This window comes from Nothoprocta perdicaria, unplaced genomic scaffold, assembly GCF_003342845.1.
Source record: "Nothoprocta perdicaria isolate Ctin4 unplaced genomic scaffold, notPer1 scaffold_20, whole genome shotgun sequence".
NCBI lineage: Eukaryota > Metazoa > Chordata > Aves > Tinamiformes > Tinamidae > Nothoprocta > Nothoprocta perdicaria.
The window spans coordinates 5,560,401-5,627,969 of record NW_020455205.1 but is presented as its reverse complement, the minus strand read 5'-3'; the positions used below and the strand labels follow the sequence as shown (position 1 = coordinate 5,627,969).

The 67,569-nt window shown below is 43.7% G+C and overlaps 1 long non-coding RNA gene across 1 annotated transcript; it reads right to left on the bottom strand.

Annotated features, from left to right (window-relative positions):
• Positions 1-18,236: 18,236 nt before the first annotated feature.
• Positions 18,237-19,664, bottom strand: LOC112946119. Its single transcript, XR_003249157.1, has 3 exons — positions 19,521-19,664; positions 18,676-18,755; positions 18,237-18,279 (listed from the first exon to the last, which is right to left on the bottom strand). It is a non-coding gene; the product is annotated as an uncharacterized LOC112946119 (long non-coding RNA).
• Between the last annotated feature and the right edge of the window lie 47,905 nt (positions 19,665-67,569).

The window sequence follows — 67,569 nt, the reverse complement described above, 5'->3', positions numbered from 1 at the left end:
AAAAAAAAAAAAAAAAAAAAAGAAAGAATCAGTGAAAAGAAAATTCCAGCTCCAGACCATCTCAATTAACATTCCTCATTTTTCCAGGAAAAAAAAAAGGGAATATTAATGCTATCTCGCAAAGCATTCACAAACACCAAAAAAACACCCCTGAAAGTGTTCTGTGCAGCTGAATGAGAAAGGAACATCTAAAAGATATCTATTTTAAAAGCTAAAAACTGATCAGAAATGGAAAACATTACGCTGCTTTTAATCTTTAATAAGAGATGAAAAATACTTCAATAGCATTGAAAAAAGGACTGGTACTGGTAAAGCACAGAACCACCCTCGGCTGCATAACGTTGTAATATCAACTGCTACAACTACTAATATTTTACCTTCAACTCAGGCACTCCCATTCATTGCACCAATGCATCACATTCCCTCCGAGTTGCAAAATTCAAATGTAGGTGATATTTGGATAACCCTTTCCGGTGGAAGCGATGGTGCTGGCGGAAGCCAAGCGGAAGATCGGAAGGGAATTCGGCGTCGGAGCAGCATTGGGGACGCTGTGAACACGCGAGCAAAGAGGCCAGGCGGAACGCGGGCATGAGAATCCACCCGCTCACGGGTGCTCCGTTCCGGACGCGCCCCATAACCTTAACCAATGCACAATCTGGCCAGCTCTCCTTTTTCAGAAAACACAAACTCCATATGTACACATAGAATTTCAAACCCAAGGACTATGTAAAAGGTGAGCTTCATAACAGATTTTCCCCAGCTATTGTAACTCTGTCAGAGAGCATTTGTGTTTTGAAAAATAATTAACCAGAATTTCTTGGGAATGTCTCGCCAAGGTCCTCTGAAGATTATTCCTCCCCAAGCTTTACTGTTTGCAAGAAAGAAAGGAAGAAAAAAAAAAGAAAAAAGAAAAAGCCGTGTGAATAGTAATTACTCAGAAGCATTGCAGATTAAAGCAACAGTAAATTCCTTCACAGCTGAACTAAACTGTGTAACACATGAAACTCTAATTGACAATTCCACACCAAAGTGTAAATTTGCCAAGGAGGGATACGCAACAAGTTTCTTGTTTTTTTCCCCCCCCCTCTTTTACATCTTAGTGAGTGCTGTTGTGATTTGGATCTATTACTTCTGAATATTGCATGAAGCTGACAAGCACTTGTCATTTAAAGACCACATGGAGGCATTTAGTTTTCCATTTAGACATAATAACACATTATGCAAATAAGCTTGCCAAGGAAAGCTGGAGGCTTACATGAAATAAACTGTCAAACACTGGTTGCTAATAAATGAACATTTCTTTATAGATTGTCTTAATTTGGGGAACTGGAAAATAAGCGTGGCAGACTGGATAGACTATCTTTCAATATGAAATTGTATGGGCTGCACAGAGCAGAAATCTTCACAAAAATTAATGGTCCTTGCCTCAACAAAGTCGCACAGAAGCAGGGGGAACTGTAAGTAAGGCTGTGGAATATTTGCAATACGTTGCACGAAGCAGGAGCGATGCTGGAACGAGACCCCACGGCCTCTCGCGCTCCCACTGCGTCCCTGGGGGCTGACGTGTGAGAAATGTGAGAAAAAGCAAATTTGCTCTGTAAGTAGCATTCAGGAACACTTGCAGAGACACCCCAGGCTTTCCTGGTTAGAGGAGGAAGGCGACGAATTTAAAACCAGTGCCCGGGGACGCAGGCAGCTCAGGACATTAGTAACGATCTCGGCGTCGCTCAGAAATATCCAGCTCAGATCATCTCAGAAGAGCTTCACCAAGATTAAGCAAAGACAGACCTCCTAAAAACAGTAATAAGTGAATTGCTATAGCAGCGAGATAAGTGTGTATATATACATATACATATATACACATATATATATATATAAAATATATGTAAGAAACAGAGACTGCCGTGAGTAGGTCGAGCGAGCGGTTCCCTTGGCCTCGCTCCCTACTGCTAGAAGCTCCGCTCTCATCGTGGCAGAGGAGCTCCAGCACGGAGCTCTCCTGGGAAAGGCTGGGATATTCCGTCACTTTAGAAGGAAAACAGGTCTCTGACACCAGGTCTTGATGGGGAGGAGCATGCTAAGATAAAACGGTCACCTGCCTGCAACTCCCTGTCCAGTCTGCAGGAAGAATTCACCAAAAGGTCTTGAAACAAAACGGGAAACTCCTCCAAACGCCAAACAAAGCCAAACCCGGGCACCTGTGATCATGCTCTGCTTCTGCAAGTTACAAGTTTAATGGTGGATATTGATTTACCAGTTCACTCTGCAAAAGTAGCCTCATTATTCTTGGTGTTTAATCTTGCTATGAAGGGAAATTCAATCCAATAGGTAAGTCTAGTAGTTAATCTACTAGGTTGTCCTCTGTTTCTATTTTTTAATAATGTGGATAACACACAGTTGTTTCTAAATTGACACTTTTCATCCTCTAGGAAACTACACCCTAAAGTAATATGGTGTTAGAAATCCATTCTTAATTGGGCTAATCAAGTAGTATTTCCACTTTAGGAAGGAAGGATTATAGTCTCATTTACTGAGAAGTTCATATGACAGTTGCAGACATTTATATTTGAGTAGCTGGTTTGGGATCTGTCCAAATCCTCCTTTTTTTTGCTTCTTTTTAATTAATATTTCAGGCATGCAAGATAATTTCTTTTTTTTTTTTTTTTTTTTTTTTTTTTTTTTTTTTTTTTTTTTTTTTGGGAAGTGAGTTGAAGGATTTGATTTGCACTGGGCATTTTGCCATTAGAAAAGAAATCACAAAACCCTAAGAAGGAATTTGTGAACTTCTGCTTTGTAACTAAACCTGAAGTGCTTCTTCTTGAAGGGAAACTTTCCCCGATCAGACTGCCCCGTTCCTCTGATACAGGGCATGTCTGAGAAGACGACTGATTTGCCAGTTAGTTTAAGATGAAGTAAATAGGGAAGCTGGCGCTTTGTAGGATCCAAGTAACCCTCCCTAAATGACCAAAATACTCGTTTTGAAATGCCTGCTAATAGAGTGTATTTATATATGTTGAAAAATTTAGCAAAATTTCCTGACACAGCTCAAAACTTCCCCGTCCTTCCTCAGCCTATGCAAGCCTTGCTGCACCTTCCTTCTCCACCAAGCTGCAAGATTTAAATTTAGTTTTTAATAAGGCCTGTCAGTGGCTGGTGGCAGGACAAGTTTTATTTGGGATTTACACCTGCAGGACGAGCATTAGGAGGCGTCTGATGAGGCCCAGGCAAGATTCATTTCAGAGTGGGTAGAAGAAAGCGCTTCCCCGCGCCGCGCAGGGAGCTGCCGGGAATGGCAGCTGCGGGAGCTGGGCACGGGCAGCAGCGTTAAAATAAATTCATGCATAACAAGGTCCATAAACAGATGTTAGAGGCTAGGCAGATCACAGCTGAAACGCACACAACCAGAAATGGAAGCTAACTGCCAAATCCAAGCAGGAGCTTTCCCGTCTCCTGCTTTGAATCCCCAGGTTTATTATGGCAAGATGTTGCGCATATGCAGAAACCCAGACACTTGTAAGAGCAGCGCACAGCACTCATAGGGGATTAGGAGAGAGAGAACAAAATGCAAAACCAGAATAAACCTGCTTTCCTAGCGTGCATTCCCCTGCTCATTTCATTCCAGTGACGGCTGGTTCCGGACAGCTACGGGCAGCCCCACGCCGCCTAATCCTCGTCCTGGTGCCGGTCTCACGGAGCCGCGCGGGCGGCAGCGCCTCACGGCAGCACACAGAAAGCAGGGCCCACGGGGACCTGTTTTCACGTACGCCTAGCACAGAAAGGCAAAACTGTGCTTGAATTCAGGAATTAGCAGATACAGCGCAGTAAAACCCACGACTACAGAGTTTCTCTCAAACCAGGATGGGACAAGGGTATCAGAAGACAATTTTATTAGGTTTGGGATTTCTTTACTCACCTCCTGATTTGGTGAGTTACCTTAATAAACTGCAGAAGTTATATTAATAAATAGTTATATTAAATATATTAAATATATATATATATATTATATATATAAATATATAAATATATTAAAAGTTATATTAATAAATAGTTATCTACGGCAAGAGCAAGAGAAGTCCGTACGAGTGCTCCCCTACGCCAGGCAGCCTTTCAGAAACGAAGCTGCAAGGGGAACGTTTCAGTAATGCCAGCCCTGTCACCCCCAGCGCTGCAGAACCCCCTGACGCACCCTTGAAAGGCAGGGCAGAACGGTGCACGAAGCGGGCGACTTCTACACGACACCATCTCCACCACGAGGGCACCTCCTGGCAGGGAAGATCAAAAGGAAGGTGCTTTTTCCCCAACGCTGTTGACTTACACAACCACCATCCAGCAATTTTCCTTGCTTTCTGCGGTCTAGAATGTATTATTAATGTGCTTTCCTCAAAAGAATGTGCTAAATTCCTTTTACGTTTAGCACTTGCAAAACATACAGAGAGCAGGAAAAAATGTCAAGGGTTTTCACAGTCTAAACAATAACAAAGAGCCTCCAGGATTCATTTTAACGAGACACACCAGCGTTGCACTGTGGACGTCTCGAGACGGGCAACACACACAAGCAGATTAATTATTATTTTGGAGGCAGGAAATATGCGGATTTTATAACACAGCTTGTAGAAAATAAATATTCTGTTAATCACTGCCAAAATCATATACCCTCAAAGGCACTATTAACCTATAAATATGTGCCACATCCATTTAGCAAGTGTGGGAAATGAAAGAACCTGTGCTCTCACTCCAGAATCAAAAGTCACTAGATTTTCTTTCTTTTCTTGTACCTAGCATTGGCCTCTTAATTTCTATTTTGGGTTTTTTTTTTTTTTTTTTTTTGATTTTTCTATTTCGGGGGATTAATCTACGTTTTTCTGAGCAAGGCAAGCTGTGTGATCACCCACCAGTCCTGGAGAAGGAATGTATCATCACCGGCCTCTCACAACCCCCCAACTCCTACCCAAACCAGAACAGTCATTGACTTCCATGAAGGTTTTATGGATCGCCACATCCGGAGGCATCTCCTGCTGTCCTTGCAGGACTCGAGGATGACACGTGCAAGGTAAGGCCCTCTCCAGCCTTAGGCAGGATTTCCAGCCCACTCCTCCCCACAGCCGGGGCTGCTGGGGCTCTCTGCTGCCTTCAACACCGGACACGAGGGGAGTTTTAACTAGATGCCAACTGGATTCGCAACCTCACCGAGCACACTGGATACCTACAGTGTAATTTCTGGTTGTAATTCAGAGAAGAGCTGCATTGTTTTACAAGATAAATGTATTAATCCCTATTCTTCTCTGGTGGGTATCTAGGAGATTAACTACATTGCTGAATGTGTGAATTTGTCTGTGACCAGACCCTGACATGAATACAAACTAAATGAATGATTCCTCAGACTCTTTTGTTACAGAATAATCTCCAGACAGAGGCCCATGATATCTGAACAGTCAGTCCAACAATGTATCATTTATTTGGAATTCATACTCCAAATAAAACTAACTTTATGACAGTTGCTTTATTCATGAATTCTTCTCCCTATTATAGCTGCATATACATCCTAATCCTCATGGATTCCCAGCATTCCAAAGACTCAGTCCCTTCTCATTCCCAAACTACATTCTGCAGATTCTGCATTTTCCTATGCATAGATTAGTTGGTTACAAGTGCTCAAGCCACTCATACCAATAGCTTGCACTGAGGTTGCTTATTATATCATTTATATTTTGTACCCCCAGCCATCTATGTTTTTGTGCTATTTTTGTTATGGGTACACTATTTTTTTTTTCGTTTATGAACAAATTTGCCAAGCAAGAGGAAGAAGTCAACAAGAAGCAACGCCTATTTAAGCAAAGTATTTTGGAAATGTTTGTTAAAATTAGTGAAGCTTTTAGAACAAAAGCCTCCTTACGATGCACTTTGTTGGCATTCACAACACAGATCCCCTGGCCGGATTCCAGGGGCCTGGAGGGCATCACATGCAGAAAAGACCTTCCCAGGAGCTGGAACACTAATGCCTCCCAAGAGCGAGCACTGCCTCCCTCAACAGCAGGACTTGTCCAACGCTCCATACACACGTGGGCCTCACTATGGCACTTGTGGAGAACATCCAAGAAGGTCCACACGGAGCAGCTCCACGTGGAGCTGCCCAAGCAGGACCTCAGCGCCCCACAACCAGCGACGGGCCTGGGCTCAGGCTGCAGAGCGGAGGCTGCTCCTCGCCATCGCAGCCCTGTCTTTGAGGCACCACCTCCACAGCCAGCTAACTACCTTCACCACAGAGCATTTTAGCTAAGGAATATTAAAAGCTGCTCTGCTAGAGCAAGGGGAACTTTAACAATTGTTATTATTAATTTTGGAATAATTAAGTGAGAAGCTGTAAGGCTATCATTTTCTCAGCAGGACCACAGGATCTTTCAGCTCTGTAAAATGTTTTACTATGCCCATATGTTTGGCTGCAGCTGAGTCCGACTATAAAAGTATGACATCTTTTAATTACATTTTAATGAACACTGTAACTAATCCAATAGCTCATTTGTTAGTACCTTGTGGGAGAAAGAAAAGCTCAAGAACGACTTCAGAATTCTTGTTTTTGGAATCTGTGGAGAGCTAAGGGACAACAGCTGTGCCCATTTCAGCACTGCTAGAAGAAAAGCTTGTCTAAAGGCTACAGTTTGGGGTTTGCTCTGCCCATGGCCACCAGGACCATGTGAACGCAGCCAGGTGGGCACGCAGCTCTCAGTAGACCAGCACTTTCCTCCACACCAGGTCTCTCAAGCAACGAGGCCATGACTAAGGACACATCCAGCTCTAAAGGCTGCCCAATGGCTTTGCTTAGTTTTGAATTGGGCTTTTCTTAAGTTCTCTCCTGTTGAGACTTTTCACAATCTGTTCTTAAAAATTGTGAGCTGGATCATTTCAGCTACTACAAACATTGAAAAAAATTGTTTTCAAGACTTCAATGAACATAATTTTCCCCCATCTCTGAGAAACGATGTCTCTTATGTTCATCAATAGACTGACTTTTATATCTCACCTACCCTATAAACAAATGCAGTTATAATATTCATAATTACTGTGTGTTTCTCTACAATAAGGCAACTGTATCTCGCAATTTTAGTCTGAGACTTGGAGAGCTCAAGGACAGTCTGGAATTAAGTACATCAAGAAGTGGGCTCAAAAAAAAACCAAGGAGAAAAGAATCATGCAATTTCAACTACAGGGAGAAAAAAAAAAAAAAAAGAAAGAAAAAAAGGAAGGAAATCTAGCATTTGGTGGGCTTAGTTTGGCCCCTAGTGGATAGCAATTCTCATTGTCACATTGAATTGGTAGCCTCTGCTTAAGCAAAAAGCCAGGACAGAATAACCCTGGAGACAAAATTACCTCTCGGCTTTGGAGATGAAGCTTCCTTCAAGCTAGACCTGAGATGAATTTGCAGCCTACTGTCAGCACGGGAAGCTAAATAACATTTGCCTCCTCAGCACGACTGCTGAGGACATTTAAAATCCACGTGCAGAAAATGAATCCTCCCCTTTCCACCTAAGTTACAAAAGATGCCTACGAAAGGAAAGGCCATTTTCTCCTCTTCCTTTGCTAATTAAAAGACAGGGAAGATGCCCGACATGCCAAGCGAGCGGTTCCTCGTGCATGCGCGGCCGCCGTCACTCACCCCAAGCACAACGAGGCAGTCGGCTGGCGATTATAGACTCCTATTGATTTCCAATTTTCACCAGGCATGGCCGAGTCCCGCGGGATCGAAACATTTGGAGATTTTTATCAGTCTTGCAGTGAAGAAAGAACACGGTGATATAATTGGCACAGGATAGCAATAAGGCTTGCCTCTTCTGCTTTCAATTTAGTCCCTTACTGCAATTTCTTGACAGTAGATTTCTTAGTGTTGATGGCCTCATATAATCTTCCCAGGGACCAGGCCAAACTCTATATAAAGGTGTACATATTGGGTCTTTTTAAACCAAATAGCCGCCCTTCACATCGGAGTGCTACCCCAGAGCAGGCTCTACCACATAACAAATGTTTTGTTTTTCACTAGTCACGTCATCTAATGTTTTATATATTCCTATTTTGCTGCTAGGTTGCAATATCTAGTGCACTTCTGATCAAAGTATTTAACATCACTAAAATGTGCTCGTAACAACTATTTATTTGTAGTATTAAAATATGGCATAGATAGCCTCAGGTTGTTGACAAAATGTAATTTGCACAGACTACAGTAAAAACAAGATGATGCATATATAATCTCTTCCTGCGAGGTGAAAAGGGAAAGCACATCAGCAGTATTTCTGTTTAGAACAGCTCCTTTAACACGGAATTAACTCCAGTGATTCTCCTCAATAATATCTGTGTTCAAATCCCAAATTTTAAAATGCTAATGCAGAGGAGAAAACCTGAAGTGTGCTGAAACAGTGAGGAACAATGCAGTTAGGCAGAGTTCTGGTGAAATCGAGCCAGGTACATTTCTATTTCCATGTGGAAGGTGGACTGATGTTTAGTGCTGATTTAGGCACCCCATACAAGCAAGAGGGCCTAGCAGAACAAAGCTTGTTTTGTCTGACTGAAGCAACGGGTGCTTTTAGTGTCTGTGCAGAGCAACACTACTTACGGTGTGAGGGCTGATCAAAAAGCAAGAGCTTGATTTCATCAAACATAAACAAATACTTATTTGACTCAGGTGGAGTATTTAGAGGTTGAGCATCTCAGACACATGTTGGAGGGGCAATCCACGCAAAAATATGAATGCAACTGTAATATCCCTTGTTGTTGAACTAGATCATATCTGAGTCCGAGTACAACCTAAATGGACTGTGTTCAGACCATGTAACGTGCTGCTTTTCCTATAGAGCAACCCTACCTGAACAGGCCACAGGATTCATGTTGTTTGTCAGACCTGGACAGGATAGAGATGTCCTTAGGGCGTGGGAGCTTGTCCAGCACAAACCTTTTCCTCAGTGGACATGGAGACACTTAAACATCAGATGCTAATTCCTGGGAACAGCTGACTGAAAGCTTCAAGACAGTGTTTAAATGCTTGAAAAAAGTTACCACATTATGAGCATTGCTACAGCTAAAATGGATCTGAATTGCCCTAATGCATCTGTTTTAATAAGATCTGTCATAACCGTGATCAAAAGATGCAAGCAAAACAAGGTCTTTAAGCCAAAGTAAAGATAATATTAGATATAGTAATACAGATGATGTAGACAAGCGTTTCAGGCATACAAACCTTTCTTCATAAAAGAGAGATTGCAAAAAATCTTGCGATCTTGCCTTTTTTTTTTTTTTTTTTTTAAACACACACACACACATACACACACACACACTCTTCCCTACAAGCCTCATCTAGCTGCAATGTGTCAGAGCACATCCAAAAATGCAGGTCCAGGGCTCTCGCAGCACAGGATGATAGAAGGAAGAAAAGAATAAAATAGCAGATGAGCTCCTTCAGAATAACCAGAGCTCCTGAGACCAAAAGGCATGACGGCTGGAAGAGGAACGCATGCCTTGATGTGCTCTGTTTGGGTTAGTACTAAGGGAAGGCAGTGATTTTAAAATTTAATTATAGTTTAAGAACAATTACAGGCATAGAAAACTAGCTACAGGCCCTTGAAAGATTATAATGCTGGGGACAATCTGATATAGCTTAACACACTAATATCAGTGCTGAGACATAAATATATAAGAGAACTTCACAATTGCCTCAGCAAGAGTCTACATGAGAATGAATCTTCTCCCACTGAAAGTTACCAGGGTCAAGGCTTACAGAAATAGGACTTACTTGGGAGAAAGAAGCAAGAGCCAAGATTTAAATGTTAGTTTTGGAGATTTGAACTGGAAAGCAAGTTGCCAAAATTTGCCTAACAGCAGGAGGGTGTCATTATTATTATTATTATTATCATCATCATTTTGTAAAGACTTACAAAGAATTTTATCTCCAAAATGCTGACAGCAGAAGTAATGACATACTGGGCTAATATAAGGGATCCCGGGCCCATACCCAACTTTGTCCCTAGGAAAAATCCCCTGATTCAGGCATAATACTAGTTACATTCAGCGATAAGAGTAATAAAGCATGAAAATTTGAGGAACGCGTGTATTTTGTGTGAGTGAAAAGGACCAACTCCCTCACTCAAAGCAACAGAAAAAGGTTATGGAGAAATATAAGCTCCAAATGACTGCAGCATGCAGCCGCACCGGACGGCTAAGGAGGACAGTTACTGGAAAAATCACTTTGTGCTCATTTATGTTTGAAGTGGTTAGTCTGGTGTAAAAGCTATTCCACTTTCAACCAATTGATGAATTAGCAATTTTGAAAACATCTCATTTAAATTATCATTTTGAAGACCTCTGAAAGCCATTTTCTTGAAGCTTGCATATGAAGGCTCATCCAAATCAGAAAAACATGCTCAAAGGCAAGTTCCAAAATAGATCAAAAAATATTAAATTATCAGAAGTAAGCATAACAAAGCTTTCTTACTATAAAGAGAAGCCATGAAATATCACAGAAGCCACCATGTCTCTAACCATAGTACAGTGATTAAAAAAATCCTTAAGGATTACGTTAAAGAACAAGATCAGATAGTTAAGTATTCGATATATATTCAAAATATAAGTAAAAATATAACAGGTTTACCATCTTCATAGGAAAAAAAGCACTGGTGCACATCACTAGCAACCTTACCATCATGCTCCCCCCACAAAACTGAAAAAACACAAAAATAACAACAGCAACAACTCTTGCAACACAGCCACCAATCCTTACTGATAAATCAAAGATCTTGAGAATAATGGTGCAGTTAGAGAAACAAATAATTATTCCTTAATAAAAACAAAATATCTTGGGAGATTAAAAATAAAGGCCATTTAGATTCTCTTTGATACAGCAAAGAATGAGGAAAGTATTTCCTGTGAAAGAGCCTAATAATCCCTTGATTTCAAGCGACTGTTGTCTATGGAAATGCAGTTAGTGGACACACACACCACCTTAGGTCGGGTAGTAAACTAACCCTGAGTTCCTAACACTTCAAAAATGAGTAGAATAATCATTGCTATTTATGACCAGAACTCTTAAAAGAAAATGCAGAGGCTAAATAGGTCAACACCATGCAAGGGAATCTGCCTTAACAATGACCACCAAGGAGCAGCAAAACCAGCAGCTCCCATGTCAAATTCCTGGGAAGAATTACTGCGCTGAGGCGGCTGGCGGGGGCCGCTCGGGGCGCAGGCGGGCGGCTGCACCGTGCCGCCCGGGAGCCGCGCGCGGGAGCTCCCCCGGAGCCAGGGACTGCGGGCAGCCCCGGGAACGTCTGCCTGACCTGCCACAGCCGCCCCCAAAGCTGCAGTCCGAGCTCCGGGAGAGCCTGCTGGGGTCAACCGCGCCTCGATACCGTAACGGGGCTTCTGGGTCGGCGTTGGGCACCACTCGCTTACGGGCCTGTTAGTTGCAGCCACGGAGCGACGTCTCACCATGTGCTAGCTCTGCTTGGCTCCACAGCCTCAGGATCATCTCCTTTGGAGAAGAAACCTAAATACCTCAGCAATTGCACAGAAAAACAATATTACAACATGGGTGCTACATGGCCATGATGTTAAAACCTTAACTGCTAGTCAGTGGTAGGAAAGCTCATGGCATTTTGTTGCTGTTTATAAAAAAACCATCATTTTGTATATGCTTAAGTTTGACTTTCAAAACTCAGTGAAATAAGCATTTGCTCTTGATTTTGCTTGCTTGTGACAACTTTCTAATAAGGAGTGTTAGCAGAGACATTTTAATAGATGAAAAATCTATGAGGTTGGATTGAAACCTTTACAAAGCACAAAGACAATCCGTATGAGAGCTTCATCATCCTGAAAAATAATAGAACCCAAGATATGGAAAAAAACAATAGATCAGTTATTTCCCCCTCTCTACTTTACCAACATTTTGCCATAAATGTTTCAATTTGATGTTTCAAATCTCCCTTATGCGAGGATGACTCCCATGAAATTAGCTCCTCTCCGCTCACTGCCACCTAACATCGCCGTGACAACTCCAGTAATTGCTTTCACGGGGTAAGCAACACTCAGAGAGCATGAATATTCCTTTGTGAAACCCAGCAATTAGAGCTGAGGAAGAGGCTTGCGCTACGCTCGCGGTGGGGCCGCCTGGGAGCCGCTTCCAGGAGGCTCCTTCCCGGCAGCGTCTCGGCCGCATGGGAAGCGCTCCCTTTCTCCGCGGTTGCAGGCGGAAACCTCTTCCCTCACGCTCACAGAACCAGCAGTTGGGGAAGCTCGGGGCAGCTGGGCAAGGCTGACTTGCATCGCTACAGGCAAACGGCACGGCGCGGTACCGCGGGACAAGCGGCGCGACGCTCCGCGCGCAACAGGCGCCTCGCGCAGCAGTCGCGCTCCCCAGACATAAAATAATGGCTCGTATTGCTCGTATTGCGGCATTGCAGAACAGTCCTGGAAATTAGAAATGCTCCAATACCTCCAAGCAAAAAAGAGCCCGCTGCCGCCCCTGATTGCCCCTGCAATACCACAATGCCCAGATCATCTCAAAATTAAATATACCTCGATATTTGAACTGCTCAGGCTCCAGAGCCTCAGCCTCTGGCACTTCATAATGCTTAGGTAATAAACGAACAATCTTATTTTATCAAAAAATAAAGAAAGAAGGGAAAAAAAGAGAGAGAGAAAAAAAAAGAATGTCGAGGAAATAGCGGCTGCAAAATGGAAGCCACCGTTTCAGACACCAGGTCTCATTAATCTTACTGATGAATAGGATCTTTATAAAAGGAGACTCAGCAGTTGAGAGAATTGAAAGGAAATAGTATGGAAAGTGAAGCAGCAGTTTCTTGTACCAGTTCTTATGTGTTTTAAATTAAGTAGCTTTTGTGGAAGCTTGAATCAAAAAGAAAAAAAAAATGTGAGTAATTCCTGCTTTGCAGGGGGAATGCATGTGGAAGACAAGGATGCTCCTTTTACTGCAAGCCCTTCCTGGCAAAGGGATTAGATCAAGAATACAGCCAAAAAAGGAATGGAAATGCACTGTTCAGCGATTAGTTTATGACATTCTACCCTATATATAGTGTCTATTTGGCAAACTCTCCTGCAGTTCTGTATTTTTCATTGCAAGTGGCTTATATCAGTACTGACATCTTGCAGATGTTAGTAGCTTTGATTTTTTTCCCCCATGTTGCAAATGAGTTGGCATGGAAACAACTCTTTTCTGGCAACATGACATATGATTCAAGGCAAAATGCATTTAACACAGATGAATAGTTCAGGAATATGCCTGTAACAAAAAGTCATCTTGAAAGCTGCTTTGCATTTGTTGGTGTTTATGACAACTTTTTCAAGACAGTCTCTTAAAAAAAAAAAAATAATTATTATCAAGTGTGTTTAAGACTAGGGACCCATGATGAATTTTTCACTGCCTTGACGCTATTTGCTTTACTTCATCCTCAATATATTTGCTTTAATAACGAGAGAGATGTTATGGGAAGAAAAAAGCAGAAAGGAGCAGAAAAAAAAAAAAAGAAAGAAGGATTTTTCCTTGTTGTTTTAAACAACCACTGTTAGGTTTTGAAACAGCTACCTTGTCCTTGAATTAACTCCCTACACCCCAGAGCAACCCGGGCGGCCGCAGCTTCCGACAGGGGCTCAGGGCGCCTGCGAGGGGGCGACGCTACCGGCAGCGTCGGCCTGTGGGGCCTCCCAGCCGCACAGGGCAAGTGCCCTCCCTCTCACGTCACTCTTGGCTCCAAACCACGCGTGAGGTTTGGAGAGAGTCCAGAGGGCATTTCCACCTTCCTGGGCGTTTCGGACAGAGCCGAGGGAGCTCCTGCTCCTTGCAGTGGTTGAGGCCAAAGCCCAGCGGGGAGGAAGGAGCCAGGGAAGCAGCCCCTGGCACCCTCGCAGCTGGCACTCGTGCTCCAGATTTCACCTTCCCAGGGAGCTAGAGGGAGAGCAGGAACACATTCCTGCAAGACTCCGGCACGACACAGAGTTGCCATGTCCATCTGCACAAGCGCTGCCCACCACCAAGTGTTTACAGCGTGCACTGGTAACCACTTGTTGCTATCAACTCTGGCCTAAAAATCCAATTTTCACAGAAAAAAAAAAATTTGCTTGAGAACATAGAGTCCTTCCCAGACATTTCTGCAGCTTCCTGTTACAGGAACGCGGAGGTTACCCTATAGCACGGACACGCAGCAAGTGGATTTCCCCCTGCACCAAGGCAGCCTCTGGATTGCAGCGGGCAGGGAGCTGCCGGGAGCAGCAGCGTGCAGGCTGGGGCTGGCGTGGGACGCTGTCTGAGCCTGGTCCAAACTTCAAGCCTTTTGAAATATTATTATTACTGAAGAAGCCTGGCAAGAACTCACCTCAGTGATTTAGAGGAGTCTGAATTCAATAAAATTAGCATTTAAATGAACCTAATTAAGAAATGCTGTAAACTGTGAGCATGCCCGAACCACGCAGGGCGCCTCGTGCATGAGCGCGCCGGGTGCTACCGCGAGGCGAGGCAGCCCCGGTGCGCGGGGCGAGCAAAGGGGCTGTCTCCTCACTTACAAAAAAATAAAAAGAGTAAAAAATTGGCAAACATGATCTATGAAGGGATATACATGGAGCAGACACAGCCGTTAGGATCTGACTGGCCACTTCTGAGTGGTCAGATTATTTTGCAAAAGGTACGAACTAAGCTCAAGCATCTGCCATATCACATGAGCATGCAAAGCATCTTGTATGTACTTGGCTTCCCAACTGCAAGAATAAAAAATCCAAAAAGACAACATTTATTTTACTAGTATTTGGATGCATCTTTTTTCCTAATGAATGCACCTGGGTTTTTTTGGATGATAAATTGTCCATTACAGAAAGCTCAAGTGTTTTTTTCTTTCTCCTTTCTTCTACCTGTTTTGCTTATGCTGCCATTAACAGTGTTGCAGCTACTATTTGAATTTTATCATTGTTTCTGCCACGAGCTATGCAGTATAGAAAAAAAAATTGTTAGAGTGAGCTTATAATCACAAGTATTTTAATTTATTAAATAAATGACCTAATTGCTTCCCTGAGATCTATTTTTCTTCTTTCTCTTGACCCTATTGAGAGTTAATCAGTTTCTTGGTGCTAATTAGATGTCAGCATTAGTAGCCTTCTAATACATAAGAGATAATGACACCATCGTGCAAGACACAGTGTCCAACACATGACCCTGTTTCCTTAAATTATACCCTAAGGATTCATAGGGAAGCCGAGACGCTTCATAGTTTTGCAGCAGCAGCTCCTTCTTCTGCACGTAGCTCGTGCTGCAGATTTGACAGAGAAGTGGAGAATGAGCCACAAATACACCCTTTTGCTCTGCAGAGTTTTAATAGGAATTAAGCAAGGTACTGTGTTCTTGTCCCTCTTTGCAAATCAAGTACGCAGTGGTTCTTTGGCATGAGAACAGTGACACAAAGAGGGTTTAAATAACAAATCAGTATTTCAGTTTTACAGATTAACAAACTGCTGGCAGGAAATTAAAACCCGCATCTTGCTCCTGTAACTCCACCTGTGCACTGCAGCCGGAGCGGGGAGAGCGGTTTGCACAAGCATCGCTCGTGTCTGCAGCACTAGAGATTTCAGCGCAGAAAAGTCAGGTTTTTGGTTTTTGCAGGGATTCTGGGCAAGACTATTTGCTACAGTGGATAAAAAAGATCCTTCTCTGCCTCCCTAACCCATGTCCTGCCCTGCTCTCTCCACGAGCCCCTTTTCCAGCTGCACAACAGCTCTGCGGAGCTGGAGCTTACATAACTTTTTGCCAGGAACAAAACCAGCCCAAACCAAGGATGAAACTCCACACAACAGCCTGGTTTGCTGGGAAAGAGTCGGGCTGTGGTGGACGCAGGTCATGGACAAAGGAAGCCTCAAGACCATCCATGCTGTGATCCCCCCCCCCACAGCCACTGCTCCTCGGCCCCTTTCCTCGCCCCTTGCTCATCCAGGGAGACTCTGGGGCTTCCCACAAGCGGGTTGGGATCCCAGCAGCAGGATCTTCATGGCCAAGAGCTACCAGGCTTTCTCACAGCAAGGACAACCTCCCTGCTCTCCCACCTCCAACTCTCAGGCAGCTGTAGGGAAGAGAGTTGCCTTAGATCCAGCCCTTTGGTAGAGGAGGAAAAATCACCTTATTTTCACCAGAAAGCATTTACCAGTGGACTAGTCCTTCAGACCTTTCTGATGCAAAGGCAGTGAATGTGCCATCAAAAATACCTGCCAGGACAGAAATACTGACCAGGGCTAGAATTTTGAAATAAAATTTCAAGATTAGCAAAAGCTCTAACTGCCCAAAATAAATAATAAAAAAAATACCAAGCACCTGACAACTTCATGATGGTAAAATTCTCCGGAGTTGACCTTAAAACATAAATACAGGGAAACCAGGAATTGGGAGGGAAGTAAAGAGGAAATTGCAGCCCTTTCAGGGCTGCTTGCTCTCTAAACACCGTGACCAGTTCTACACCTGAAAGTCACTAAATGCATTTTCTGTTTGGTATTTTTAAGTGCTGTTATGCCTGAGAGGTGTTAATAGCTCATCCATTAGTTGTGACCCAGACTTCACAACTTCACCCTAGCTTCATTAGAGCAATTGTGTGGGTTAATGCACTCTACTTTCATCCAGCAGTTAAACCTCTGAGGTTCAGGGGTATCAAAGTGGTATCAAAGCCACGGCACAGGGCACAGACCTCCTTTGAAGGCCTGTGGCCCCAAGAAGGATCTCTGAACTCGAGTCAGTTCCTGGGGGAAGGCTGGAGCAAGAGGGAAAGTGTGTTTGGAGGCACAGAGTAAGAGAAACTCCAACCAGACGCAGCACCTAGGCAGAGGGCAATGATACCTCACCCAAGGCTGCTGGAAGGTCTTTGGAAATGTTTGATTTGAACATGTTTCATAAGCAAGCGACAAGAAAAGCCACCACACCTTCTCCTTCCCCAGGGGAGGAGAAGGCACAACGGGAATCTGAATTTGTGGGCTAAAATAACTGTAACCCCCAGGCGCTGTGCAACAGGCAGCTTCAGAAATGCAAAGTTAACATCGAGCAGAGCAGGAGGCAGCTCATGGATCCACCAGCAGCCCTGTGCATTTGAGGATATTTGTATATGGAGTGATCAGCGATCGCAGCGGGGCGCTCACGAGGCCGGATGCCGAGCGGCTCTGCCCTGCCAGGGGCCTCCCGAAAGCAGAGGGAAGGGCAGCAAAGCACCAGGCTGCCCGGCCCACCGGTGGGCAGCCCCGAACACCCCAGAAAAGCCTCTGTGCAGCACTGGAAGAGGCAAATGCCCTTCTCGGTTGCAGAAATAGGTTGCAGCAGCTGCATTAGTCATGCTTAATAAAGCCAGAGCATCAGGTCCAGCCCCACATGAGTTTTTAATGCAAGGTAATAGAGAAGAGTAGGAAGCAATCAGTCCTTTGGGACAGACTTGGATCCCCAGACATGCCTTAAGGGTGGACAGGCACAGGCCTCTATCCCACAGAGGCCCAAAGGCACCCAGGGGGATGGAAGGGCATTCTGTTTTTTTAAACCTGGATACACATTTTCGTAAGTCTCTCTGCAGCACAATTAGGGAGGGGAGGACCCAGTCCAGAACTGAGTTTAAGTGTACGAAGTTTGTACCTCCTTGGTGTGGGCAGCGCGTGGCTCCATGCAGCAGCACCCTGTGCTCTTGGCTGCGGTGAGGACAAGCGCAGCTCTGCCACGAGTGACCTCTGTGCATTTACACTGCACTGAAACGGAAAGAAACCTGAGACAGGAAGGGCGCCCGGCACCGCGCCGACCGAGCGCCTCGCGGCGCAGGCCAAGCAGCAGCCGCACCGGAGTGTCCGACCGGAGCGTCCGCGGAGCTGAGTAATGCGGCTCGCCGATGAACCAGCGCTCGCGCTGATTTACCGAGTGGGGAGAAGTTAAGCGGTGCAGAGCCTGACCTTTCCAGGCCTATTTCTAGCCAGGAGAGCCACGGCTATCAGCTGCTACCGGGGTGCGCAGGACTGGCGCTCGGAGGCTCCCTCCTCACTTGGTTGCTGCAGCCTCTCATCTCCTCCTGACGCTACACAGCGCTCATCAGCATCGGTGTCAGCAGCCTCGGTGCCGCGAAGCCTCTCTCTCTTTGCCTTAAAGACTGTCAATCATCTTCCATACTCAGCATTCAGACTTGCTCATCAGTTAGTAACAACACTTCCAGCGACACCAAACGTGATTTTGGAATAAACACTGGACTGAGATCACTGGAAGTGACTGACAGCTGATAAGTCACATTCTAGAAGCTAGTAAGGAAGAAAAAAAATTAAAAATAATATAGGAATCTTTCTCTACTTCTAATATTTGACTGTCATTCAAAATAGCTTCTACCTGAGAGGGGGAGGAAAAAAACCCCAAAACATAAAAAATCACTTGGATCTGCAACATGTTAAGCCTCACAGGTAGCTTTTTGTAAGGTCCCTTGGAGGTGCCTGCGGTCCCCTCTCTGCCAGGAGCCAGGGTGCAGAGCAAGGGAGGTCTCACGGGCTCTTAAGCCGCCCTCCTTCCCCAGTTGTGAGGCCCTGAGCATCCAGCCAAGCTTCTCCCTCCACGCCAGCCGGCACCGGCTGTTCTCGACCTGCCCACTCCCACCGGCTCCGTGGGCCATTCTCCGGGCAGCACCGGAGGCCGGCCGTGCTTACCTGGCCGCCAGGTGAAGGGGCCGTCCCCCCTGCAGAAGAGGCAAGCGGAACGGATCAACGGGGACGCAAGGAAGGAGAGGCTAGAGAAGGGAAAAATTGTGGCAATCCACTATTTCTAATAAAATCTGCTTCTGCAGAAGAGGTGCTTGTTTCTTCACCCATCCATTGGGTGATGGGTGCTGCTGTGTGAGCTCGCCCGCCACTGCCCCCTGCCAGGTTTTCCAGCCTCTGCCCACAGAGCAACAGGGAATCCATGTCCCCCGCTTTCTCCCCCACCACCACCCTTCAACATTAAAACATTACTTGGCTGCACCAGCACCAGGTGCCCCCAATATCTAAGGTCCCACAGTGACACCAGGCCTCCAGGGAAAGAGAGGAAGATTTAACCATATGAACCACAGCTTCAGTGTTTCTTTTCCCTTTAATATGGAGCTTAATAATTAGTTAATTAGCAGTTTTAAGTAAATCACTTAATTAAAAAAAAAAAAAACACAAAAAAAAACAAGAAAGACACACACAAAAATCCAGACGTTGTGCTTGTACTGGATTAAGGCGCAGTCCCCTTTCAAAATAGAGAGGTCAAGAATAGCTCCAGACACCATTTCACACACCATACTCCACCAACACACCTCATCCTTCCTTCCTTGCAAATGCTGCCCAGGACTTCACTTACTGGTGTGGCACCAGCTTCACCAGAGCTGCTCAGACCTGCACAGGCTCCATATATGTTCTTCCCAAGACTGAGTAAGACACCTCAAAATGCAGAGCCAAGGCCTATCTCAAGCTCATAAGCTAGTTTACAGTTCATGTTTTTACAGGAAAGAAAGCAAACACTTCATCCTCACCAATTTTTGTGTTTCAACAGACGCATTCTGAGGAGGGAAAATGCCCTTTTCCATAAAGCTTTCATCTGTCAAAGGCTGTTCTGCCTTTGCTCCGATACACCCACAGCAGCAAGCAGCAGCAGAGCAGAGGAGCAGCAACACAGCACATGTACTCACTCCACTGGCAGGCAGAGCTGCTTCTCCATGCCCTGTAGCCAAGGGATTGGGTGTTGAAGGAGATGTTGAAGATCCCGTCCTGAAAAGGACACCTCAAACCCTTTTCTTGAGCCCTTTCAGCATCCCAAATGACAGCAGTGGAGGAGGAGAGAAGGAGAAAGAAAAAGAAGGGATGGGAGGTTACTGACCCCTGACTGGGAACAGCAGGCACCTGCTGCAACTCAGCCTAATTGCTTTGCTCTTCCCACACAGCCACAAGCCATTTCCCCCCTCGCTTTCCCCTCCACTTCCCTTTTAACAGGGCTCCTCATACATACAGGCACCCACTGCCTTCTCTGGTCATTCCCATGTTCCCTTGGCAGGTGTAATGGGTTGGAGGAAGCTAGGCACAGGATCAGACCTACCATTTAATTAACATTTCCCTCCCTTGCTTTGCAAACACAACGGGGAAAACTTTAATCCATAAACGGCATCCAAAAAGCTCCACGTCAGAGCTAACAGATGCCACATAACCTTCTTGCAAAGGTCATTTCCCCCAAATTCTGCTAGGGAAAATGCTCGAGCTTCCTCAGGCCTGAGCTGAGGTCGTGTGAAAATGCAGGGCTAATTTTGCAGATAGGTGAATTCAGTGGGTGTCTTCTATATTCAGAAAAGACTTTTAAATGCTCCTGGTTTTGAGTGACAACTTGGAATGTCTCTGAAGGAGGCTGAATATCAGGTGCAGGGCAGGAGGAAATCTGTGCAATTTAATACTGTGGATGGAAATTCAAAATTACCACTTTTTAGTTGCTCATAGGAAAGAGAATTTGGACACCTAGTCTTCTATGCAGGTCCGTGACTTAAACTTAAAGCACATAGAACTTTGCATCACTGACACGGAGTTATATCATCTATTGCTTTGGATTGACCTCTTTAAGATATGTAGGCAAATGCCCAATTTTTCATGTAAAGGTTTCTAAGGAGAAAAAACTAACCCTTGGCAGCTTTTCTGCAAAATTAGTCTGCATATGAAATTAATCTAGTTTCACAGTTGTATGTTCCCATGGCTTATTTGCCTTGGGTAACGCTCAGTGCTCTCTACTGAGGTCAGGACCATGTGTGCAAACGTGGTGAACGTTGTGCCCCAAAGGGCAGCACTGTACTCCTGAAAACGACTGCGTGAAGAAAACTGCTGCTTCTAATGCATAAACAACACGACTGGGACTGAGGCAAGCAGCAACTGAAAGGAGCTGTTGCTATTACTACCTGTGATTTGTTGAATCTTTTAACAAAGCAATTTTGAGAAATCATGAAAAGTAGCATTGTTCAAAACAAGTGTTATAAAAAATGATGAAAATTAGTCAGATGTGAGACAGACTTAAAAGAAAATATGGAAAGCAAATTCAAAATTGGTATATAATAACAATGTATTTTAAGAACAAAAAAAGAAAAAGATTGGTTAGTCAATTCCTTTTTTTTTTCTTCCTTTATGTCAGTACCTTAATTTGTACTTCCAAATTTGAAGTTTTGCATTAACGCCACCACAAATAAAATTCAAGACTTGCTGCATGAAACTTTTCCTTGTTCATTTTCTATTTATATTGTACCAATATTGTAAAATATAAAGTAAGTCTTTTAGGATAGATTAGACTGCCATCAGAAAAACATATTCAAAGCAAAAAATAAAATTGGCAAAATTAGTCATTTTCAGTGAAACAGCTTTCCAGGTCAAGAATTACTTGCTGAAGAAACACGAGCTGAAGATGCAGCATTATAAATGGTCTTCTCTCAGCCACTTGTGCCAGTGGTCGAATAATTCATTTCTTAGTAAGAAATATGATGGTCTATTAGCAGAAAGAAAGATTAGGTGCACATTAATCAAACATTTCAGAGGAGTATAAACATGCATATAGCATCCAGGAATAGCCCATTACCCTATTTCAGAAGATATATGTAATCAATATTTCAAGTATATCTAGTTAGTTTCATATCATTGAGTTTTAAGTATTTCCCTTTGTAAAACAGCCAGGCTTTCAAAGGCTGTGGCAGGCATTTCCTGAAGTGCTTCTTGACCAAAATAAGCAATGGAACTAGGATTTCCGAGCTGTTCAAATAAAGGAGTGCAAATAATAATAATGTCATCTCTCGCCAACAGATGGAGACAAACAGATTAGAAGACTAGTGTTACCAGATTACTATTTAAATAGTATTATTTCTTCTCTTTTTTTTCTATCTGAAGAAAGCTTCTAAAATATTGGCTTTCCCCCACCCCCAAAAAAGAGTGAGACTATATTTGATGTCAACCAGTCAATCAGAGGCAATACATCGATGTTTGTACCATGTCTGGAAACAGAAGGTGGCATTTGCAAACATCAGACCTCTCCCCGTTGTTTGCATCACGTAAATATGTTTTTGTTTGATAGTCATTTGCTTGTTTCCAAAAAGAGCTTTAGGGAGCAGGAGAGCCCTTGGGCCCAAGGCAACATTTACCCGATAGTGCTGCCGCCAGCCCCTCTCATCGCACCGTGCCCTCCAGGACCCATTGAAAGCCAGAGGACCAGCCCATCTACAAATATCAATATAACCCCACCAGGCTCTGGTATCCAGTAGATATTACGTTCTTTTCATAAAAGTTTTTAATAGCCTGAAACTCAAATTTTCATTTTTTTCAAAACTCACATCAAACAATCATCTTTCAAGAAAGGCTGTACAAAAAGCACGCAGGAAAAAAACATCTTCTTTCAACACCAGTAGTCCCAAGTAATTCCTAATAACCAACACCCGCAAAGGAAATCTCCTAACAGGGAACGGCCTTGCCAGGGCCACAGAGCTCTTAGCTGTTTACTAGGATTTCAGGCATTGTGGCTTTCAGGGACGTGAGAAAATGTCTGTGAAAGATACCAGATATTGTTTCATGTTGTGGGCTACAAAGCCCACTGTATGCAGTACTCCTTTCATTAATTTTGTATATTCCCTCAGGCTGACACAATGTGTACTTCAACACCTTTAATATGGTGGCTCGGTGTCAAGGAGCACATTTTTGAGTTCAATTTGTGAAATGTCTACAGGCAGCCTTATTGGACTTATAAGATACGTAGAAGTATTGCTGGGAGTTGGCTTCACCCCAGCCATGGGGTGATGTGACTTCACACCACACAGCTGGCAAAGGAGGCAAAGGCAGAATTTCTTTTACTGGCACTGCTAGATGTTTCTAATCACAAACAGAGTTCACCAGTGGGGCACTTCCCTTTGAAAATGCAAAAGCAGCTACTTTAAAAAGAGGTTCATTTTTTGCAGGACTGGTACAGAGGCAGCCTGAGCAGAGGGGCCTTCCCTTCCTTGCCGAGAGAGCAGGAGGGCTCCTGGCTCTTGGTGCTCATCCAGAAAGGGCTGCAGAAAGGACACAGAAAGAAAGTGTCGCAGGACTGGCAGACTTCAAAAGATGCCAGGGCAAAACACAGGGAGAGCTTTTATTCCTGAATGTTTCCAGTCTGTTGAAGACAAAATGTTCTGTGTCTGGGGACAAGGGACAGCTTAATTGAGCACCAATTACCATGAATCATCAGAAAACAGGAGACTGGTTGGAAAGCCTTCTGGAAGCCACTGCCAGGACTTTCATTAGGACTCGCACAGGTGTTGATCCTTCTTTGGATCAGCTAGGACTGTCAGTCTGGTTGGTTCTTTCGGATTTCTTCAGTAAACTACCTGAATGCTCAACAGTGGGTCATCCTCATGTGAAAAACAAGCAGAAGTTCAAAAGGAATATGAAAACTGGTCTACCGTAGCACCTCATAACCTCACAACCAGAGAGATTTTCCTCCTTGGACTTTGCATCAAGCAGCACAGCAGCAATGAATCAGCAAATGCTTTTTTTTTTTTTTTTTTTTTTTTTTTTTTTTTTTTTACTGAGCAGTATGGAAGCTAAATCAAAAATGAAACATGAACATACTGTTTGCTCTTGAACTGAGACATTCCCATTTAATGAGCCAGCTCCTTTTGCGCTGTTTGCCCAATACCCAGCGAGCCCATCTGTATTTCTTTCATTAGCCACTTTCATGCAGGCGCTCTGCAGCTCGGCGCATGGCCGGCCCACGGTCCCTCTACTCGGGGCTGCTCATTCGTGAGCTGCAGCTTGTAAAGAAAAATCAGTGAAACATGGGTAGAACAAGGCCACGCGGGTAGTCCTGTAATGCAGCTCCAGTTGTAAGCATAGGAGGCATTAGGGAAAGAGAAAGGGAATTGGAAGCAGTGTTATGGGGCTTCCCGGCAAGCAGAGTCTTCTCCTTGTCCAGCTGCAAGCAGCAGCTTTGTGCACGAAGAGCACAAGAGCTGTGAGCAGGAAAACACCACAGCCTTCCACATGCAACGTGCTTCCTCCTCTGCGTGCACAGCTACAAGCTATAAGCATTAGCAGGTAGCTTCAGGAGAAGAAACCAGCTTAGCACTGGGCCTTTGAGCGCTCCATCTGCATTGCTTCCTCCCACAGCATGGTTCCCAACTCCTTCCTTGCTGCACCCGTACCTGAAAGCAAAGGCAGACCTTGTTGTACACTATCATTGGCAATAAAAAATGTAATGGGGGAGTATTGTGTGCTCAGTTTTGCACAGGTAAAGCTATTAGGCTGGTGTTTGCAAGAACATTCACCTGACTTTGTGGAACAGGTAATCTTTAGAGATGGAAGGAGTCGTCTTGCTCCTTGCAGGTACAGTTGTTAATGGGTGCTGCATTTCGCCTGTAGATGATCTCTACTGCTTGCATTAACTCTGAAAGGGCCAATAAACATGGGAGAGTGATGGGAGACTCTTCAGTTGCTAAGGAAATGAATTAATCAGCTTGTATGTGCTCAGCACACACACACACGCTGCTGCCAAGGCCCACAGTTTGAGGTGCCCTGCTATTTTTTTGCCAGCAGGGGAGAAGAGAGTAGAGGAATTGGCAGAAAATGAAGTGTCAGTGGTGGGGGCTGTAATAAAAATTCTGGAAGGAGAAAGCAGCACTTACTGTATACATCACATTTGTGTATTATGTGATGTTATAGCATGCCAACAAAACATGGCTCCTTGCCACCATTCTGTGTAACAGCTTCATTTAGCTTAATTATTGGATATCAAATCCTCTTGTCCAGTAAGAGCTGCTTCCCCCTCCCAGAGCCTCAGTCGCAGTCAGTGCATTTGATCACATCTACAGGCCCTGATTCACTTCCTCAGCTGACAAGATACTGCCTCGCTTAAAGCATTAAATTTTGTTCTATGTCAGGAGCCGGGCTCCTCAAAGCCTTCCCAGAGTAAGGAGCAAACCAGCCAAGCAGCACCACCATCATTATCAACCCAGGAGCATCAGTGCATGTTCTGCAGGGCTGAGGCCGGCCCGCAGTGGACAGCGGAGCTGATGTGCTCTGATGAACCCACAATTTATAAACATTTTTGATGCTGCTCAGGCAGTCCCACTTACTGGTCCTAAACTAAATACTGTGACCTCTTCTGACATACAGGAATAAGCAAAAGAAGGAGGTAAACAAACAAAACACATTTTTTTTTTTGGTTTGGAAAATAAATTGGCATTCTTTGATACATGCCAGTTTATCTACTTAAACACTAGAGATGGAGCCTTTGTTATGGTCTTTTACCACAGCTCAGCAACTACCCCAAAAAACCTGCATGAGGTAACTTGCAAGGGCCTAATTCCCATTTCTGACTGGTTATATATGTGCATTTGTTCTGGGAGGTGATACTCACCTGCCCTTCAGTTTGGAGACCACTTTTGCTTCATAAACTAGCTTACCTGTTCCTTTATCTCAAATGAAGAGCAGCCTTCACTCAAGGCCCCTACAAGCCCACGCAGTCAATGTGCTCTGACACCATCCACGCCGAGGAGGCACCGCAGGGAGGGGAAACTGCGGGGAAGGGAATCCGCGGCTGCCCTAGGATGCTGCGTGGGAGCAGAGTGAGCGCCGCAATCCACGCCTGGATCACGCAGACGCTGCCAGCAAATCTGGAGTTTGATCCCAGCTCTTAGCCCAATCCCAACCTGGCTTTGTGCGAATGTAAATCTCTTTATCTGTCAAGTGAAGATAATGCTACTACCACACAGTGCAGGAGAATTAAATGGATAAAGTTCATAAAGTGTTTGAGATGTCAGATGAAGTATATATAAAACCTAAGTATCCTTACAGAGAGCTCTGATAGCTGAGTATCAGAAAACTAACAGGAAGAAAGGCACTGCAAGCACGGCAGTCTGATTCCAAGCGCTGGTGCTTGCGGAAAATCAGTGTAATGCCCGAGGAGCCCAACCTCGGGAGGAGCAGCTGGAGGCGAGGGCAGGTGGCGGGGCCGGCGCCGCACCCAGCACCCTGGCGCCCGAGCCGCGCTCCCCTGCGCACACAGCGTGCCCAAGGACAGCTCCGCAGGAACAGCCTGCGCCTCTCCCGAATGGGAGATACCCGTGTTTGACCTGGGGGACTCACTGCACACCCCTACTCTGCGGCTGCCAGGCTATTCCCATGCCAGGGGCTCCAGAGGGCCTGGAGCAACCGGGCACCAGCCTGGCCCTCGCGCGGGGCTCCGCAGAAACACGCGGGCGAGCCGGGCACTGACTGCGGAGCCAGGGGCCCGGGCACGCTCCCGCGTCCGTGAGGCTGCAGCTCTCTCTGCAGGCTCCCCCACAGCAGCGGCAGCCCGAGCAGCGCAACGGGCTGAAAATCCAGCTGAAGGGCTCCCCGGCCCCACGGTTTAACCTGGCCAGGAGAAACACTGCGTTATCATCAACGCCCGGTCGTGCCTGGGGGACAGGCATTCCCTTGCAAAGGAATACCAGGAATATCGGTGGCACAGACAGGATTCAGGAGGACAAATATTTTCTCTCCTCTTTTATCACCCCATTATTTATAAAGTTTTTTAATCTTGTACATTTTTTTTTCCTTCATTTCCCTTCAGAGTTTGTCTTTCTCTTTGGCAAACATTGATTTTTTTTTTCATGTTTTTTTTCCAGTGAACCTTGAAATTAAAATGTCTTTTTTTTGTTTAATTTCTTTTTGTACGCCAGCCTCATTGTCAGCACAGCAAGAGCAAGGTGCTTTGTTAGATTACCGCAGCTTCAAAGCTACTGAAGGGAAGAGTTGACCACATTTTTTTCCATATGTGTACTGCTCCTTTTTAAGTTGCAGCTATTCCTTTGCAAAACAGAAACAAGCCCAAGCTCCCAGAAGCATTTTAATTTTTTAACATTTAAGTCATTTCTTACCAAATTATATCCGTTTTAGGAATGGTGGAGTTCTTTGTCCTTTTAGTGGACAAAACATATATATAGAAACTGCTGTCTACAGGAAAATAAGCAGAGTCTGCAGGCAGAGGGAATACCTTTTATTAGACCAACTGATACAGTTGGGAAAAAATGGATAAGCTTTCAGACACACAGGCAGAAAGTGCTTCTGGATTTTCAACTATATTAATTGTTCCAATAAAAAAATATAAGCTCCTTCTGCAAACCTTGCCTGCCTTCTACCACCTTTCTGCCATGGCTGCTACAGCAACACTATTTCTAGCATAAAAAATATAAATAAAAAAAAGCATAAAAAATATAAAACTTATTTCCAAGTGTTTTTCTTCAGAACTTCTGTCTGTTCCCTTTCCTATAGCAGAGATTTTTTTAAAGCAGAGTATTTTTAGGAGAGAATAATTTTTATGATAATTACTTTGTCATTGTCATTTTATCTGCTCTAGCAGAGTTCTGTTACTCAGTCCTGACTAAAAACGCTTTTATTCTTTTCCTAAGTAGCCAGGGCGCTGCAGGTTATGAAATTAAAGCTTAAATTATAGTAGGGTAAAGTGGCTGGGCCCAGAAACACAGATACATTTGTCCCCTTGGTGAGCCTGACGTGCCATCGCGGAGTTAGGAGATTCTGCCATCTTCAAAACGCTCGGCTAAAATGAAATCCTCCATAAATTAAAAGGGTTTGCTTAAGCTTTGAGACCTAGGGTTATACATTATGCTAAGCGAGTATAACCATCTGTGTTCAAAGGCTAAAGAGCAGGTAGTAAGTGTTTAAAGCAGCAAGAGTCGTGTGGGTTTTTTCTTTGGAAAAAAAAAAAGCCTTTAAAATGGATTGTTCTAGGCTATAATAAACTATGAATTGTAAAAGGTTAATTGACAAAATGATACTTGTCTAACACCATCTCTGTAGTAGCAATCATTGCTGAATCCATAATTCAGGGGTCCTGCTATATTGACAACTGCATTTCCTCAAAAAGACTCCAGTTATTTCCCCAGTCTGTTTAACCCTGGTAATTAATTATGGATTTACAAGGGCCGGTGGCGGCGCGGGGTGCCCGTAACCGTGCGCTCCCGTTGGGAATGCCGCCGTGCCGAGCGGGCAGCACTTCGGGTCAGATCCCCTTCTTGCAGAGCCTCTGACCTGCAAATCCGATCTATTCCCCCCCAAACTGTATTTCTTTTTCAATGAGATTCAGTATGTTAGCACTGAACAAATGGGTAGGATTTTAAGAGTAATAAACATTCAAACCTCCTCCATGTATCACGTTTCCGGAGTGCCGAAGATAACCTTATCACAATTTAAAAGATTCCCTTTAAATTCTTTTCTAAACACATTACGCCAAATGAGAGTTTTTGCTTGCTTGTTTGCTTTCACAAAAAGCAACGCTTTCCCACCAGGATGACAAATAGAGTCACTGGTATTGCTATTTTGCAGAAAGGCTTTGCCAAGCACTGGCTAAGTCAGCTCCTTTTGTGACTATAATGAAGTGAAGCCAATCTAGGCATGTTACAGTTTGAACCAAAAAAACGGCCAAGACTTAATAAGAAGGGGCTATCATGAAGACTCCTTAATTATAATTCATTACTTTTTTTCCTCAAACAAAATACACGACAGCACAAACTTATCAGCTATAACAAAGGATGTTTAAGAAACAAACCTTGTCAAAATAAATGAATTAGGAGCATTCATCCCTCTCGGGAGGGCGATAATGAAGCCCGTCCTGTGGGCACCCGCGCCGCTCCGTGCCTCGCTCGCGCTTTGCCACTCACGTTGCATTCCCAGGCACGGGCACAAATCCGTAACTGCGCTTGGACCCGCTCTCATCCTGCCAAACGTGGGGCATTTTCTCTGTCACAGCTGCCCCAAACCAACCTGCAACTGGTGACAACGCAGCCACCTTGATGTTCCTCTCAAGCAGTAGAGCGGCTGAGAGGCTCGCTCGAGGGTATGTTTGCTTTTGTGCAAGTACAGGAGCACCCAACACTCCCTCCCAGGCAGGCAACTTCCCCGGAGCAGCATGGGCTGGCTCACTGAGTGTTTACTCAGGTGTAACACAACAATCTCAAGCACAGACGATGCTGATGGGTCTGATCTAAATCAAGCGCTACGAGGACCTGCTCAGATTTCTGCCCCCTCATAATGCTGTGGCTTTTGCTCCCCAAAACCCAGCTCATAACCAGCTTCATGACTTACACCAGCTCTCTCAGTTCTCCGGAGCCCATCGTGCACTGTAACGGGCCACCTGCATCTGTCACTGCCGCGGCCACCTCCCTGGCTGCAGCAGCCCGCTGAGGAAGCACAAAAGGGGATCACACTCGTCACGGTCATTCGCTGGTGAGCAGCTCCAAAACCCAAGCCCCAAACTCATCGTTCAAGTGAGAGTGTGGAGCAGACAGGAGCATTTGTGTGCAGACAGCAGCGTGCTGCCCAGGACCAGTCTCCGCTGGAGATCCAGTCTGCCTTCGGAAGAGCTGCTCAGAAGTGCCACAAGTCATTCCAGCACTGAAGCAGCCCAATAACTCCTACTAGGTATCTCTCTAGAACTGCCAGATTTTTAACAAAGCTTGTGGTAATTATTAGTTAATAATGCAAATGGCATTTCTTAAAATTAGGACAGGCTACACCTGTTGAATGGTGATTCACAGCTCTAATTGGAGAAGAGCTTCAAGAAGGAGAAAATAGGCCAGGCTGACCCACATAAACAAATGCAGTCAGCTACAGCAAGCTGCTGTGGCCTGTTTACAATGACACTTTGGCAGTGCGGCACATAAAGAGTCACTGAGTGCTCAGTTAGGCAACTTAGGGTCCATTTCCCAGTAATACACATAAAAATATCCCAGTGCAATTAGCAAGTGCTTTTATTTGGTGGAAGAAAGAAGCACATGCTACTAGCCTGGATCCTATGGCAACATGAAGCTTTTAGTACGGCCTAGGTGAACGCTGAGACCTGTCTGAAACTGCAGCTCACAGGGATAGTCCCTCCTATGCATTGATTACAATAAAACGTAAAGACTGATTTTCAACTTAAGATTTAAATGAAAAAAATCACTGCAAAAATAATCCCCTCTAAATGCATTACTTATGATACTGTATATCCTAATTACAGGAAGAATTAAAATTATTTTCTATTGCAATGCACATGTATTTTAGTATTATCACCTGACTGGAATAAATACCAAACTGTTATTTTTCCAAGTTCTGGAGAAATAAGTGGGAACTAAACAGAGCTCTTCTAGTACCTCTGCAACACTTACAGAAGGGTTTTTTTGGAGGAAAGGATGGAAAAGGTGCATGTGTGAAATGAGAGGAAACAAACCCTGTCCTCCTTCTGGACTAGCAAACTTGGCCAAATGGAGCCGTTTCTGAACCCAGGCTCAAGCAAACAGCCACGTGTGTGAGATGTCTGTGGAGAGTCAGCACTGCCCCACATTTTATGCCTCTTCACCTGCTCCTCCACAGTGCTGACCCTGGGAACCCTCCCTCATGAGCTCCTCCTCTGCTCTACATAAGGTCACGAAATACGGACCTTGCAAAACCAAAACCAGGCCCTGCCTTGGTGGTGACTCTTTTCTCCTGGTGATCTCCAGCCTCAGAGAAAGCTCTTGGTGGAGGGCATGATTTCCACCGACCTTTAGAGAAACATCCCAATCCCACTGGAAATGCCGAGCTGTTTTCCCTGCTCCAAGCTCATTCCCACCAGCCCAGATACAGCTCTTCGCTGGCCTGCAGGGCTCCGTCTTCCTAACAGCACCTGGGGCACCACGGCCACATCCCTGCAAAGCACCGACAGCTCCTGTCACCATCACAGCACAGCATCCAAAGGTACTGGCAAGTACTGGCTTAAAATTATTGCCACAGAAATGTAAGCCAGATGCATAATTTCGCATTAACAAATTATCTACCACTAGACTCAGATCCTCACAGCGCGGGAAGCCAAGGCGGGCAGAGCAGACTGGCGATAATCCAGCCGACTTGCGCCTGGCACGAGCTGGGGCATCTCGGAGGCTCCGGCATCAGCAGCGAGGACAGGTCAGTCCTGTGCCCGCCGGCAACGGGACAGGCCTTGTTAAAGACACCACTTTTGCCATGTTAACAGAGAAATGTGTGCGTCTGGCCTGAGGCTCGGTGCGACACGGGCAAGCCGGTCTGGGGATAAGCCAGATATCTCAGTCCCATCCAATCTTCATTAAAGAAAAAAAAAAAGCCTCCTGTTCATGACTTTACATTCATAAATACTCTCACAATGTCAAGGGATGGGGTTGGGGGGGTTCATCAATTCATTAGATCTGCTCCCATGAATTATTTATATGCAGTGCTAAAAATGGTTCTGAAACATTACAAGAATTCAGTATCAGTTTTCACAGTGGGATTTCATCATTTTAGCACTGGAGCATAATAGCCTAATGCAATACTAATACGATATGGTGCTAATAGGGTACAATGAGACTTCTCTCTAATATGCAAACATTTCCATGTTGCATTATTATTTCTTTTAAGTTAATATGATATGGTGATAATATGATGAAATGAATTAGTTTCATATCATTGTTTGCATGAGTTGCGCATATTAAAAGAATATTTCCCCCCTCCTCCTGAATTCACTTGGAATGAGCTTGAAAATTTACCCTGTAGTTATTCTTATGCTAATGAGGCTGTTTAGTAGGAAACATTCCCACTGTTGCTTATCCAGCTGAAGAAAGAATAGATGCGTGTCATCCCTTGCTGAAATAAAATTTTTCCTGGCCTGTTTTGAAAGCTTCTGTCCTAAACACGTTCGTTTTAATGTTTCCCACTAGCTGACAGACCCACTGCACATTTACAACAAATTCCCAGGTCAATATTTATCAGGAGCGCTCCGACACCAGCGGACACGTCTTCCCTGTCAGCTGCCGCTGCCTACGAGGAGGCACCGGGAGCAGGCGGCCGCGGGCCCCGGCGAGCGTGGATGGCGGAGCGCGCCGCGGAGACGGAGCGCTGCCTGCTCCGGGGGCAGCGGGACAGCAAGGCCGGCACTGCCCTCCGCTCTTTCAGGATGTCTCGCTCACACCAGGCGCTCTCCCCGGCCCGTGAGCCTGTCCCACAAGAGACGCGCCAGGCGCTGAGCAGCCTCATCCCCTCTGGCCTCATGCAGATCCGGGAATCGCCTTGGCATCCCTGCAAATCCAGCGTGACAGAATCCGAATTCCAGTTATATATACAACCTTGGACTCGCATGACGTTACTCAGGAAAATTTTACACGTGAGGTTAATGGTACATGTACAACACTGAAACCCTTCCCAAACGTTAGAGGTTTAAAATGTCATAAATAAAAGAGTCCAAAGTTTTTTAATTATCAGATTTCCAAAGCTACTCTGCATAATTCCCTGCTTAATCCAATCTTAAACTCATAAGACACTCATACTGATGACATTTCCTCTCCATTCTGAATGGGGATTATTTTTTTAAGAGGATATAGAACCTGGAAATATTTCAATGGGTCTGATATTTAAAGCATATTTAATGGCATTTATGTTTTAATCTTCTTATTGACTAAACTTTAAAGAGAGCTGCAAGTAATTCAACAGTGCAAAAAATAATCAGACATCTGTTAATAACAAAACCAGCAGAGCTAATGGGTCAGTTGATTCATGAGCAGGGTGAAGATGGGAATGACTGGCAGGGCACTCCAGAGAACCTTGTCTTTTACATTTGAGATCTGGAATAAGGACTCACATTGCTCACATCTCCCGACCCTTCATAAAATCTGCACCGCTCAGGGACTTTGGCAATGGAGTGATCAGAGCCCTGCGAGCCAAACGTGCCAGATTCCTTATAAATGAGCAGATTACAGGATACTTTGCCAGGCAGGGAGCAGAGGCAGCTGAGTAATTCCCTAGCTTTTATCCGGCGCTTCTGGCCTGAACACAACGTAGCGGAGGCCAAGAGCTCTCCGGGGATGACTACTTACATTAAACACATCTCAGAGAAGAAGAAAATTATACATATATATTTTAAAAGTCTTTTTTTTTTCTGAACCTTAAAGTGATAGAAATGATTTCTGCAAGTTCAACCAGACCTGCCCGGGTGCTGTCCTTGTGTGGCTGGGGAAGCATCCATCTCCTTGCCTGGGAGCTGCGCGCTGCTCCGTCCCCTAAACTTCATGGGATCACAGAATCATCGGGGTTGGAACTCCCCAAGCAAGCACTCACCTCCTCCTGTCCTGGTCCTGGAAGAGCCACCAGAGAGCTCCCCGCTCGCCCCTCTCCTCACGGGCTGCCTAACCCCAGCAGCCAGGAGCTGCTTGGTCAATGTACGGGTATTAATTAGCCGTGATCCTGTTTAACCCCCACACTCTTTCATGTAGCTCCATAACGAAGCCCAAAGCAGCGTGAATCTGCTCTCTTCCCAGACCAGAGCCCCTGGCAAAGGGCAGGAAGGCGGGATCAGCCACAACCCTGCAAAGCAAAACCCTTGTCCTGGAAGGCAGAACACGTAGGTCTTGCACAGCTTAAGCACAGCAAATCCAGACAATCTTCTACTAGGAAAATCAAAGATTTCTTAGCATTACCATTACTATTGCTCCATCACTTGTGGAAAACAGCTCCAACTACCAGGAAATAATTATGAACAAAGCCCAGTTAATTATACAAGACATCTCAGCTGCCCTAATTAAGGATCAGTTCAATACTATTCACTTGGTAATTCTTTCTTTTTTTTTTTTTTTAATTGTGAATAGATTTGGTAGAAGATTGCCTGATAAACAAATAATGAGATTGGATACCCAGAAGGTACCTGATTAATAAAATTATTTACCAATCATTCACTTCTGACTTGTATCAGCCTTTCTTCAGCATTCAGAAAAACAAGAATCGCAAAGGATGGGTTTCAGGGATGACATCCCTTCCTGTCACAGATCTCCACTGACCTGGGCCAGGGAGCGAAGGTCTTACCCGTGCAACCCTCATGAAATGGGGGATGCTACTTAAGAGTCCAAAACAGCATTAAGGCCCTGATGCAGCAAAGAGCTGCATGCAGGTAGAGCCCTGCATCTGCACAAGCCTCCCCGACTTGACTCGGTGCAGGCACCACGAAACCATGACCAGGAACAGGAGTCTCCTGTTGGAAATGTCCCCAGTTTAGTCTCAAAACCTCTTCAAATTACCCCCAGATCAATGGCAGACTACTGTATTTTAAGGAGGAGAGCTATATATATATATATATATGCATGTATACAATGTATACTTTATATACTTCAATATAAATGTTGACCAAAATAAACTTTATATACATTTTAAACTATGATCTGCTAGTCTCATGTTTTAAAAGTAAACTGAAACAAATTGCTTACTTTTTAATGGATTATAGAAGGAATTCAAGCATATTTTTCTATCCTTATATAATCAATACCTTTAATACATTTATAAATTATTAATATTCTGCCCACAAAAGTTAACCACCTCTGAAGAAGCAAAATTGCTCAATACAGTTGAATAGAAAGAAAAAAAATATGGAATTAAAAGATTTCTTCACACTTTTGAAAGTTTCAAGTGGCTTACTAGCACAGCTGAAAACCATACAGTATACTATTTAATGTAGTATATTAGCAGCAATTTACTCATTAATTTCCCTTCCTTCTGTGGCACCATAAAGGGACTTGGCATATAACTGTTTAATCAGTCTAAAGCCTGTACCATGAGGGCTGTCTTATTACATTCCTCCTAGAAATGAATCTTTTTTCCAGATGGGAAGGCCTTGAGTAAGAGGAAGGGGCTGAGCTAATGCAGGAGTGAGTGTAAGTCAATATTATTCAGGATCAGTGCATAACATTACACAATATTCCCAGCGCTAACACCAGAGTGCTCCTGCTGCCATCTCTTTGCCAATATTGTTGGTAATATCATAAAGAGGACATACATCTTACCACTAATTAATATTATGTGCTATATTCATTTAACTGCATTTCATTAGCTGAATTATCAAATTAGATAATAATATACTACATAATCCTCTAAGATGTGTCTCATTTTTAAGATTTGTGTCTCATTTGCTGAATGAAGAGAAAATAAAACAGATCTCAAAGTGCTGGCTAGAGACCACAAACTTTCAATGTAGCTCTGAACCTGAATTTCTTGTACCAATTCGTATTCTATCTGTTCTAATAAGACAGAATTAGGCTATCTTAGACAAAAATGATAGATAGTATTAGACTATAATTTCCTTTAAAAATTCAGGACAGCTGGACCATAGCTGAGAATCTCAGCTACACTCGTGATTTTGCGATGATTTTTGATTAGAGGTACCAGAAAGGTATGAAACTATGAGACCATGAAACCACTTCCAGAGCCTGTGGTTGCCCACTACAAACTAGAATGACAAAAGAATGACTTTTCATTAACCTTGCATGGACCTTTTGAGCTCCCTCTTATTTCCTTAGTTTGTGCCAATGTTGAAAAAGCTGTGACTGACATCACCATAAAGTGGTCTCTGGCTCTTTAAAGTCATTTCCTTAAAAACATGAACATATATCTGAAAATAAGTGCTGGATTTCAGCAGCCTCTTGTGTAGCCTAGTAAAATAGCAGGAAGAATAACATATAATTACCCAGATTAACTTTTCCAACTTGAAACACGAACATTCATCATTACAAACTTGAATAGATGTTACGTTCTAGCGTGTAAACTTCTGTATTTCCTTTTTGAAAAGTCTAGAGGCAGAATAAATTGTTGCCAACATAGCCAGAAAGTCCGGATCGAATTCTTAAGGGGGGGAGAGGGGGGAACCCAACCCCAACAGCTGTCACTTGTGTGACTGCTAAGAAAGTATCTCTCTTTATACAATTAAAGTTCAAGGTTGCAGCTATAATAGGCTTTTCAGCTGTATTTGAAAAGTAGATTCAAATTGTTAGTCACCCCTAACCTTGTTAGAGATTCATAGTGTCGAGTACGCAAAGCAGAACAGAGTGGAAGGGTTATAATGCACTTACTGGAAGAAAAGAAATGGGTCCTGCAGCAAGACAGAATATTGTGCAGGGAAGCTACAGTGTTCTGGAAAGCTTCGTACACGCTCTTTTCACACTATCTGTGTTATTCCTAGGAGAGAAGGCTTTGGAGATATAATTGTGGTCACTTACCAGTTTTATGAAGATGCTTATTTTACATCCATCCAAGAGATTAAGGAGGAGGCTGGACTTTTAGGCTTCATTAGTTATAAAAGGCATCTTTGCGTGTCAGTCCAACACTGGTAGCAGGGATGCAGGAGGATTTTCCTTCAGTAATTCAGACAGCTTAAAAAGCCGTGGTTGTCAAAAGGGCCTCTGGGCCTGGAAATGCAGCAAATTCTTCCAGGCATTTTTGGGAGCTCCTGTGGAAAAGCGATATGATTAGAGTTGCTCTCGCTTTGATTACAGCATGTTTCTCACACTGCATCACATACAAAATGGTGTGGGAGCTCTAAGTGAATAGAAGAGTGATCGGGACCCCTCTCTTTTAGGAGATACAGGGAAGGAGGTATAAAAGAGAAAAAGAAGAGGGGAAAAAAAGAAATGCCAGCAGGCCAGCCTAGCCATTTAGAAGGGTATAAAGAAATCAAGAGAAAGAGGGCACTGAATGGGTAATGCTGAGCAATCATGCTATCGCATCCAAGTATTTGCAATGTTTGCTTCTTGGAGCTATATCAGCATGCAGCACAGTCCTGCTTCCCATCCCAGAATAATGCCAGGGCATCACCCCGTGACTCACTCCAGCTCCTCTCTGACGCTCATCACCAAGCAGAGACTTCTGTGGCAGCTCTGCAAATTCCACGCTCCAAACGTCACTTCCAGGAGACTCTGAACTGACATCTCTTGAAATTTGCAAAATGTCATTTTAAAAGTACATTTCACCCCAACCTGCTCTGAATCTGGGGGAAGAAAAGAAGAAAAAAAAAGTATTTAATGTTCCAAATGTTCCAAAGTTTTCTTCTCATAATATTTTGAAGAAAGTCAAGAATTTGAAAACAGTGCTACATCTGTGTAAACTTCAGCCTGTGCCCATCATGTAGATTTTAGGCAACTCCAAACCTCCTTACCAGCATATGACTTCCATTTAAAAGAACAGCTATTCATTTTATATATATACATGTGTGTATGTATGTATGAGGCTACAGATTCCCAAATGCATAAATTGTAAACTATATTAAATATGCTGAAAACTGCCTGAGGATGAGTGCTGCTCTTCTGGGCTAATTTCTCTTCTAAGCCATGGTATGAAAATTCCAGTTAATGGGCTCATGACAAGACTAAACAGGGGTAATAGCAGACTTAATCAAGAAAACAAATGGGGTTCATTAAAAGCTGGTACTCAGCAGATAATCTTTGCAGAGTTCACACCTCAATCTACATGTCCCCATTACAAAAAAAAAAAAAAAAATCCAGCTGTTTTTATCTCAGGCTATTGAGCCAATTCAGTGGAACTTAATAATTGAAAATATTAGACATAGTTAACTTTGGACTTCATGTTCCATGCTTTAAAGACATGTCCTCTTTCCAACTCTTTATCTCAGTATTTAATGTAAAATGCTCTATAGCAATTGCTTCTCACCACTGGAAGCACAAATTTGCTGTAGTTTCCATGCCAGCTTCTAACATAGAGCTTGAAACAATGTTCTAGCACTGAAGATATTTCTTGACAAATGCCACTAAGGAAAGCCTTAGGTATGTAGGCTGGATATAGCACAGATGTGCAGACACTCAGCCTGCACTGTGCATTTGTGTAAGCAGAAAGGCTAGAAATGGAAGCCAATATTTTTCTTTCTTTTTTTTTTTTCCTCTTCTAGAAATCCATGTCATTTACCATCCCTGAAATCCATGTTACCTACCTGAGCTCTCTAAGCACCAAACCTAGAACTCACCAATGCCAATGGATGCTTTTTGGCATGTTTGGACCAGAAATTGACAGCTACATTCAACCTGTTTGGTAATGTTCTCTCTTTGTGAAGCTACTCAGACTTGCTGCAGCTATTGCTAAAAGATGGTATTCTCTATCTCTTTTCTTCACCTATGGAAAACTTGACTCCTAGTTTATTGCCTTTCATTTGGTTCATCAGGACTTCAGCAAAAGCTGAAAACTTTCCCTACCACCTCCTAATTACTTTAGGGAAGTCGCCTTGTTTTCTGGTTCTTCCAGCTCTATTTTGGGCAAAGCACATTTTGTGTTGAAGTGCTCAAACTCCTTTCAGGTGGCTGCATCCTCTACAGCATGTGGCTTTACACAGTGCCTAAATTTGCTAAGGCAATTTGAGCATTAATCTCACTGCTAATTAATGTCCTATAATAATTCTGACCTTTAAAAAGCATCTTCCAGCACTACTATTATATAGGCCTGCTGAGTATATATATTTTTTTGAAAATTTTCCACCTACCACTTCTGCTGTCACAGGACCCTCAGCTCTCCTAAGTGCCGCTCACTGAGGCTGGAAATAGCCCTGGCTATCATTTTAAAGTTTGTTTTTGTTTTTCTCCTCTGTTTGCTTTTAAGGCTTGATTATCTCAGTTACTCTTGCAGAAAGCACTGAGTGACACAAGTTGCTTGCTGTGCTAAAGGGTGCTGCGAGCTGCGCTGGAACATCTGGCACCTCAGCAAGCACATTCACGTGCAAGTCAGTGGGTCCAGGTACATGCAGATAATGCTGGTGACCACCTGAAAGTTATGGGTGAGCTGTGGAGAGTCTGAATCCAGCGTGTTTGGTGCACAAGAGCCCACTGCTAACATCCCACTTTGGGGATACAGTGTCCACAGCCCCTTCTGCACAAATTCGAGGGGTGTCTATGGAACATGAACACTTCTTTGCTTCCAGAAAACAGCTCTGCTGCCTCACATGGTCACCCACAGCTGTTCTGTGGGAACAACTATGGACTTTCTAGTCAGGCAGTGTCCTTCACTGACCAATAGTAACAATAAAGGAACAATTATTAAAAACTTATTAAAAAAAGAATAAAATTAGGACCTTCCTTTGTGGTAGCTATGTGAGAGGTCCAGGAAGGCATGCTGCAGTTCATGTTTCTGTGCTTCTGCAATCATAAATATATCTCATAAAATAACTGGTCTGATAGGAAAAAAAGTATTTTCTATATTTTCTACTTTTTAAATTAATCCAGAAAAGTGAAATAATATGTCAAGCCAGAGACTACCTTGCTGTGAATACCCCTCAGAGAAGAGACAGGGCTTGCAGCTCAGTTTCCCTCACCCAGCACCCTGAGAAAAGGGCCTGGGCTAATAAGCTGCCTTTCCCACACCTTTCTCCTGTAGCCCATTTTGCTGGCTACTGAACACCACACAACACAGAGGACTTACCCCCATCTCCGTACTGCAGCTGGGAAAAGCTAAATGGAAGAATCAAGTGCCTGGCCTCAGCTACAAAGAGCATGTTTGCCCGAGCTGGGAGAGGGCAATGGGCACCATGTAGCTGCTCCAGCGAGCGGCACCTGCCTCGTGCAGACACACTGTTCACCCGAGCAAGCAGCCCAGCAGAGAGATCCCACCTGACCACAAACCCAGCCACCACCTTCAAGCTCTTCTGTGGCCACCAGATATTTCCTCTTATAGTCACCTGCTGTGTTAAGGCTTCCTTTTCAAGGAAGGGAACAGCTGGAGCCAATGTTTCCACATATTGCAAACAGAAAAACCCAGGAGACTGCCAAAAGGCACAAGAACATCTTCAGGGAAAAGGACTGTTTAAGAAATGATAGTGACAAGATATGAATCCCCGTGACTAAGTGTTATATCCGTTATGTCAAGCTCATAAACTTGGAAAAAGATGCAAATTTTGCTTGTTACAAAAATAATAGCAGAGATTTTTTGAGACCTCCAAAACCACTGTGACAATATCCTTGCGGGACTGCAAAGCCATCTTTTATGAACCCAGCATCAGAGATTTCCTCTTACACGGTTTCATGAACACTGGGGATTTTCAATGGTTTTGCTTGACATACCACCAACATTCAAGTGTATCATTTGAGGCGTGTTTTGCAGCTGTCAGAAATCTCTACCTGTACAACACAGCATCAAACAGAAGAAAGCTTGCCATAAAAGAGCTGCTGAAACTGTATTCACCTGAAAATTGAGAGGTTTGAGTAAGAAGAGACACATCCAAAACATGGCACTGAAAAAGACAAAAACATTGTTGATCCTTTGTGTAATCTTGCTAAAGTCAATATCATCAAAACAGTCTTATATAAATCATTAAAACCACAATGAAGGGGAACATGCTTATAGGAGGCAAACATCACACATTAGCTGCTTTGTGCAAAGGGCACCATTCACGGGTCCTTTATGATAGATACAAAATGCCTACATCACTTAACACCATTAGAGCTGCTTATGAAGACAGCACAGAGGAAAGAAAGAAAGAAGTCCTGTCAAAGAAAAGCTGAGCTAAGAAACCCCACCCGGAGAGAAAGCAGCTGTGCTGGGTGAAACCCAATAGCTGAAAGACTCGTCCATGGAACGTGCTCATACCTCTGGTGGCTCCACCAGCCTGGGCAGAGCCGGTGAGCAACACGGAGCCCGGCACAGGCCTCATCCTGCAAAGGCAGCAGCAGAGGCCTCGGGGAGACCTGATCCTTGCTGTGCCCAACTTGGATCCCACGCATGAGGCTTCTGTCCAGGGAACACGAACGGCTGCCTGCAGCATCAGATAAGTTTTTTACATTTAGGTGTGTTACATCTATTCCAAGTAAAAGCGTAATGAAAAAGCTCTACCTGAACATAAATCTTAAAGCTGCTCTGCAGGGTTGTGTTTTGGGAATCTGGGAGCAGGAGACCTACCTACCAGGTACCTAGTAAGACCAAGCTGGGCGTATTAAACAGGTTGGGTTTAAACAGGTCCCCACCTGCTCCATGGCTTGTAGAAGCTCTCCCAGCTTTCCCTGTCCACCTGCAAGGGCCTCACACAAAGCACGAGGTTGTAACATCACTGGCACCCAGTAATGCCCAGCACCTACAGCACTGATTGCTGCTTCTCCAGCTCCTTCCTGGCCAGAGCTGAAGGCAGAGGGGAAGAGGGCAAAGAGATGGAGCTGCCCTTTGACACTCACATTCAAGCCTCATTGCCACAGCCTCTAGAGAATTTTCTGAGTAGGTATCAGGTATTTTCTGGGAGCATTTTAGCTCTCTGAAACATCACTAAGTATTCCTGACAAAAGTAATTTGCTAAGAAAGTTTTTGGAGGGGAGGAACCCAGACAAGTTAGCTTGAGGATTTCAGACACAAAGATGACATTTTTTTTGTAGTAGTAATCCTATTACTGTGGATATCATTTCCAGCATATCTGAATGCAGCCTCACTTGTGCTGAACTTGATGTCACACATTCAAGACATTTCTCCAACGTTTATAAGAGGGAGCTGAAAATTATCACTGTGAAAAACATTTCGTATTTTGCAGCCATTTCTGTATGTTTCAAAAGATGCATTTTCAGCAACATTAAATCAAGGGTTTTTTTTTGCCAGGACTCCTTTTAGTTCAATTCAAACAGTAAAATTAATTTTGCCATTTTGTAAATTGTGGCATCATGAAGAACAAGCACAATCACCTGCTCTTGAAGTTTTACCAGTTCATCACGGAGAGCCCCGCTCGCCCCGCGCCGCCAGGCCCCGCTCCCACCGCGTCCCCCCTTTTCCTTTGCCCTGCAAGGGACCCATTTCACACCCGGATGCAGCTGGCTTCACACACCGCAGTTCACTCTTCTCAGGGAGAGCTTTGCTTGTGATTTCCCCAGCACCTCTGGGAGGCAGGGGAAGTGCTCCCCGTTTTGAATACGTGGGAGTATTTTTAGAGGAGTGAATTATCTGATGCTTATCTCCAACACCAAGGCCTGTAGGTGCAATATCCAGCTCCCGAAGCCCACGGACCTGCAGGAATTTATAGTGGCAGATTGACAGCAAGGTTTTTTCTGCAGGTTGTTTATATTATTGTAAGCTGCTTAGGTGGAAAGCTTGAACAGAATGCTAGATAAAAAGAAAATAGGTTTTAAACCTCCAGTAACTCTTTTTTTTCCCCCCTAACTTGTTCTTGAGCAAAAAAATGCAAGCCCTGGGGAAGGCCCTGACGGATCCTTCCATGAGGACCTGGCGCAGAGTCCACGAGGTGGGGAGGAAGGGGACACAAGCGAGGCCAGCCAAGGATCCTCCTGCTCAGGAATGGGAATAAGTGAAGGGCCTTCACTTTTTCCACAGATAGGATCCTGGTTTCTGCAGGATTACATATCTTAATTACTACAGATTGCTTTTTCCCTATATTCTGCCCATAGGCAAGGATAAATTTCATTCAAATGTGAAACTAGCAATTATGCTGGCATTTTCCATGGGGAACAAAAGACAAAGGGTTGGAAAATGAATGTTAAGCAGAATACTCCTATTAGTAATTTTCTAGGGTTCCAGAAGCTAAGAAGACCAGCAGCAGCTCTAGTGAAAATCATTTGAGCTTAGGGTCATAAATAAAACAGTCAGCTCTTACAGTAACACTGACCTTTTTGAGGACATGGTCATGTCTACAGGCCACATAATACACCTTTATTTGCAGAAGGAAAAAAAAAAAGAAAAAAACAGCTCAATGAATAAGTAAGAGAAGTTCTCCTAGGTAAGGCCAAATGTCAGTTTGTGCCAATGCCTTCCACTATCATCCTAGGCAGAGGAGGAGCTGACACTCCATGGAAATACCATGTTCAACTTCCTATGAAGGTGCTGAACATAAGCACAGCAGCTGATGTCAGCAGAAAAGCAGGACCATTACTTATAATTTGTGTCAACCAAAGGGAAATGCAACTGTCATGGAACAGAAAAGAATAGCCTGTGGTGACTCACCTGTCCCTTTGGATGATGACAAAGGAGGAAGCAAAACCAAGAAAAAGTCCCATTCTATGCCTGGACCAGTGGAGAGCACCTGAAAATGGCAATTTCCCCCTTCACGCTGCTGGGTAACGGGGACAGCCCAAGCAGCCTTCCTGTCAAGTATCTGCCACCGGTCTGGAAGAGAAAGGTCTTCTTCATGCTTGGAGAAGACATCACTTGGCCTGAGTCAAGTCCCTGCTGGAAGTTTCCCTGCAAAATATATAAGAAATATCAGTGATTTGCATTCATTGTAGCAAAAGCAGATACTGAGAGGGAGAGAAACCCTGTAACAGTAAGCAGCTCCTCTAAGTGGTACCACAAACCCAACCGCAAAAGGGCAGCTGAGTTCTTGTGCAAAACATGGTATAAAGCCTGACAGTTCTCAAACGGTAAAAATAACTGAGAACAAATTCACAACTTGAGGCAAATTGAGCAACAGCAATTCAGTGTGTACTCAATAAAATAAGACATTTCTTCAGTATACTCTCTAATAATTTAGCATATTAGTAGCTGTGTAATAGCAGCCTATTTCTGTCCTGGGAGCACGATTAGTTGGCTCAACTTTAATTCAAGTTAACTAATCAAGCTCTCAGGTATGCTTGTAGGGGAAAAAAACAGGGATAAGACAGCTTTTAGTGCAGCCTTGTTAATCCAGGTAAAAGGAATAAGCTCTAAACTGACCTGCAACACGAAGGGGAGCTACTGGCCGGCCATGGGCAATCTTCATCCCTGAGCACAAAGCAGCTGAGGTCTTTGGGATACCATCGCACAGAGCATTTGAGGGGAAGGCCAAGCAGCCATGGAGAAGCAGAAGTAACGGCAGAGACCTGGCAAGAAACAGGAGCATAAAACAGCCTGAGATGCAGGGAACCAAAAAGGACACAGGCTGGAAAGATAAAAGCCATGAAAATACAGGATAAGACTAAGTTTTTAGCCATGTTATGCTGCCTTACTGAGAGGGCTGAGTATTTAAAACTCTCCTTTTCTAGGCAGAGACTAGCAGGCAAAAAAGCTTCAAGGAAAGGAAATGTAATCCTGTTTATCCTGCAGTGCTAGAGCTTGGGAGAATAGGTTTAATCCACAAACACAGTATTTAGGGATAGGGTACAGTCCTAGTAGGCTATGGGCTACTGCTCCATACTGGTTTAGCTAACAGGGCACAGAAGGCTAAAATGCAAGAAGCTGCATGTTACCAGCTCATACAAAAAGTTTTGATCTCTACAGAAAGAGCAAGCAAACCTTGAGGAATCATTGATCCTACCTCGGTGTCATCGGTTCTCTTCAGCTCCATACATCAGCCTAACTGTCGGTGTTTGTGAAAGGATGAGAGAGCCCCTTTCCTTCAAAATGATTGCACAGAAATTGAATTGCAGCTTCTGGGCAGCTGCAGTGTGAGGCGCTTAGGTCCTGGGATGAATATTTTCTCAGGCCTTCTCTAGCATCCGTGATTAAGTGAGAGGTATTAGATTAGTTGAGTGGCTGTTTTCCCTGCTTTTGCAGGATGCACTAGGTTAGAATAAAATCTGAATGATGGTGTGTGTAGCCATGGCCCGCTGCGCTCCTCAGGGCTGGCCCCAGACCCACCTCAAGACACACTCTGACTAAAATTAAACTAAAATCTTTTGATTTTCCTTTCCCAATTTCTTGTTCTTCTAACTGCTGCCATTGAGGTTTCCTAAGCAATCGCTAAACACAAACCAAGAATGGTTTTAAAGGGAAGTGGGCTCATCAGGTTAGTGCTGGTGTAATTCTGAAAAGCGTATGAAAGTAAAGTGGCAATGATCATGCACAAACCCAAGGGCTGATATAACATGTCTTGCTTGCACTGAGGTAAGAAATTGTAAATAAAACTTCCCATCTGATTGGAAAAATAATGAGCTCCCTGCTTTTTAAGAGCAACTACACAAAACACACACTTCTTCCTCTTGCAGAGAACATCTATTTCCTAAGGCAAAAGGAGCAGCAATGGGGAATATTATCTCTGTAGAGCAACACCTGCCTGATGTGTTGGCCACTGCTGAGAGATGCAGAAAGGGTGACACTGGCACAGGAATAAAATAGCCACAGACAGTAACACAGGGAGAGGAGACAGGCAGCCAAGGATAGTTTCTGTGCTTTTTTAAAATAGTTTACTGGTGCTGGAAGAAAGGCTGATTCCAAGGCAGGGCAGGCCAGGATGGAGCAGGACAGAGGAGACTAGAGGGCATGGAGGCAGAAGAGATGTAGTATCAGGTCTAACTGCCCCAGTGCTTTCATAACCAGCTACTGCTTTAGAGAAGGAAGGATGTTCTCCTTGCAGCTCAGTGCTGTGGAAGCCGGCATAGCGATGCGGGAAGCCCAGGAAAGGAAACAGCGGCAAAAACAAAACAATATTAATCAGACACTCAATGAAAATGACCAAATTGACCCAAAGAGGCTCAGCTTCACAAGCCCACAAAGGAACATCCGAGTTTCTGGGGTACTGCAATGACTAGACACCAATATGTTATAAAAGATTTCCTTTGCCTAGCATAGTATCTCCCAAGCACCTGTGACCAGGAAGCAAGAAACGAAAGCAAGAAACGAAAGAAAAAAAAAAAAAAAAGAAAAAGCAAGAAACGAAATCCTCTGATATTCACCTCCACACGACAGGCCCCTGCGCAGTTACTTCTCATCCCCTTAAACCTCACCACGGGCAGGGACTCTATGTCAATCGACTGATCAACACTGCGAACTACACACTAAAATGCTTCTATTTCTTACCTGGAGAACAAAATGGAAACTATGGTAACAGAGAAAGACCTACTAAAGTCCATCAGAGATGGAGAAGGTAACGCAGCCTACCTTAGTCTCGAGTCCTTGACCTCTCTGCTGAGACTCCCAACATGGGAAACGCTTCTTGTGATGGTCTCGATGAACCAGATGCAGATAATGGGACCAACAGTGCAAATAAATCTTATGTAGCCATAAGGCACTGCATAATTTCAGGTTTTATCCTAGAAAAGAACAAGAAATCCACAGCATCATGGCTTTGGTTGGTAATTTCAGCTCAACTTATCTTCACCTTTATGTGTGTTTTATATGAAACATGTCTGGCAAGTGTGCCACTGCTACAGCTTACAACATCATGTAAAATATTGCTAAAAAGCAGGGAACATTTCAGAGCTAGCTGCTTTTGTGGCTAAGTATCACTTAAAATTTTGTAGGTTTCCTTTCTTCTGAAACAAAACAGAAATTTAAAAAATGGTATGAGAAACTAACCTCTCCAGTGCTTGCCTTTTCCTGCAGGACGCATGGCAATTTTTATAACACACTCAAAGGCAATTTCCTGCGACATGACTAAAAGTAAAGCTCTTTTTTACAGTTTCTATTGTTTATGCAACACAGTAGAAGTCCTGCAGGTCTGATGACATAAAGATTAGTGTTCAAAGCACCATGCGAGTTTAAAGTGACCAATCAAAAATAGTCAAGTTTTTAATTTTCTTTTTGTTGCAGAATCTAAATGCTGTTCTTCTGGAGGGGTAGAGAAGGATGTCAGTAAGCCTCAATAGAGAAAATACATTCTATAATCTAGGATAAAATGAAGTATTTTGGCTTGTTTTCTTTTTCCAGAGCTAGTGAAAGCCACTAAGCTTAAAAGCATCAAGTTTTGTGAGGTCAGAATTTACATGAATCCCCACAATGTATTTTTGCCATTTGTCTTTCCAGGCTGATTTTTAACTCAAGCATCAATCGTTTCAAGTAGCATACAAAATCATAAATCGTGCTTTTGTCATGCACATTTATTAATTATCACCTGCTTTTGAATCTAAGACCTAATATTAGAGAAACGAAGCAAACTGCCACCTGCATTTTGAACCCCAATTTCAAACGAATCCCAAATTTGTTCTGTACTACTTCAGATCACTAAAACACTAAAAAATAGCTTTACCATAGTAACAAAGAAGTCATCTGATGCCAGATTCTCTCAGAAATCGTCACAGAACTGTCTTCATTGTGGAGATACCAGTACATGGCTCATTCTGAATTTTAATGGTCTTCTAAAAACACCACATGGACTGGACATATGAATAAACTGTTGAAGGAACAGACACTGTCACTTATCTCTGAAAAATAACCAATACTGCAGAAAAGGCTTGCAAGCAGGATTAAATGGAACAATAATTTTCTTTAATCAGTTTTGAGCTATCATGTACTACCAATTTTCGTTCTGCCTTCTTGTCTGCCCCTAAAACAGGCAGTTAACTCTGCAATTAGTGTTATGGCTTGTCTCAGATTTTAGGTCCTCAGACTTTAATGGTTCGTCTACAGAGAAGGCGAATCTGGGTTTTATAGCTCTTGGATGTTTCTTAGAACTTTCTTCCCACATCTGAGCATTAACACTTGCATATCAGTGTATCTCCACAGTGCTACCACTGCATCACAGCCACTTGCACTGCTGGGCTAGTCAGTGCTCTGCCCCATGTGGGGCGGTCAGCATTTATATATACACATACGTATAGAAAGAGCCAAACCCATCTGACTGCTATCAACTTGTAAGAGTTTCAGGACTTTACAGAACATGTACAGAACACTGCAATTACTGCATGGGGCCAGCTTTTAATGACCCATTAATCCCTCTCCGAATCTGTGCACAGAAGGGCTCTCAAGCCCTTGAGAGAGCATTTGGGCTCTCCCTATAGAGGCTTGTATGCAGATGTATGTAAAAATCAGTTTAGAAAGTTCTAATACATTTTATATGCTGCTCCTTGCCTACCCTCTCTTGTCATTTCTTCCAATGCTCTTCAACTGTCACGCATTTTAAAATGATGCAGTATATCAATTATAATTGAGTGGTAAAAAATATTATTTCTCTCTTTGCTAGATATATGGTACACGTGAGTCAAAGCAAAGACTTTTAGGATGCAGAGAGAGAATTTAACAGCAAACTGTTAATGCTTGCCTGCATTACTAAGTTTGTTTTCTTTTTTTTTTAATATATTTGTCATATAATTTTTTACTGTGTGTTTTCCGCCTCTGAAAGCATTTCCAAAGACATTATAATCCACTACCTTGTCTTATAAAAGGTCATTAGTCACACAAATTGTCATGTAGGTTGAACTCCAAGTCCTGCAGGCTGACTGGGGCTGCAGGAAGGAGCGGGGGAAGGGAAGGGGGCCAAGGGCAGAGGCAGTTGTGCCTGTGGGAAGGCAGCGCCGGCTGGACGGCGGGGGCAGCTCTCGGCGCCAGGGCAGGGGGCAGCGCAGCCCGGCCGCCCTCTCAAAGCTCCGAGGCTGTTCCAAAGCAACACACACTAGCACGGGAGCTGACGTTTGGAAAAATGAAGGTTACCATCACAGTCTAAGCATTACGAAGTAGTGCCACAATCTTCCACAGGGCTCTGCAATCTTGCCAAGTCATTTAAAGCAGTTAATGATATTTGGGGTTTAGGAGACTGAATGCTGCTTGTATACATGATTTCAATTATTACAATCTTTTCTATGAACATTTTTTTCATCTTTCTTAATAGCAGCTACAGATGTGAAACAAAGAGCCCCAACCTTTTCTTTCCCTTGCCGTCTTTTCCTTGCTGTTATTTAAACAAAACCACACTCCTCGCTTCACTGACAGACGCTTTAAATGACAGTTCTGGGGGTCGGACAGTGCTTTTATTTCTCCCTTTCCCCTCACTGAGGGCATGTTGGCAGCTTGATGCTGAACAGTGCAAAGGGGAAGGGGCAGCACGGCACAGAGCCCGCTTGTCTCAGCGCAAGTGCTGGTGTCATGGTGGGACGTTGCCACGTCTCACACACACATTCGGCCTCTTTCCACAATTCTGGAATATTTCTGGACCTTCAAAGCTTTGCTGCATTCAGACTGGTGCTGACCCATGTCTGGCTCTGCGTTTTGCTGCATTTGGAGGCTCACTGCAGGGCATGGCGGCGTTTCCTGGCCATCTTTCTCTCTTCCACCTGGAAGCTCACAGCTTGTGTGCAAGTCACTGAGAAAAGGCTCCAGGGAACATTGCTGTGCAACATGCACACTAATATCCATACCGATTTATAAACGTGCTATGATTTAATCTGTTTTTAATCAGCACAGACCACGACAGCTCTTAATTGCACAAGTGACCCAGTACCAAAGCAAAGGGCAGCTGTGCAAATGCCTGATCACGCGGTGGCTGCCAGAGCACACCCTATGAAAGGGAAGGAAAGTAGCACCAAAGTGTTTTAAGATGTAAAAATGACACAACGTTCAGTGAACACTTGCCAACATCATCTCTAATTACCACAGTGATTAAGTAGTAAAGAATTTGGTCCCATGGGGACTGCAGTTCTGAAGAAATACAGTGCCATGTGTTACAAAATTTTTTTCTTGCAAATCATTATGGAAATTCTGCTTTCTGTGGTTCTCCTAACAAACTCTTTCTTTACAAAAGCCAGGCTTCATTTGTGAAGTGCAAAGGGAGTGTAGTTTGCCTGCTTCTGAAGCTTTACGTCTTCATTGCAATATATTCAACTTGCCTTTAAAAAAATCCTTTTATGTCTCTAAAGAAAGAAGAATAGAAAGCATGAGATATTTGCATAGTGTAAGGGCTCCTCTCATCCCCACTGAAGGGGGAACAAATAGAGGAGAGGGGAGGGCTAGATGAAAGCCTCGAGACCTTAACGCAGGATGGCAGTGGCCTAACAAACACTCAGAGAAACTGCAATTAATGCAAGACCTGTTTAAAACCATAGTCTTCGGGGACACCTTACAAGACCTTTTTTTAGAAGTACTTCTTGTTTTCATATTTCTCACAGCTTAACTGAAAGCTCAGATTTTTTTCCAGCTTAGAAGGCTGGAGTGCAGGAAAAAAAACCCTGAGGTTGGGTAGCAAATGCATTCGAATTGATTTTAATTTACAGTTTACATTGAAACTTTTCAGAGCTGTGGATCAAAATGTCTATTGTACAAGCAAAATATATATTTCACCTTACTATGTTCATGTTTATTGTGCTTTATTTTCTCAGCAGGTGTCCCTAGATATATGCTGTCTTGCTTTCTTTTCATTCAGCAAAGAAAGAGGAAAAATCCGCATCCATTTGCAGAGCTAGCACAGGAGACAAAGAAGAGCCAAGGGAATAACCATGGACCTCCTGTTTTATCCTGCGTTCTGCACATCAGATCCCTGTCTCTGTCCTCCTCCTACCCCTTGCTACACAGGGCATCCAAACACATCATTGCATATTCCAGGAAGAAATATTCAGCTCTCACAAAGCACCTTTGTCATTACATCAAAGAGACCCAATTATCTCCATTTCCCTGGTGGGAAAACCAAGAGTCAAACGCTACCTGAATGGAAGGTGGGCAGCAGGGAAAGAGCGCCCCGAGCGCGCAGGCTGTGACCACCCCGGGTGCACATCAGAGAGGAGGAGGAAGGAAGAGGGCATTTCCACATACCCTGCATGGTAACGGAGCACAAAAAGGCAGAAGAGGAGGAAGGAAAGACACGATCGAGTCCCTAATGCTGCTCTTCTCACCCCACCTCCTGTCCTAAGCAAGCTGGGGAAGTGCTGCAGAATCAACCCTAAACAATTCAGAACAAGAGCAACTAATTTCAGATACAACTTTCAGAAAAAAACATAGATCCATGATAAATGTAACCAAGCAATGGCAGCATGACCAGTTACTGTCTGTCAGCTGCGCCCCATGAGCCAAACCATGCCAGGAAAATATATGAGCATGACAAAGAGCAAAACTCTATTGTTTTCAGTCTGACTCTGGTAACAAATTAAGCGATTCCTCTTACTTCTTAGTAGATATGAGGTTTATCTGGAGAGCCAGCAGACGTTCTGAGTTTCATTTTTTAAAATGAGACTTGGAGGCTCCTCCTTCTTGGCCAAGTTGTTACAAGTATGCAGGAAGATGCTCTTTTACTCCGCATTAAATAGGATGTTAAACTTAGTTTTCTAAAATCATTTCATGAATCATTTATCATCAAATATAAATCCTCAAGAACTCCTGAGCTTCCTGGTCAAGAGCACTGAACCAGCAAGAAGAATATTTAGGCAGACTTAATGGGAATGCCAAAACAGTTAAAAAAAATGAATAGAGGGACAGTGAACAGTAAATGAGTGCATTGGACTAAAACACTTACTAGTTGGTTCACTTACCATTTGTTCTATCAGCAAAGCTGATAATAAAAGTATTGCCAATTTGGCAAAGAACTTCAGATTCTCACATTTCTCCTGTATTGTTATTTCTGTGGTGGGCATCGTGACACCCTACTGCCCTCATGACTCATGAAAACCTTTTGGAGCTTATCAATATAATGTCCTTAATCAGCCAAGAAAAACACTAATATAGGATAAAATACATCAAATTGTGGTAACCAACAAATTTGTAAAAAATGTAATCTCCACAAAACCCTACGAAGATAACCACGGTTAGAGGCAAATGGATGATGTGAGTAGCAATGCTGAACCAAGACAACCTGGAAAACAAAAGTCTCCATGTGATTTGTGCAGTGCTCTTTCATGTTTTTACTCAATTAGAAGATGCTGGTGTTTCCGAGGCATCTGCTCCCAAACCTCATTAGCTGAGCTGGGGGAGGCGGCAGAAAGCAGAAAAGCAGGTTCTGGGGAGGACGTATTAGGAGAAAAGGAAGATTAAAAGGCCATCCTAGGGAGAGAGTGAAGGGAACAAAGGCAATATTCTCTGCTTGGGAAATGGCCAGGTGAGCGGTTTGGGGCATTTTGGACAAGAATTCACCTTCACACCCTCCAAATTCCTCTGGGGCTGAAATCCCCTTCAGCACCCAGACTCCTGCACAATCCAATGTCTTGGCTACCTCCAAACCCTACGGATCAGGAAGGCCTTGCTGGTAGCACTAGAGCAAGTTCACAGAGGCAGCTCTGCAACCAGGTGAGGAGCTGTGACCCAGAAGACCAGGAGCAGGACACGTCTCACCAGCAGCGTCCACGTCTGCCCCCGTCCCAGATAATCTTGCATCATTTCCAAATCATGACCTAAAACACCTCCATGATGCCCCAAAAAGCACGAGCTATTGTAACGTGAGATTTCATCCATGGCAGTTCCATAAAGCCTAAGTGCCCCCAAAACGCAGCGAGAAATTAATCAGGCTCTTCTACCACTTGCCTACTCGTATTTTTGTGTCAGGCTTAGCAATAACAGAGAAGCGACTTACAAATGCTGAGAAGTAGATTAAACTTGATTTTTCTTTTTTTTTAATAAAAATACGTTATAAAAATATATAGGACAAAAGTCATTTATGTTAAGCAACTATTTCTATTTTATACTATAACAATGCTGGCTTTCTATTTAATCAACTGTATGAATAGATAAAACCAGAAGATTTTCGTAGCTTAGCCGAGTGCAATTACAAAAATCAAATGGTGCCTAAACTGTTCTATATTGCATTTGTACAGAAATGTAAGTAACCTTTCACCTTTTTAAAAGGGTAAAACCTCTGTATTGCTTTGAAAAGGGCACTAAATGGCTCCTGCGTTTAGGACAGGATGGCAAACCCTTGTTGCTGCAATGTCTCAGATTATCCTGCTGGCCTTTGCGATGATGCCAGGCACTGGCCTTTACAGCACTGCATTTTCCCTGTTTGAAGAAAGTTGATATTTGCAGACCTCTTTTCACTGAGCAAAATCTGCAGTCTCTGATGCCTGCTAGTGGGACATTTGTTACATGCTCTGTTTTAAATGTAGTAATGCATATTTCAGTGTGGCGCTGCTTCTTCAAAAGATTAAAAACCTCTTAGTCCTGGGGGACTTGTGTCAGCATCTGATTTCATGTGCAAGGTAATCTTTAAATATTAATACGGAGCAAGGTCATGCTCTCTTTAACCCCCAAAATGGAGTTAGTAAATCATGATCTGGCAGTAAAAATATACAGGGCACATCACTATTTGTTTAGGGCAAAATCTAAATTTAAATTAAACCAAATTGGTTACTGGTATTTTTATAATCATATATATGCAATATATTATTTGTAGGCAGGGAGAAGCATGAATAGCATATGAAGTTGTAGTTGGAAAATATCTGTCAGAAGGATATTATTAAAATCTCCCCAGCTGACGGCACAGAAAGTGATATGTGAAATACCAGTTAGATAAATCTAAACTGGGAATTCAGAAGCTCTTGGGGCAAATCTGCTGCTGTCAGCCCTCTGCGGGCTGCACGGCGAGCGGTTACGGCAGATGAGCAGCGGCCTCTGGGCTCCCTGGAGCCGCTCATTTACGGCGCCACTCGGGCAGCCTCTTTGACCTCCTTCTGTGCCATCCACCCCGCCGAGCAGCTGGGAACGGGGCAGTGCCGGAGCTTGCGGGCAACTTCATGAGTCCCCCAAACAGAGGGATATTTTTTTCTTAGTCAAAATAATACATTTCATAGTTAAATTTCCTGAGAGGAGAGGGTTAGCAATTCCCGATACGTTGGCAGGGCACGTGAGGCGGCGCTCAGCTCCCAGCGCAGCTGAGGTTCGTGCCACACATAACTAGGCACATTTGTCTGGCTGCCAGGGGAGCTCCCCGGTCGCAGAGATGGGACCGGCTCCGTCCTGCACAAGAGACTGGGCTGAGCTCGGCACGGAGGCAGAATTGTGGGACCGTGACCTTTCGGGAGAAACACCTGGAGGGCAACCGAGAGGTAGCGGAGTCTGGGGAGGGAAAGAGGCTTCAGCTGAGCGCTGGGAAATAAGGGCAGACAAATCATTTAAATTTAAAAATAAGGCAAGCGTGCTTGTTAAGGAGGCAGTGAATGTGTGATTCCCATTTAGAACAGAGAACAGAGCAGTTTAGCCTTGGCATTTAATTATCTGGACTACCAGTGGGCAAGATTTTCCTTACAGAAGGATCCGAGACAAAAGGTGCTCATAAATAACCAGCTAAAGTAGCTCCCGTTCGCTCTTTACTTGGCCTCCCAAAGTTGCCAATTATTTCACATTCTGTATATAAATTTTGTGACGCAGACGGTTATGCCCACTGGGAGATGCACTAAGGCTCTCAGATGTGATTTGGCCCTTTTACTTTGGTCTGAGCACAGATGAACAGTGTGTTTTACGGAGCTCGTCTCTAAAAGCAGCAGCAGTCTCTGCCAGGCCTCACGGGCCACATTACACCAGGCAGAAGCATCTCAGAAACATCTACCACAGACTGGGAGACTCCAAGACGCAAGACCTGCCATTAAATCTCTCTAAAACCCTACCCTGTGATTAACACATTTACATTAACGTGCATCACCACTTGGGGCAGGCTGCAGCACCCAACGTAGCCACAACAAACTCCTCAGCAGACAAGATGCTCCAAGGTCTCACAGGGTATGAAACTAGAGGGTGGCTTCCAGCTGGTGGTCCATGGATGCTCAGGGATGTGCAGACCAGTCCTAACGGCTCTGCGAAGGTAATGCAGATGAGCACATTTTGGGTAGGTTTCTGTTTGCTACACACGTGTCTGCGCTGTCACCGAAAGCTCTCTTAAAAATTACACACAAACACACGCACACAGACACAAAAAAAAGCTGACTGTGAGACTCTATTCTTCATCTGTAACAATTTGGTAACAGTACTTTGCAGTTTCTTATTCACAGATGGATTTTCCAGCATGGTTTGGAAATTGCTTTCAAAACACGTTTCCAATTCACATAACGCAGCCTGTGACTGCTAAGAACTCTTGGAGTTATTCTGCAACATTTAAAAATGTACGGAAACCCAATGCTGCATGGCACGGCCTGGCGCAGACCAGGCTCTGCTCAAGGAAACCTTCCTCCGAGGAGGCTGCAGGAGCCCGGGAACGGGCCGTGGGCAGGATGGGAGGAGGGCAAAGCGGGACACTCGCCCCTGCGCCAGAGCCGGGGACAAGGCAGAGCGGGGAAGGAGGGCACAGCAGAGAGAAGCAGATCTAGAAACCTGCCGGGCAGCTGCTGCGCTGCCCACGCACAGACACGGGAACGCTGCCCTGGAAGCTGCTCTGAAAGCCCCTCTGCACCTCCGCAAGGGTCAGCTGCTTTCACACACAACGGGAAGGCAGCCCCCTCCAACAGCGTCCCAGCGGCTGCAGCAATCTGAAACTTACTTGCAGTGAAAACAAAAAAAACTAAGCAAAATGGTTTTCCACAAAGGAGTTGATTTCCAGGTGGGAGGGCCCCCAGGTAGCCAACAGCTTCACCCCCGAGCACCACATCCCAACACACACGCAGGGCGGCCCGGAGGGAGAGGGTCGGGCACGGTGAGAGCTGCAGCCCAGTGGGCTGGACCAAGGCGAGAGGAGGGGAGAGCAGAGCAAGTAGCAGGGTTTTAGACAGCCCTGTAAAATACGCTTTAAATCTTCCTGCCCTCGGGAGAGCCACAGTGAAAGACGAGTATAAAGCTGCACACAAAATGCAAAAGTCTCCATCGCCCTGCGTAGGCAGGTGGAGTTATTTAGCAAATCCTCTACAGCCTTCTCGGGGCTGAAAGGAAAGGGGGAGAAAAAAGCTGCCCAAAGTTTCAGTCAATATTTACCTCTCAGGTTAATAAATTGTGATCCTGACCTCAGCAAAAGTCAATATCTTCTGATTATTATACACAGGCACTTTTTATTTGTGCTAAGTCGTGTAGTGAGTCACCCGTTTCCACTGGCAACTTCGCTTCAATTCTGAATGTCTGACTTGAACAATCATTTGTACTCAAAAGCCCAAATTACTACAACCCAGAGCTGGAAAGCGCGGACTTAAGTTGTGCTAATGAATAAGCAGGCCTGGGTGGGGGGCAGAGGGGATCAAGGATTAAGCACAAATAATAGCCATTTTAAATCCTCTTTTAAATACCTCTGAGTGACAAGGAGCAGGGAGAGGGAAGCCCTGAGCTGTGCCATTAAATACAGTGAGGCTGCGAGTGTGGGAGGAGGGAAAAGACAACAATCTGGACCGACGAGTGAACTCATTTTAATGGAGCCCTATTTGTCCTTCTCCCTGGAATAACCAAGAGCAGTGCCAGGAAACACAGCGCGGCACAAACCCTCGCGAGCCAAAGGCCCCTCTCGAGGAATGTCACCGCACGCCGCGGCCTCCCGAACGCGGGGCCGGGCCAGAACAAGAGGCAGAAAATTCAGGGTATTATTCTCATAATTATGTAATGTTTTATATAATACCACAGGTGTGCACTGCACTTTCCTGAGAGGAATCAGAGCGTTGCCTCCCCCAGCAAGATCAAGAATCAGCTAGAATCACATTTTTGCTCTTCAACTTCTCATTCCTCTAGCATCCCCCACTGACTATAATAAAAACGTCCTTGGGGCTTACGAGCCTTGTGATGCTGGGAAGATTTTCGCCCACGCCGCTCACTATTCCCGTCTCTTTTGAAGGCAGAAAGTTACTTTGCCAGTCAAAGTTTGTCTGCCTGGGCACTATTCGGGCATTAGCGACGCTCGTGCAAACGGCCGTGGGAAGGGGACACTGGAGCACAGGAATCTCTGAGCAGCGGGAAGAGCAGCGAGAGCAAGCAGGGCTCAAACAGAACAGCGGGACCTGCCGGCGGCTCAGACTCTGCTTCCCCGGGACGGCAAACACTCGGATAATGAATCCCCCACACACCATCCTAGCACATTTCATATACAAGTGGTATTATCTACCTGCACGGCCCTACTCTGACACCATTTTATCTGCTATTGTAATCAAAAAATAGCTCATTATGACTCAAGTAGGTCATATTGGGCTGGCAGAAAAAGTCCACAGAAACACTTGTTTTGAATTGGAAAAGAAGCTGTCGTTTTCTGACAGGACGTTCAGCCCAGTGTTTAGCAGTTCAATAAATAACTTTGTATTATGCATAAATATTGGGCTTAACTTCTATATTATTCAATAAGGTGCATCTCACGCAGCAAGAGTGAAGAGCTGGTCTGCCTGACTTGAGGAAAAGCACATCATCCTAAGTAGATTTTTCCCATTTACTTCACAAATCAAGCCTACTGTCGCTTGCTCTGAGCACATTTTAAATGCAGACGAGCAAAAATAACAAAGTCATTTAGGCATCTCCTAGCACAAGCAGCAGCTGACTTTCAGAAGCAAAAAATGCGAAGAGCATCAACACCAAAAATATTCTCACATGCAGAATGTTCAGCTAGACCCTGAATGTGACGGTGTCAGAGCTCAAGACAGTAGAGATTCACACGAGTTTTTGAGACTTGCTCCTATTGAAGCCAAAAGGTCTTCAGCAGGATCTTAGCAGAGATCTGTTATTTCCCTTCCCGGCAGGAATCACCAACCGCCACGATTCCTGTGCTGCTACCAAGAGCCAGACACGCTGTCTAACGTGTGTCCTTAACCAGCAAGCAAGCCCTGAGAGGAAGGCTGGAAATCACTTGGCGAGCACATACAGATGAAGTTTCAGGAGTTTAGAATAAATATGTAGACACTGGGTGGCTATGAAAGATTTTGAACTTCAGCCGCCTCGTAACAACTTGTAAATGAAAGCTGATTTCAACTCATGCCAGTCAATGGACAGAAACTGCATCAAGGTGGGCAAAAGCTGTTAGAAGCTGTGGCTGCTGAAGCTTCAGCACATTCCCAGAGAGATGCTCGCGTCAGGAAAGCAATTCCACCTCCAAATATTTCAGCACAGTCCTGAGGTATATTATCCTAAAGGAAATGGGAAGACCCAAACAAGAAAGAGCATTTTAAGCTATTGCATTGTCTACAGCTGGAGCCCAAGACACTTTAGCTCCCACTTCTGCAAACAGCCTTCTCACACTGAACTCAAGCACAGCCACTTACACTGGAAATAAGGAAACGTGTCTCTCCCTGCCTGTCCGAGCAGCCACTTCTTGATGCCCGCAGGAGGGAATGGCAATGCCTGCCCACACCAGCAGCTCCAGCCTGATGGGCCACTGATACACCATAGCATCAATGCTCTTCACATCTGACAGGAAAAGCTAGCTATGGCATTTTTGAGACTCAGAATGATTTTCTGTATTTTCTGTCCCTCCTGTCCCAATGACAGAAGTGAAAGGACCTTAAATGACAGTTAAACTTGATGGCTGAGGCCTCAAGTTGCAGCAGAAGAGCTTATGTGTATGCATCTTTTCTAATGGGCAAAACTGGGGATGAGAGATTTGCCTTTTCCCTCCATATATCTCCAGAATTGTATATCCATAAATAGGGAAAATAGCCCTCAATTCAGAATAAGCCATTTGCATCAGTGAATCAGGAAATAGTGCTCCTGTGGGAGATGCAATTCACAGGCACTCTTTCAGGGTGCTGAGGCCTGACCAAAGAGCAGGTATTTCCAGGCCGACACCATTTCTGAGGTTACGCAAAGGCAGGGAAAACATCAGCAACTCCCTGAGCAGAGGCAAGTCCACCACCCACCAGGGGAATGAAGAAGAAAGTGCAAATTAATACTATGCTGGACCAAGGTAGAATCACAGGCGCTAGCATCATCCCTCATGGTGCATGACAGAAGGGAAACATGCCAAGAAATTCCCAGCTTTGAACATCAGTGCAAGCAAGGCCAGCAACAGGGAAGTCCAGGAAGCAACTGATTCCAAGCCCCACCAATATCAGAGACCGCCAGGAGCACAGCAGAACATGGAAAAAGGCTTTGGCTGGGTTAATTCTTCTGTTCTAGACTTTTCCCAAGCAAGCCTTTCCTTGCCACAAGGAATGCCGTGTTGCAAGCGCAGCCCTTCGTGGCGCTGCAGAGGCAGCACAGAGCCAGCACGGGCTTCAGCTCCGCGTTCTGAGCAGTCTCCAGCTGCCCACACTGGCAAATGGCTCCACATAAGGACTCCAAACTGGAGCTGGTTTCTAAATTTCACAGAGAACAGTTTTGACATGTTTGCAAGCTCCCAAATCCTAAAGAAATATAGAAAATTTTGTGAAAGAAGGCAAAAGACAGATGCTTGCTGCAACAGAAAACGAAGGATGATTTTTGTTGGAGAATTTTGGATGTATGGAAGGATAATTTCTACCGGTGGCCAACTAGCTAAGATATAAACACTCTATATTAATAATTCAATAGTTACAGTACAGTATATAAAACAGTAATTCAATATTATCTGCAGAGTCACTCTCATTATGGGTTACATGTGATTTTAATTAGTTACATCAATACTTTGATATTAATGGATTTCTGTTTTCTTCTTGCATTATATTTTAGGTTATTGCTTGGAAATATTTCTTTATTTGTCCTACAAATAAACCTAAAATAACCTAAAATATAATAACCTAAAATATAATGCATGGACCTAAAATATAACGCATAACCAAATAGACTAAAAATATAGGAAGGAATAAAAAAGCTTCTTCATAACATGATTTTTGGTCTAATATTACCAAGAAATTGAAAGCACTGAAAGAATATTTGCACTCTCCACTTTTATAAAAATCAAGTATATGCTTGCATTATGCAGAAAGCAATATTTAATAAAGAATGCAAACTCAGTTTTGAATTATAGAAAAATCACAACATGTCTTTTTTTTTTTTTTTTTTGCTCCTCTAAAATTCAATAAATAGTTCAATAGATCTTCTTTATTCCTTTCACCCTTCTGGGGAAAAAAATGATTCTTGGGCAAAGAGCTTGCAGCCCAAATTTCAATCTGAAAATAATCTTTATGGCCGAGTTCTAAAACAATGAGAATAAGGGTTTATGATGTGAAAGTTGATGCAGGCTTTACTGCTTTGGCATGATTGGTGAAGCCATATTAAAAATAAATACGTTTTTTTAAAGAACAAGCATTCTATATCCTTTGACTAAATAACAGAAGCAGCATGCTATCATGGCCATATAAATCTAAAGTCTTAAAACCACTCCACCCTTATTATCTCGACCAAAAGAAAAATGTTTATAATAATACATATATTGACTTTTGCTTTTTGTTCAATAACAAGATTTACTGCCCCGCTCTTCAGTCAATTGTAACCTCTTTGGGTCAACAAATCTCGATACTGATCTCAATAGAAGTCAATACCTGCTTATTACCTACTGCCGCAGTTAGACACCTATCACAAATTCTTATGGGCATTGCCCTGAAAAGGAGCAGTGGATACTTTGTGTTTAATTTCTACACAAAAAGAAAAATGTTTATGTGCTTTACATGCAGAGAGTAACTTTTGAAGCCATGATATAAGACTGCCTTTTAGAAGAACATTATACACTAATTTTCTTAGGAAATACACTAATTTCCAGCTAGGAATTAAAGTTCACTAGCTTCTCAGGGTAGTTTCCTTACAAATTCATAGACTAACCTTCTTGTAATTCACATTAGTGTTTTCCTCCCACATAAAATCTGATAGAGAAATTTGATATTTTGTCTTTGCTAAATTAGAAAGACAAACAACAGCTAAAAAAAAGCAATAATACACAAACTAGCATCCAGAACAGAGAAATCTAAAGATCGTCTCCACTGTTGGATCTGCCCAAGGCCAAGTCTTTAAATTCACAATCCCACCCGAGTTTACATATGAACTGATTCTGCACTTGAACAGACAGGGTCTAAAGATACTCTATTCGAAACCTGAAGTGCCAAATTTCTGCCATTAAAGGCTATGCAAATCAGGATTTTACGAGTGATATATAAACAAGTTAAAGAGGTATTTATTTACTACATGATCCAGAGGCTTGTGTAAGCATCTTAACAGAGCTAGATACTGAGAAACAGATTTCAAATATTTTCTCATTGGATTTGGTCGTGAAAATTGAATTACACGTATTATGTATGCATTCAGAATGAAAACTGGGGAAATACTGGTACAGAAGCTTAGAACACATGGCAAGGAAGTGCCAACAGGTAGTACCAGGTAAGTGCAAAAGTGCCTTTCAAGGTGCGTGAAACAGCCCAAGCATCAGCGCTGCCGCGGTCCTTTCCGGCTGTGTGCACTGCAGTATTTGTTGTTTCAAACACAGCAGACAACAGATGGAGTGATCTGACCTTGCATATCATTATTTTGTTATCTTGTCTTAAAATCTTCATTGCAGATCTCCAAGTATTCAAATTACCTGGGGATTCATACTTTCGGCATTTGAAAGAAGGGGGAAAAAGGCAAAAGAAAAAAGCTAAATAAATAAATAAACAAACAGGAAAGTGTATATTGATAGCTTAAACATAAAAGGTTTGCTTAATAATACACCTTCATGTTGTTGTTGCATAACATCTGCAAAATCTAACACATCAGGATATGCAATCTAATTTTGCTTTCTTGTGCCTATCAGTTAAATCCCAACATATGAAAAAGCGACCATTTGAATGTGGTTTATGCTCAAAAGAGCTCTATTCTCCATTTATTTATATCATTTTTTTAAAATATAAACATATATGCACAGATAAATATATACACACACACAAATAAATATATATAGAGAGGATAACATAGTGTGTTGCATGAGAATTGTGTTCAGAGTTACCCAAGAACCGTGTTTGACTAACACAGTGAGCCAATAAAGAATTAAACAGTTTTTTTCAGGCTAAATGAAATCAATATTATTTATAGGATGTGATAGCAGGCCTAAAAAAAAAAAAACATTTCTAGCTTTTTAAAAATAGATAAAGCTCTATTGATTTACAAAATGCAAGGCATTAGATTGCTCAGATAGACCGCCTGTCATGTAAAAGACCTGGGTCCAGCAACACCAGTAAAACTCCAGTCCATCTAGTCAGCCGAGGAGGCCGGCGCAAGGCGAAGCAAGGCTCGAGTGCCGTGTCTAGGGCCCGGCCTTCCCGGTGCAGACCCGGCTTCTCCAGGAGGGGCTCAAGCAACACGGGGGCCGGGGCCCCCGCGAGTCGCTGCCACGGTGCCGGTTTGTACAACACCGATTACGGCGGGTGGGCTTGGAGATTTCACTAAATAAGGATGGCAGAAATCAGCGTGGACGCAGGGCCACTAGAAACACAGCAAAAATTCAACAAAGACGGAGCGCCAAACTGAGGGAAGCTGAAGGGAAGAAGAAGAGAGTAGAAAACATTTCTTGAGGGCAAAAATAAGGTTAAAGAATGATCATTAATGCTGCTGACACTCCGGAGATATAATGAGAACTGTGCAAATGAATGTATAATAAAGAATAATAATAGTCATTGGGTAGCACCAGATGGATGGGAAGAGACCGAGGACAATAGGAAAATCAGTCTAATAACAGAGACATCCTACCCTGACTGTGGCAAAGGCCTTGCAAGATGCTCAGAGGGAAGAAACCTCCATGCAGATTCATGAAAGCTGTTCCTTATTATTACTTTGCAGCGCTATTTCTGCTCAAATTCCTCAAGGTCCCAGCAGCTGAAGCTCCCAGGGCTTAAGGGGGTTTGGAGGAAATTCCAGGTCTGGCTAAGGAGAGGCCTTGCCGCCCTACTGCCCCAGCAAGGTCTCAACTTCAGCCTGTCTTTTCCAAAAAAGACCTGCACATTTTAAAATACTGCTCAAGTTTAAGTCTATCCTGTTCGGGGTCTTGGTTTCCAAGTATTTCCACTTCAGCTGACTAACCACATTGTGTGGAGAGGGACACGTACCACGACAAGGACAGGACAATACCAAAGCACCTGGTTTCACACCATGCTGACGTTGTCCTCTTCCCTTTTAAAGCAGGTCGTAATCAGGACATAAACTCTGTGCTGTATTTGCAAAGCCTGGGCTCCCTTCCCTCACCACTTCCTACAGCTGCAAAATTAATAGGATTGATTACAGCCAGCGTTTGACTTGATTGCGTTTTAATTGAAAATCTTCCTGTGTATTAAAGATTTTCTTAATATCAACCTCTCAGATGACAAGAGACGAGAAGGGTGATGGAGGTATGAAGGCAGCCAACTTTTAAGTGGAGTTTTAACTGGTGGGATCATGGCTGTGTGAAGCTCCTGAACTCCAAACGGTGTTTTACTGGCCAAAAGCAGAGCAACCCCCGTGCTGCGTGCTCCATTCGAGGTTTTTGCTTGGAAATAGTCAGGATTGCCATCTGTGGTCAGGTATAAACTGATATTTTTATCACAATGTTCCTGCCATTGTATTGCAAGTTACTTGCTTGAGAGTTGTTATAAGGTGGCAAATATTTAAAAAGAAGTTGGCTGGTTAAAATGGTATTTCCAAGAACTACACAGAGACAGCAAAAACCAAGGCAGCCAAAGAAAGCAGAGATTTTTCTTTAAATAAATAAATAAATCTTTCCAGAGAAAACAAACCTACATATGCAAAAGAATTATAAATTCCACATCTTCATTTAATATTTGATCATCATAGAGCTAATAATTAAAACTGTGTGGGTTAGATTGGTCAAGTTTTACAGCTGAACACATTCCTTGAGCATGCTCAAATCAGCACTTACGAGATTAATTTATAAACTCTTCAAATGCTGAATCTCCAAGGTTTATACTGTCTGTGCATTGTTTGCATAATGCAGTTTTATCCTACTAAAGCACTACCTATAAAGGGATTATTTTCATATTCAGCACATTAAAGATACAGCACAATTCACAGATATCGTACTGTGTTTATGCCTGAGATAGCAGGTAAAGCGTCTCTCATTCTGATTATCCGTGAAGCAAATGTAAGTACGTGGATGTTTTGGGAGAGAGCGTACCCTTAGTGAAATTAATTCCCCAATGGTTTTATTAAAGTCTGCAAATTGCATTATTTTCCCATCATATTTGAAATATTGCACTTCCTTAATGCTTGCTCTAACCCGTGGCATGCCATCTTCCCTGGGGTGTCTAGACATGGTGTCTTAGATTTATGTGTATGATCTCAGTGTGTTACAACATCACTCCTGACTAATGCATTATTACAATACTTACATATATTCCCAAGTGTCACTGTATTGATTAGAAAATCACCAATCTGCATATGCACACCATCTGTGCCTCAGAGAAGCAAAACATGCAGGGTAACATTTGCCGCACTCAACGGGAAATTCACGGATTACTAAAAGAACAAACAGAAACACCTTCTTCCTGGTTTGTTATGTTGTAAAACAACAAAGAAAATGAATACTGTTTTTGCAAAATAACAGTCCAGGCTTATCTGCAGTTTAAAACACAAGTATTTCCCTGACTACACAAAAACAAGATTTGTCTTTGGAAATAACATGGGCAAAGCCTACCATTTTGGAGATTGCACATAACATGGAAGTGAAACACACTGCTGCAGTGAATTTGAAAAAATCTCAGCTCCGAGGCAACGAGAGGGGCTTTTCTGCAGAACAGGCTGTAGTCAGCAGCAAGTCTTTTCTCAGCTGAAAGCTGCAAGAGTGGTTGTAAAAGATGAATGAGGCCCTTGCTTACTGGGGTGAAATGCTTTTAAAGGACAAGAATCTGCTTATCTTTGATTGATTGCTCAGTCTGATACTTTCCTTTATAAAGTTTATTGACTACAAGCCCATAAATCAAAGAAAAACAAATCAGAGGTTCAATTTTGGGGGCATTGACATCCTGCCATCTTTGCAGCAACAGCTTAGAAGTCACAGGGCAGGGAAGAGGAGGGATATCGGAGACTCGAGGAGACAAAAACATCAATTTCGGGTAAACTATTCCTTCAAACCTAGTTAAATGTTTGTAAATGATTACTCATTTGTGACCCGTAGCATTTTCAAGTTCAGAGAAAAAGGCAGACACCAAACCCAAAGATCAATTTTTTAAAAATCATTCAATGTGCAATTTACAGTTAAGAGCAATATACTTTTTATAGTGCTGTTGTGTCCATTCAGCACTGCTAGATCACACTGCATGCCCACTCATTCCTCGCCATCCATAAAGAGTTACATTTATAATTTAAACTACAAAAAGGAATAATCAAATTTACATCAGAGTGATTTGAGGGTATGGGGAGTTCAAGAATTTCCATACGGAAAGGTGCCCTCCTCCCCTCGCCAGGTAGAGAAATAGTTGCACGGAAGGAAGGCACTAGCCATACATCTTGCTCGTACGTGGCATAGAGGATAATATGACAGCAGAATAATACAGATTAATTTGAGCTGTTGACCTTGACACACTATTCTATTGTGTCTTCTTTTAAAGTCAACACTCAGGTCACTAGAACATCTGGTGTTTGAAAAAAGAAAAAAATCCCATTCTGCAGTGCTAAATGTGTTGAAACAAATGGTTCGGTACTATCATTAGACAGTGCAACCTCTCTGTTAGGGGTCTAATTTCAAGACTACCCTGCCTGAACTACATTATTATCAGTGGTTTTATAATTCACATTGTGCGACAGTCCACAAAATACCTAATTATCAAAAGTAGCCTTTTAAAAGCTGGATTGTGTTCCATGCAACCAGGAGTGACAGTCACTTTCTTTTCATTTTATCTTCGGAGACATCTGGAAGGGCTCAGCCCGCGCGCTGCTGAACACCCTGGCCTCGACCCAGCAGAGCACTTCTGCACGCACATGTATTTATGCACCCAAGGAGCCCCTGTACTTCAGCAGGCCCTGCTATTAAGTTATGTACTTGATGTACATAATGTACTTACATACAGAGAAGACTGAGGGACATACGGATGAAGACTGAAGCTTGGTGAAATGCCAAGGAGGACACAGCTCTTTTCCACGCGAGTCCTTGCATGGTGTTTAACATGAAACCCTGCAAAAGCAGAACAGTGTGTTCTGCCCTACAAGGCAGGCCAGGGTGTTACTGCCCTCCTGAAACCATCCCCTACGTGCATCCCTGTCCAACACACAGCCCGCTCCCAGCTTCCCAGCGGAGTTTTCACTCAACAATAACTTTGTTGTCTCGGCAAGATGCCAGGGGATCCTGCAGCGCCTCCTCCATGACTCCCCGCGACGGAATGGCCTGTGTCTGACCCCAGGCACATCACAGGGTCCCTTGGTGCCACCGAAGCAGCGGGGAGGCCGCCCGTCCCGCGCTTGTGTCGGGAGCCGCCGCGGCTCCGTGCTCCTCTGCTTCCCAGCCCTGCACTCACTGATGCCTTAGCACAGCACGTACAAAACGCTGCTACTCTGATCTTTTATCTGATTTGTGCTCATTGCAGAGCAGCAACAGCCCAGAAAACGCCTCGAACGCGGGGCAGGGCTCGGGGAGCGGGAGGTGGCCCTTGTGCTGCGGCCTGGGCGAAGGGGAAGCCCTTCCCAGTGCGGTGTTGCAAACGAGATCTCAGCTCCGAGGGCCCCACCGATCTCTATGGGAAAAAGAGCGAGTGTGACACTGCTGAACGAGAAGCCAGCATAGGGCAATCAGTCCTCCAGGACCTAATCTCATTAACTCCTTCCAAGACTTCAGCTGTCAATCTGTAGTTGGCAGTCAGTGGAAAACTGAGTACAATGAGGGAGCCATCTTTGAAACATTATTTTTTCAAGCCATCTTCCTGATCTTTTATACTTGTTTGTTCTGCAGTTTCTTAGAAGTTCCAACTGCCGAAGGAAGTAGAGAAAATCCAGGGAAGAAAAAAAAAAAAAAAAGCCAACAACCTGCTCTCCTATGTAGCTTCATGCCGCTGGGTCAGTGATTAACAACGACAAGGTCCTACTGCAGGGAAGCTAAATGGAGTTCATTATGGACATGAAAGTTAGCAGGGCCAAAAAGGTGAGACGATAGGAAAGAGGATGAAATAAGAGTCTAACAAGTGTGGTTTTTACTTCCTTCGTGCAACAAGTACAGCTTTTAAATACCAACTACTCTGCAAAAAAAAAAAAATCTAGGTAATAGTGAATTAAAGGAAATATATATGGGAAATATTATAGAAATATAATAATCATGTTACAAAATCTTTTACAAATAGCTTCTACATGCAGTCATACGCATGGTCCAGCAAATACGCAGGAAAAATATTATCATATTACTTTAAAAACTTTCTACTTTGTTGTCATGAACAACTGTCTTGCAGACTAAAAATTTGAGTTTGTGATTTCCTGGATAAATAATGAAAAAAGGAGTAGAGTGATGAAAATGAAATCTGCATGGAGACTTGGAGCTCAAATACCACAAACCAGGAGTGTCTGTCAGCAGCAGTTACTGCTCAAGTGCCAGAGGGCTGCCCAGTGGCGCCCCAGCACTGCCCCCTATTATGAGATATTCCTGGTGAGGTCTCCAGAAGTTTTCTGCTACCACTGCTAAAGCCCTAAATGACCAAGAACCAAGCAAAGCTTCACTGCTGTCCTCCCCAAGCAATGGACAAGCAAGTGCCAGTCAACAGCACTCACAAGATGCTGGTCACTGGCAGCTACTTTGCTCACCTGCAAAACTGCTACTATGAGGGCAAGGCTAGAACATCAAGTACTTCCCAAAATAGTTCCAGGTGCTGGGAAGAAAATAAAGTTAATCCATATAAAGTTCTTGAAAAATATCATACTTTGTCCTCATTATTACCTGTTTCCAGACGTAAAGAGGAAATGAAGAACACAGTTTGTTATTTTGTTCAGAGGGTAACACTTATAAAAATAGAGTAAATGTCAGTGTCGTGAATTAGTATCATGGTAGTACCGAGTCACAAATAACAGACGTAGGCCATAAGCAAACAAGCAAGAACATAAACCTTATGCTCTGAAAGGGGAAACTTCCACAGCACTTCTGCAGATAAATGTTTGAATAAAATGTGATTGATGTTAAATAATTCTATATATTCTTAAAAATCTACATTTTGTTTTATTCTTCCTACAGAAAACGTTCTCAATGCTAAAGTACAGCACTCCAGCTACAAAAGCCAGTGTTCACATTGAAAACCTACAGCTTTTAGTGCACACTGTAGCTGTCTTCTCCCCCCCCAACACCCTCTCTCCCTTTTTTTCCCCCTCTTTTTTAAGAACTTCTGAACATCTAAATGATAACATGTTTCAAGAAGCTGCTCCTTCCCTGGAGTTGAACAAAATTGAAAAGATCAAAGTTAGTGCAATCTTGTTCAAAGGTGAAGAGGTGAAATCTTAGGCGTG